General features: G+C 36.2%; 1 protein-coding gene and 1 long non-coding RNA gene across 2 annotated transcripts; both read right to left on the reverse strand.

The window, feature by feature from the left end:
- Positions 1-10,364: 10,364 nt before the first annotated feature.
- On the reverse strand, positions 10,365-11,642 carry LOC124460945. Its single transcript, XR_006954866.1, has 2 exons — positions 11,378-11,642; positions 10,365-11,312 (listed from the first exon to the last, which is right to left on the reverse strand). It is a non-coding gene; the product is annotated as an uncharacterized LOC124460945 (long non-coding RNA).
- A 3,505-nt stretch (positions 11,643-15,147) lies between these two features.
- Positions 15,148-47,396, reverse strand: LOC26528995 (unextended protein). Its single transcript, XM_023181272.2, has 8 exons — positions 46,902-47,396; positions 36,070-36,391; positions 35,823-36,008; positions 35,553-35,768; positions 17,203-17,376; positions 16,480-17,125; positions 16,161-16,427; positions 15,148-16,095 (listed from the first exon to the last, which is right to left on the reverse strand). The coding sequence occupies exons 1-8, from the start codon at positions 47,285-47,287 to the stop codon at positions 15,551-15,553; spliced, it is 2,742 nt and encodes a 913-aa protein (XP_023037040.1). The 5' UTR covers positions 47,288-47,396; the 3' UTR covers positions 15,148-15,550.
- Between the last annotated feature and the right edge of the window lie 24,693 nt (positions 47,397-72,089).

Consider the following 72,089-nt stretch of genomic DNA (forward strand, 5'->3'; position numbering starts at 1 on the left):
TATAATTTATAAATATGGACGGATCTATAAATATGGGCCCGATAGTGCTGGAAAAAATATATATATGTAATTATTTATAAATATGGGCGCATATATATATGAGCGCAAAAGGCTGGCCGGAAGAAGTATATTTATAATTTTTGAATATGAATGGATATATAAATATGGGCCCGATAGTGCTGGAAAAAATATATATATGTATTTATTTATAAATATGGGCGGATATATATATGAGCGCAAAAGGCTGGCCGGAAAAATATATTTATAATTTTTGAATATGAATGGATATATAAATATGGGCCCGATAGTGCTGGAAAAAATATATATGCATTTATTTATAAATATGGGCGGATATATATATGAGCGCAAAAGGCTGGCCGGAAAAAATATATTTATAATTTTTGAATATGAATGGATATATAAATATGGGCCCGATAGTGCTGGAAAAAAATATATATGTATTTATTTATAAATATGGGCGGATATATATATGAGCGCAAAAGGCTGTCCGGAAAAAATATATTTATAATTTTTGAATATGAATGGATATATAAATATGGGCCCGATAGTGCTGGAAAAAATATATATGTATTTATTTATAAATATGGGCGGATATATATATGTGCGCAAAATACTGGCCGGAAAAAATATATTTATAATTTTTGAATATGAATGGATATATAAATATGGGCCCGATAGTGCTGGAAAAAATATATATGTATTTATTTATAAATATGGGCGGATATATATATGTGCGCAAAATACTGGCCGGAAAAAATTATATATATATAATTTATGAATATGGACGGATATATAAATGTGGGCACGATAGTGCTGGAAAAATATATATGTATTTAGTTATAAATATGGGCGGATATATAATTAGGCGAAAAAAAGGGAATCGGAAATAATGTGATTTGAACTTGGCGCGCTTGAGCCGCCTATCGATATCACGACTCGACTCACGTGTCACCACTACTCCGAAAACAGCTGTCGGCCGTTGTTTATATTTTGATGTTGTTGTTTAATTATGTTAATAATTTTTTTTTGTGGTTGTGCAAAAAAGGAGAAAACCAATAACAAAAGAACGCTTTTACACGCCGCGAGTGTTGTGCGCGAAGGCAAACAAAACAAACGATCAATGCATGTGGACAAATGCTTGATCTATGTATGTACGTACATGCATAAGTACACAGGTGAGTATATAGATATATGTGCACACGCGTTGTTCACAACAAAAATAACGTAAGTAATTGTCATTTAATTGGAGGTGGGGTGGTGTTAAATCAATGCGCGACACCGAAATGGATTATGTGTTGTGGATATGTACATACATATGTGCAATGTATGACTATGTAAGTATGTATGTACATATGTAAGCAAGTGCACCGGTTTCCAAAGACGCGCGTGGGGAATTAATTTCGCACCTAATTCGAACGCGCAAGAAATCGCGGTGCATACGTTAAGTGCTATTAAAAAAAACAATACTTTTTGGCCTTTTGTGTTGTGGTAAATGTGTGAAGGGATTATACATATGTACATGGATATGTACATATGCGCGTACATCAACAGATGACGATGTGTGTATGTACGTAGATACGCGCGTGCGGAAATTAGTTTGGCATTAAAAATAATTATTTCAACACATAAGAAAACGCGGTGAACACTTGGATTATTATTTTTTTTCAATTTTTTATAACACTTTAATATTTTTTTTTGTTTTTTAACCCTTTACGCGGACTTGGCAAACAGCTGTGGAAATTACATGTACATGTGAATGCATATGTAAAAGAGGTGGATTTGGACAAGTGCGGGGAAAAATATAAATAAAGAAATGGAAATGTAATGGAAAACGAGAACGTTGGACAAACACGCTAAGGATTAGGAACTACCATGGACCCTTGGAACAGGTCAGGTATGTACATACAATATGTAAAAGTGTGTAGGTCGCTATGGAGAAGCGGGAAAACCTCACACTTTTATTAGTATGTAGGGGCAAATTAAACGAATAATGAAATTTTGTACTTATCAGGAATTCCGCCGATGCAAGCTGGAGGAGCGGAAGGATATCCGGCTCGAAGGACCAATGTTTGTGGTGGGGCGGAAGGACCCGATATAGTATCCAGTGGTTGGCGGGTGCCAATATCTTCAGGGTCTCGTACGTGAGTAGAGTGATTAAAACGCGCGAAAACTTCGTTTTAATTCTATGTTTGCTTTATTTAGTTCACAAGATATACCGGCACACACACGAAATGGTTCGGTTGGAGAAAGTGACAAATCGCAAAATTAAAGCTAAAGGAAATGAACGGGTGTTCGGGTGAAAATCTCGATTCGGAATAATGGCGATGCCCATTGGAAAAAACCCAGTCACCCCTCCTGGTGTGACCGTAGATGCCGAGGATCAAAAAACCCTCCTCACTCTTCACTGCTCTTCGCCGCTCACTGCTGTTCACCCGGTGGCGTGAACACATGGTGACAATGAGTTTTGAGCCAGAGCGATAAAGGCCTTCAAGCTCGAGTTTTTATACAATTTTATACAATTATTCTAAGATATTTTATGTATTCATTATTTTTATAAAGTGTTTTATATTAGAGAGGTTAACCTCTGAGATGAGAATGTCAGGGGATGGAGAATTTAGGGATTTGCTAATTTTGATAATACGTTGGCATTGGTAGGTAGTGTTGGATTGTGAGGTTATTTCTATTGCAGTACGGGCAGATGGGTGGAGGTGTTTTGTTTAGTATGTGTTCGTGAGTAAGTTTTGTGTGACCAAGTCGGAATCGTGTATATATTACTGCGTGTTTCCTTTCAATTTTTATTGGCAGGTTAGTTGGTTGCATTTCTGGATTAATAGTTTTGTAGAAATGTGTGTAGTGATTGCTAACGGCCAAGAGTGTGTAGAGAGAGTCAGTGCAAATCACAAACTTTGTTCTCCTTACGTTAACTGCAAACTCTACAGCGCTGAGGATGGCTTCTGCTTCTGCTGTGAATATTGACGTGTATTGTGGGGTTACTGCCACTTTTATAATTCTGTTGTCCTCAGTGACTACACTAAAGGCTGTTGTGTTATTTGATTTGGATGCGTCAGTGAAGAGAAAAGTCCATAGGTTGTGTTCGTCTCTGATTTTGTTGTATCTTTTTTTGTAGACTTCGTTTGGTGTTGTGTCTTTTTTGTGTTGCGCAAGGTCGAACAGAATGGAGCTGTTTGCTATTGTCCATGGTGGGAGACTTTCCCTGTATTTTCTTTCCTTTGGACATATTATATTAAGATCTGCAGCTTTGTTGCTTATAATTTCCAGACTGGATGGTTTTTTCATGCGTCTCTTACGTCTCAGTAGTTTAGTGAGTCTCTCAGCGAAGATCCCTTAGCATTTATAATGTTTTTAATGTGTCTGCTGAAGCTCCATTGCAGCCTACTGTTTAGGTCAGGGAGTCCACTTTCTGCGATCATGTTTTTGATGGGAGTAGTGCGGAAGGCGCCGAGAGAGAGTGATTTTTCGGCAGACAACTTTGTGCCACTAATGTCACACTAATTGTGGATTTTGGCAAAGAGATTGTTTTTTTGGAGTGTTGTAGCCGCGTACATGGTGTGAGAGAAAAACTTGTTTTCATTGATCAGTTGGTTTAATTTATTGAAAGCGACAAGAAAAAGGGTAACAGACAGCGGGGAACCTTGAGGGATTCCATTTTTTAAATCAGAGAGAGTATTGTTAATTTTGACTCTGATTCTTCGATTATTTAGATAGTTGGATACAAAGTTTATTATTTTTGGGCCGAGCTTCCATTCAAGTAGTTATTGTAAGATGCAGATACCGATATATGATTTCTGGTAGACAAATTGTTGCAGATGTAATTGTCCATTATTAGTAGAGGATCAATGGAGGAACGGTTTTGTTTGTATGCATATTGGTTAGTAGAGAGAAGGTTTTCTTGGTTAAGCATCCACATAGTCCGCTTCGATATTATTTTTTCTAGGATCTTGGATAGACATTGAAGCAAGGATATAGGGCGATAACTGTTTAGTAGATGTTTTGGTTTGTTGGGTTTGTTAATTGGTATTATTGTTGCAATTTTCCATTGCTGGGGGATTATGCTGGTATCTAGTATTCTGTTGTAGAGGTCTAGAAGCTTGTTGTATGCTGATGGAGTAAATTTTTTTATCATCTCATAGTTAATATAGTCGTGTCCTGAAGTAGATCCTTTTAGAGAATCATGTGTATTTTAATATATTTAAACTTGGCGTTCGCTTTTTTGTAATTTAACATATTTTCGGTGTTTAAGTGTTTTCTAAACTTGTTAAGGCACCTAGTCTTTTCATTTTTTAGTTCGTTTAGCTCTGTGGTCCACCAGTAAATGCTGTGTTTCTTAATTTTATTGGGGTTGGGGTTGACTTGTTAGCAGATGTTTTGACTATTTTTAGCAGTCTGGCTGCTGACTGATTTGTATTATTTGTTATAGTTAGTTCTTGTGCATTTTTATTAAAGTTTTCCTGAAATAATTTCCAGTTTGCTAAATGAAGTTTATATCTGTGTGTTTTGTGTATTGTGTGAGTGTGGGCTGACGGAAATAGTTGAATTCGTATGGGGTAGTGGTCGCTTCCATAAAGATCTCCGTCTGTAAACCGGGACGCGTTGAGATTAAGGAATGGAGAGCAGAATGTTAAGTCTACATGGGTGAAGGCGTTATGTGTAGAGTAGTGAGTGGGGTCTCCATTTTTTAAAGGAATGAGGTTTTGTTTGAATAAAGCGAGCTATAACATTTCCTCTTTGATTGTTTGAGGGTGATCCCCAGGTTGAATGCCAGGCATTAAAATCTCCTAATAACATCACTGGTTTATTGAAGTTAGTTATGAAAATCTTGCTCAATAAATTTGTCTGTAGGTGAAAGATATATATTAATAATTATAAACAGGATTTTTGCTTGTATTTCTGCGGCAAAGGCTAAAATATTTCACTGGTAATTAATGATTTTGTGTTCAATGTTTTTAGATATTAGAAGAACAAACTACTAGTCGTTTGTAACGTGGTTGAGGTAGGGGGCATATGTATATAGTTCCTTGCAGTGATTGAGGTTTGCATGGTATTGGGTTTTAATTTTGCAAACACCGTGGAGCACTTTGGCAGCAATAAATTTCTCTGCGATTGTTGCGTTTTCGACAAAGATTAAAAGATTACCATCTCTCATTTGGTTAATTTTAAGTATCTTTGAGCTGATGATGGCTCCATCTACTGCAAAGCACAAATATAATAAAATAATAATACGCGACGCAATGTAGAGTATTCTACATATAAAAGCGTTATATGCTCAACACATGATAGTGTATACTACACGTTCACATAGTGACACTTTGTCGCTATGCATAAACAAGGCGAGCGCATAATATATATAAATGTAATGCGACCCCACTTATGTGTGGCTGACCACCAGCGTGGGATCTGCCCTGTCAGCATATTCTCTAAGCCTTATGCGCCTGCCAAATATAAATGCCATATAAATGCTAAGCACAAGAACATTTTTTAAATAACATTCATTCGGTTTTTACCGTCAAGAATAAACGCAACGATTATTTAATTGTCTTATTTCTACATGACAACCGTGACAAGACGTCACGAATGTGCGCAGTTCGTTTTTAATTAAAGAATAAAAAATAAAAAAAAACAACGTGGATAATGGAATTGCAAATGGAATATGTATATTTAATTATTAAATGTATAATTTTAAACACCAATATCAATAAACAATTGCCACAGCAGAAAAACAAAAAATTTGGTGACTCATTTGTTTTTGTATGGAGTTAAAAGCATATTTCTTAATGACGATGGCCAACACGGAGCAACAACACTCACAGCAAAACACAAATATGGATAAGTGGGAAAAAGAAGATCATTTGTTGGTTTCTACTACTAAACCACACACCGTTTTAAACCAACAATCTTATAAAAACAAAGAATTATATTGAACGATTTAAGCAAGGAAAACAACAAAAAACACACACATAAAAACAAAAACAACATGAACAAGCATAACGATAAATCAAATGCCACCGCCATTGCTAGAGAAGAGCACAAATCAGGATTAATAGACACAGAGACACAGAAACAGGAAAGAAGACCCGAAACGCAAAAAAAAAAAAGAAGAAAACAGGGAAGAATGCAATGCAAACGACGTGAACATTATGACAACAAACCGCCCGCACCGGTACCCCAACACAGAAGCCTGTGAAGTCAACGCTGGCAGCGTCTGGACCGATATCGCTACAAAGAGCGCCCACCATAATAATTATTTAAACGACTATGCGCTGCGCCGCACATTCTTTTTAATGCACTGCGATGCATATTTGTTTTCATAATTATAACAATTTATGTACAATTGTGCGGCATTAAAATCTGTCCAATTAGAGTGTTATTTTTTATTTTTACGCAAAAAAAAATAATAAAATAAATATATAAAATAAAATAAATTTTGCAAAGTGATCATATTTTATAAAGGTTTTACAAAATTTTTGTGAACAAATAAATTGTAAAAATGGGTTGGTTCGGTAGCGACGATACCCAAGCAAAAGATAATACGGCCAATGTGGTCAATAATGTCAAAATTATTGATCACACTGACGATATCAATGCTTTATGGCTGCTACTGCTTATACTAACTATAGTGTCAGTACGTCAATTTCTATTGACCCTTTACGTCAAACATAACAAACTAATAAAGAAAAGATATATGAGCAGAGCCAATAATCTAGACAGGATTTAAAAACAATTAAAACACTATATGACAAAACACTATATGACAGAAATTATTGAAAACATTTATAGTAAGCACCCAGATTTCAGGTTAAACTCATTGATAATATTGCAAAAGCATAGAGAATTTATTACAATATATTATTTCGAAAACGAATACATTGACACATTCCAGAGTTTTGTGTTTTATTCGGTTGTACAAAAATCGAGAAGGGCATCGTGTTAAGCACATTACCCTATGTGGTAATAAAGAGTATCAGCGAAACACACCCAATACTGGGAACAACAGACATATTGATGCTGCGCATGCACCGCTAGAAGCTCAATTGTTTCATTGAACAATGGAATGGAGTACACTAGCAAAAAAAATAAATTCTTATAAAGATGATGAACAATAAACCACTGTGTTTAATATCTCATAAGAACTTAACTTTATATTTACTTCAATGTTACTGAACTGTGTCTGCCACTGCCAGAACACGTCTTGATCGTTCGTTTGCTTGCTTATTACTAAATTTTCAATTCTTACGCAACCACGCAGGTCATATAGGTTTATAAAGAGTGACAGAGACAGAGCATACCAGACTGGCGCCAGTATATTCTAGAAAACTTAAGAAAAAATACAAAAACAAAAGCAGTGTGAGATGTGCAGGATCATTCATGAGTCTTTGCCTTGCTGCTTATAGCAATGTAAGTTAAATGACAATTGGTTCCTCAAGAAAAGATAAATTTGAAAAATAGTACAAATGTGTTAATTCCAACAAAACAATATGGAATAATACATTAGTATACCATGCGACAATAATCACAGCACAATATAACAATATTGTAATTGAAATAACTATTGTTTAAGAATAAACATCGGGTTCATCTGAAGCGGCTTCACCAAATCAGATGCACTAAAGAAAATATAATACAACTGTACTTTGTCACAAAACAACTAACCTAGCATATGACTAGAATTACTATCAGCCACACGCGTTGTGGGAAAAACACTTGTAATTGTAAACTAACCCAAACGATCACGACGGCAGGATGTCAAGTGGCCGACGCCGTGCCCAAAATAATAATAATTTTTCAACCCCCGAATGCGTGGGTGTGAGTCGTACTAGAATAAGATCTCCTTAAGAACAATTGTTACCTACTAGAGCCTAAGATTTCCTATATAAACTCCGTACTTTAGTAAATAAAATCAGTTCATATTTTGAATTCAACGAATGAAGATTGGGTTATTTTCCTTCTCCCGGAATCCCTATTCAACTATGTTAATGAGAAATTAACTCAAGAACTTAGGAATCAATGTAACAAAATAAAAGAAACATTGAAGACAAGATTAAACAATATCGCAATAAGACGAAATATTGTTATAACAATAAGAGAAGACCTAAATCAGAAGACCTATAGCAGAATTCGATTAGGACCAGCTAGAAGGTTTAGACGAGTCTAAGAAAATGATAGACATTGATACAGAAATTGATAGCGAAATCGAGACATTACAGGAAAATACAATGCCTGACCAGGTTACCCTAGATAGGGAATATGTGAAGCAGGTTTCCTCATCCATCCCTGAATTTGATGGCAACAAGTTGTCATTAACTAGGTTCTTGACAGCATTAAGAATTGTCGAACGAACGAACCAAAGGTAACCAGGAAGATTTGGCAGTTGAAGTAATCAAATCGAAAATAGTAGGAACAATCGATTACAGGAAACAAAATGAAAACACAATTATAGGCATAATAAATAAACTAAAGGGAAACGTCAAAGGTAAATCAACCGACGTATTAAAAGCCAAACTGTTAAACATATAACAGAAAGGCAAAACGGCATCGCAATATGCAACCGATATAGACAGCTTGCGAAAACAACATGAGGCTGCCTATATTGACGATGGCCTAGACCCTGATAATGCCGAAAAATTCTCAACAAAAGAGTCCATAGCTACCGTTGTTAAGAACTGTGAGCATGAAAAGCTAAAAATCGTGCTAGAAGCTGGTAACTTCGTCACTTTTAATGATGCAATGGGTAAATACATATATCCATTGCAGCACACTTTATTCAATATTCAGGTAGCCCGACACACACGAAATGTTTCGGGTTCTATTAACCTAAGTCTTAATAATTTCGTATCATTTAAGAATGTTAAAACAAGTAAGAAAATAACATTCTTAATTGATACCGGTGCAGACATTTCAATAATAAAAGAAAATTCTGAAGTATTTCACGACATCCAAGTAAACAAAACTATAGACATTCGAGGCATAGGGGAAGGAGTAATAAACTCCAAAGGCCTAGTCTCAATAGAATTGCAGACAGATAAATATATTATTCCATACGAATTTCATCTGCATCCCATGCGATGGAATAATATGATTAGATTTCATAAAAACTTTTAATTGTAAATTAGATTACAGCAATTCAGAAGATTGGTTTATACTTAGACCACGAAAATTAACGTACCCAATTTATGTTCCAATAACATTCAATTCTGGTAATAACTCAACACTTCTACCAGCAAGATGCCAAGTGGTACGCAAAATAGAGCTATCTTCAGCAGAAGATACCATTTTAATTCCCAATCAGGAAATTAAACCGGGTGTTTATGTTGCAAACACTATTGCAACAGCCCAAAGTAAGTACTTTAGTCCGGTTCTTAAATACCACAGATAAATGCCAAATAATAGGCTTTAACAATATAAAATTTGAATCACTTGCGAACTACGATATAGATCAAAATAACAAAGATATAAGAAAAGAATCTGTAATTCATAAATTGAGGAAAAATTTCCCAATATTATTTAAAGACAAACTCGAAAAGGTATGCACCGTGTATAGTGATGTGTTCGGACTTGACACCGAACCAATCACAACAAATAATTTTTACAAACAAAAATGAAGACTTAAGGATGATGAACCTGTATATGTGAAAAATTACCGGAGTCCGCCAAGCCAAATAGAAGAAATCCAGCGACAAGTTGGAAAGTTTATTGAACAGGGTATTGTTGAACCGTCTGTTTCGCCTTATAATAGCCCACTCTTACTAGTCCCAAAGAAAACACTATCTAAAGAAAAAATTAAGTAAGTAAGTCGTTTCGCCGACTTGGGTATGGTAATACACCAGGTGAAACAAATATTTAAAATTTCGAAAACCAAACGTATAACTATTAAATTGTTTTAACATGCTCATACCATATGCTATCTCGCTCACTCTACAAACACACGAGCACTCTAGCGCCGACACTAGCCAACGGCCATTTCTCCCCTTATGGATCGCGTAGCAAAATACGTTTATACGTATATTTTGCATGGTTCTAGTCCGATTTCAATCAAAATCTTTACGATCGGACCACTGTATCATATAGCTCTAGAAGAAACATTTTTGCAAAAATTGAAGTATCCCCATGAAACTTACCAATACGATAGTATTGGACATAAAATCTCAGATCCCCAAATTTGAATCTGATCGGATATAGAACACAAGTTACAGTCGATATAAATCGGTTCAAGCGCTGCCGGCAGCGCTGCTTGCTGCCTACTACGTCATCATCAAATCAACAGAGCACATGCATACCAAAGTTAGCTTCTATGATATTTTTAAATAAAATTTTACTCGTAAGACTGATTTAGTGTGGTAGAGAAATATATTTAAAGGCGCTGCTACATTTTCGTCTTAAGTACGTATTTCATGAGGTAATGTATTTATAATGTAAGCATGTAAGTATATAATTTCATAACACAATGAACAACAAAATCTACACTTTTGGATATCTAGGAATAACGTTAATTGGTTCAAAACTCTAGTTCAATGATTTCTTTCTCATTGCAATCTTAGTAACAAACAGATTCAACCTCAAGAAACAATAAATTATACTCTTAAAAATGCGTATAACACAAATCAAACGAATAGTATTTAAATAACAAGAAAATAAGCTGGTTTAAACATGGCAATACAGTGATGCAATAGAAACGAAGAATTTAAGTTTCTGCAAGAATTTCTTAACATTAGTACGGTATCGTTATTGATGCTAATTTTGCCGGGTCTCTATTTTATGATTTGGTTGCGATAGAAGCGGCACAGATGCTGGGTTGTTCTTGTCATCGTGCTCTTCACTTTGAAAATCACCTCCAACTTCAGAAGTTAACAAACTACTTATAGAGGCATTTTCTGTGTGCTCTGCATTAACAATTCTCTGTTCGCCATGAATTTGACTGCCAGTGCTTTTTTCTTTAAACGATATGTCATTGTTAGTCGGCGACGATGTTATACTTCGATTCGGCTTAGAAAGGCGTCTTGCACTTTGACTGGCTGTTAGGAATCGTGGTTTTTCATCTTCAGTTATTAAATGGAGTAAACGTTCCACTTCATCGTCAAATGTCTCATTTGAGAATGTCCCCGAGTTACGGCTCTTTTCCAACAATGTAGCTTTCTTAGCAGTCAGGTACAAACTACGTTTAATTGCTATATAAATAACATCAGATGTAGCACGTACAGAGTAATCAGGCACAAAAGTTTGTCGAATTTTTGAATCCATGTTTAAGGACTGCAGTGACCCCATTTGTGTAGGTGAATCTGAAATTCAAAATTTTTATCAAATTATTTTTCTAAATTTTACTACTTTATATATTTGTTATTACCTATGACTACATTTTGAACCAATGCTTGAGTTCCAAAATCCACTTTCAAACAAGAGACCTTCCTTTCTAATTGTTACTTTTACTCGGCCTTCTAAAATAAGTGCAAAAAAGTCCACAGCTTTTCCTCGGATGAATATAAACAAATTCGGGTCATCCCTATTTTTCCCCTTTGCTTTGATGTTGTGAAAAACATCTTGAAAGTAAGCATTGTTGTCAAATAAATAATATGCAGTTATTATACCGACTGTATAATCATTTTTCAAAAACTAAACAAATACAGATAGTTTAATTTTGTTAACATATCTAAAAAAAAATTCAAGTTGATTAAATGGTTATATTATAATCGTAAATTATGATCCAGACTCGAATGGAAAATTTTCAATATTAGCAAAATGCGAGAAAGAAAACGTAAAAAAAATTGGGTCAAGATTCGATTTTTTTTACATTTTGTTCCAAAGCTTGGGAACGGACGAACATTTGCAGCCCTTTCAATTCTAAGAAATTTTGCTAAAGAAAGTTTGTAAAAAAATGAATATTTTAAAAGTTAGAAGCAAGACCCTTTTCGAAAAATTGGCAACTTTGATGAAAAACTTCTGCGAAAAATTTTGTATGAAACCATCTTGATAACTTAATAGCGGACGTTGACGATACTATGCGCAGTACGTTCAAGTGGCCCCTACGACACCAGGACAAAGCCTGTTACGCGCGAGCCCAAGCAGATAACTGCCCACCTCCCACCCGACCGACCGAGGGGTGCAGCAGTATAACGCACGGCACGAATCGCGTGGACAAATACACAATAGAAAAAACAGACAAACAAATAATACTATAGCTATCTATTAACTAAATGGGATAGGATAGATGTTTTAAGCATATTAATAGAAAACTCTGAGCACAGGGAATAGAAGGTTGTAATCAGAGCAGAGGACCCTAAAAGGTTCATGCATAGCATGGTTAGAAGAACAACGACTAAGGGATAAAGGTATCAAAGGATGTCTACTCCGTCTAGATGGTACCGACAGATTCACCTGAGCTAATAACTCAGGCGAGTCGATATCACCAATTAGGAGCTTGTGCATAAAAATGACACCAAGCATAATTCTACGGTTAGTTAGGGACGGAAGGTTAATCAAGAGAAGTCTACTAGAATACGAAGGCAAATTGACATTGCGATCCCAGCTTAAGCCACGAAGAGGAAATAGCAAGAACTGCTTTTGAACGGATTCAAGTCAAATCTGGTGCGACTCATATTGAGGTGACCAAATACAAGGTCCATACTCTAAAATAGGACGGAGAAGCGAAGTAAAAAGAACTTTAGTTGTATAGGGGTCATCAAATTTTTTTGGCCATATTTTAATGAAACCCAGGACACGGCCTTTGCGACCGTGGTGGAAATATGGGTGTTAAAATTTAACTTATGGTCCATAAGTACGCCCAAATCATTCATATTATTTAGACGCTCTAAAGGGCTATTGTTTAGAAAATAAGTGACCAGTTGAGGAGAGTTACGAAAAAAAGTCATTACCTTACATTTGGTAGTGTTAAGATTTAGTAGATGAAACTGGCACCAGGATTGAAAATTTTTAAGATGTGCTTGTAGCCGATTAAATGAATCTGTATCTTTATAAGTAAGACAAAGCTTGACATCGTCAGCATACATAAGCACACGCGAATGAACAATGACTGATGGAAGATCGTTAATAAATAGTGTAAAGAGCAGAGGGCCAAGATGACTACCTTGAGGTACACCAGAAGTCACAGGAATGGAAACGGAAAAAGAAGACTTAAAAAGTACCTTCTGTTTTCTATTTGTTAAATATTCTCGAACCCAAGAAAGGAAAAGGGGTGGAAACCCAATGTCGCTCAGCTTAGAAAGTAATAGGGTATGATTAACGGAATCAAAGGCTTTGCTGAAGTCAGTGTATATGACATCAGTTTGTTTACCATTTTTGAACCCCTTGATAATTATTGATGTAAATTCTAAAAGGTAAGTGGTTGTAGATCTACGTTTCACAAACCCATGTTGGGATGGCGAAATAATAGAGCTGCAAAAATGTTGCAATTCAGAAGTTATAATTTCTCAAAAGCTTTCGGAATAGCGGACAATTTTGAGATACCCCTATAGTTAGAGGCTTTGGACTTTTGCCATTTTTATGCAGAGGAATGATATACGACTCCTTCCAAATAGATGGAAAAGAGGAATATTCGACAGACAATAGAAACAATTTTAAAATGGGTTTACATAATGCGTTTGCACAGAACCTGAGTACACATCCAGGAAGACCATCTGGCCGCGGAGAATAAACAGGTTTAACTAATTTAAGTTCGCTAAGAATAGAACATTCATCAATCACTGGATTGAAAATGCAATTAGCCTTTTTTAAATGATAAGGATACGGACTTGCTCGATATTCCGTTGAGGAATATGTTGTTTTGAAAAAACTCGCAAGCATATCGGCAATTGCCTGATCAGTGCTCGCTTCTTTATTTTGAAAAGACAAAAAAAGATGGGTGCACAGAGGTCTTACGTTTAGAATTAACAAAATTATAAAATTGTTTAGAGTCAGAAGAAAACTGAAGGTTACACCGCTGAAGATAATTCTTATAGCATTGTGTGTTAAGCATCATGAATTTTGAACGAGCGACTGTATACAGAGCATAATCTGATGAACGACGTGTTTTTTGAAACTTCTTATAATATCGTGTCTTCACATTTTTCAAATTGGATAGCTCACGAGAGAACCACGGAGGTTAGTTAAGCCGCTCCAGCCTAAGAAGAGGCACACAAATATCAAAGAGTGAATTCAGAGTATCATAGAAAAAACGTACAGCAGAGTTCATATCGCTACAATTGTACAGATAAGACCAATCGGTAGTAGCAATGTTTTCATTAAGGCTGGCAAAGTCAGTCTTACGAAAGCACCTAGTTAGGGGTAACTCATTTGAACTTAGTAATGGTGAAAGCAAGGGCAAATAAATTTTTAAATTTAATGAAGGATGAAATTAGTCTTCTGGAAGAACAAATGGTTCGATCCTAGAAACCTCACAATAAGAAGAATCCAATACAAAAATAAGATCTAACGATTTTCCATTAGAATTTAAGACAGGATTGACTTGGGATAAAGATAAGCCTAGAAGGCCATCAATAAAGTCATGTGACAAAGAGGGCAACAAAAAACTAATGATGCAGTTCGATTCGCAGGACCCGAAATAGGGTGAAAACAACCAACCAATTTTGCCATGTCTTTTTTTTATACCCTTGCAGAGGGTATTATAAAATTGGTCAGATGTTTGTAACGCACAGAAGGAGAAGTTTCCGACCCAATAAAGTGTATATATTTTTGATCAGCATGAGAAGCTGAGTCGATATAGCCATGTCCGTCTGTGCAAATCAACTTCACGCCGCCATCTCAAGAGCTGTCGGGATGAGACTTGATATTTGAGCTTCTTATAGACAGGAGCAGATAAAGTATGAAAATTGTCAGGATCGGACCACTATATCATATAGCTCTAGCAGAAACATTTTTGCAGAAATTGGAGTATCCATATGAAATTTACTAATATGATAGTTTTGGATATAAAACATCCGATCCCACAATTTGAATCTGATCGGATAAATAGAACACAAGTTACAGTCGATATAAATCGGTTCAAGCGCTGCCGGCAGCGCTGCTTGCTGCCTACTACGTCATCATCAAATCAACAGAGCACATGCATACCAAAGTTAGCTTCTATGATATTTTTAAATAAAATTTTACTCGTAAAACTGATTTAGTGTGGTAGAGAAATATATTTAAAGGCGCTGCTACATTTTCGTCTTAAGTACGTATTTCATGAGGTAATGTATTTATAATGTAAGCATGTAAGTATATAATTTCATAACACAATGAACAACAAAATCCACACTTTTGGATATCTAGGAATAACGTTAATTGGTTCAAAACTCTAGTTCAATGATTTCTTTCTCATTGCAATCTTAGTAACAAACTGATATAACCTCAAGAAACAACAAATTATACTCTTAAAAATGCGTATAACACAAATCAAACGAATAGTATTTAAATAACAAGAAAATAAGCTGGTTTAAACATGGCAATACAGTGATGCAATAGAAACGAAGAATTTAAGTTTCTGCAAGAATTTCTTAACATTAGTACGGTATCGTTATTGCTGCTAATTTTGCCGGGTCTCTATTTTATGATTTGGTTGCGATAGAAGCGGCACAGATGCTGGGTTGTTCTTGTCATCGTGCTCTTCACTTTGAAAATCACCTCCAACTTCAGAAGTAAACAAACTACTTATAGAGGCATTTTCTGTGTGCTCTGCATTAACATTTCTCTGTTCGCCATGAATTTGACTGCCAGTGCTTTTTTCTTCAAACGATATGTCATTGTTAGTCGGCGACGATGTTATACTTCGATTCGGCTTAGAAAGGCGTCTTGCACTTTGACTGGCTGTTAGGAATCGTGGTTTTTCATCTTCAGTTATTGAATGGAGTAAACGTTCCACTTCATCGTCAAATGTCTCATTTGAGAATGTCCCCGATTTACGGCTCTTTTCCAACAATGTAGCTTTCTTAGCAGTCAGGTACAAACTACGTTTAATTGCTATATAAATAACATCAGATGTAGCACGTACAGAGTAATCAGGCACAAAAGTTTGTCGAATTTTTGAATCCATGTTTAAGGACTGCAGTGACCCCATTTGTGTAGGTGAATCTGAAATTCAAAATTTTTATCAAATTGTTTTTCTAAATTTTACTACTTTATATATTTGTTATTACCTATGACTACATTTTGAACCAATGCTTGAGTTCCAAAATAAGTAAACGGACCACTTTCAAACAAGAGACCTTCTTTTCCAATTGTTACTTCTACTCGGCCTTCCAAAATAAGTACAAAAAAGTCCACAGCTTTTCCTTGGATGAATATAAATAGATTCGGGTCATCCTTATTTTTCCCCTTTGCTTTGATATTGTGAAAAACATCTTGATTAAGTAAGCGCCGTAATATGGGTTCCGAAACGACATCTTTTTTAAACGCATCAACAGCTAAAGCAAAGGTTATGAATGATAATTTTGAAATCGGCAAAGTTGTATTTACCTGTGCTTAAGTACTGAAACGTGGCCAATGTTAACTGAGGAGAAATCCGGACAGCTTGAGTTTCCCGACGTTCAGCAAATGCAGAAAAGTCTGCCTTTTTGTATCTACTTCTGCGAATTTTTGTACGGTTATCGACGAAAACGTCGGTTTCATCAACAATTTCTGCTTGAATAAGTTCTTCAATAACATCTTCCAAAGTAACAAGACCAACAGTTTCGTAGAATGGATCACCATCGCCTTCATTATTAACGCGATGCACAAATGCTATATGACCGATCGTCCCTTCCTTAAATTGATTGAACATAATATCCAAAGTATAGTCTTCAAAAACAAAATGGACTGGGTTTTGATAAAATTCGCACAAAGTTTTTAGCGGTGTGTTGTCATCGGTGTCAACAAAAGCTAAGTCCTTTATGTAAAGTAATGTGACAATGTTTTTTCTGTCGCCATCATAAACAGGAATTCGAGAATATCCCGAATTCATTATTTGAGAAACGGTTTCAAAATCAAGCACAGCGTCTAAGGAAAGCATAAATGCATCGTTTATATGTGTCATTACATCTGCAACTGTTTTTTTACGTAACTCCAACGCGCCCGATATAATATTGACTTCATTTTTATCCAAATCATTTATATCGTTAGTTACCTAATGTGGGAGAGATAATATTAGTTGCACAAATGGTCATAGCCTTTATAAAAAAAATCCATAACTTAAATACTTACGCGAACAAGTTCCTTTAGCCTTTCACGATTGTAGACATTACCAATTTCTTCACCCAAAAGTTTGTCAAGTAAACGGGAGACTGGATATGAAAGTGGAGCTGTTATGGCCATTACAGTTTTTGTTATCAAAATTGTTTTTGCTCCGATTGCCAAGCCATGTCTTGAACAAACAGCCTGTAAAAACACATCGAATGTCAAGAAACATTGTAGAGCTGTACTTCAATAACAAATTATACACAAAGTGGTGGGCAAGTTTGTAGGATATACAGTTTTTCGTGTCTTAATTTTCGTTTTATTCGATTTTTAAATAATGTTAGTGAACAAATTGCACTTGCCTAATAATACCATTGAGTTGGTCATTGTGTTAAGATAATGTACCGTAAGTTGCGAACATAACGCAAAGCACCTAATTTGAGCCCGTTAATTCATACTGGACACAACTTCAAAAATTTATAATAAGGACAATACACCTTTGAACCCTTGACAAAGTTGTGTGCCTAGTCAAACTAAGAAAAACTGTATACAAATTTTGAAATTATCCCTGGAATCCAATATGGCGTATTCTTCTGTAAAACAACCCAACTATTTCCCTCTCTTTTAAGGGAATGCTGTTTATTTAAGATAGGACGATGATGATGGGAAAACCCACAGATGATTGGTAGCAAGTAACATCTTCTTGCAACGCAAAAAATTCTACAATCTTCTGTGATGAAATTTGATATTATAGCTTTTTATATCCTTGCAAAAAGGGTATATTCATTTTGGTCAGAAGATTGCAACGCATAGAAGGAAGCATCTCTGACCATATAAAGTATATATATTCTTGATCAGCACGACGAGACAAGTTCAAATAGCCATGTTCGTCTGTCTGGATCAACGCAAACTCCTCCTAGATCGTAAGAGGTAAAGAGCTAAAATTTTGAACGTTGACTTGTAGGTTGTATATCTCGGATTCGGACGGATCGGACTACTATATCATATAGTTTCCATACAAACGGCAAAGTCACGAACAGTTACTTTTTTTTCTGAGCTATTGTAGTAAAATTTAATTCTGGTGAGCTTGTTACACCTATAAACGACTGTGCCAAAGTTGATCAAGATCGGGTGACTATATCATATACATAGCTCCCATAGGATCAATCGGTCGAAAACAGTGACTTTCTTCAATAACTTCGTTACTTTTAACGCGATTGCTTTCAAATTAAACATTTGTTAGTTTAATATATCTGTAAATGACTGTGCCGAATTTGATAAAGATCGGGTGACTATATCATATAGCTCCCATAGGAACGATCGGTGGAAAACAGTGACTTTGATTAATATCTTCGTTATTTCCCATGCTAAGATAAAACGTTTTTCCACTTCGATGGCTATAGGTAAGGAAAAGATAACCAAAAAAGTTGCAAGGGTATACAAACTTTGACACGATCGAAGTTAGCCAGTTAGAAATTAAAGTAAATCTATATATATAAAAATGAAACCCGTTTTCCTTGGTCATGGCTTTTTTGTTGTATTTGTTATTATTAGGAGAAGGTTCTTACGGAAAAAAATATTAAGAAAATCTTCGCGAGGGCAAATAAAATGGGCTTTTATAACGGCTTTCCGTGTATCGACCGCAGTAGGTGGGGGCAGTTTCATGCCAACCACGTTGTAGGAAATTTATTCATTCCTGTTTTAGTTACAAACGAAAAGTTACTAACGAAATAACGCCTCCCAAAAAAGCGAATTTGGGTCGTCGTTCTCACAACGCAGAAAGAATCAGAAGCAATGTTTCCAATAGGACTGAAGAAGAGCGAGAATTGGTACTAAAAGTGAAGCGTCTAAGGCAAAGCAGAGGATTCATATTGGAACCAACCGAGAGGGGTGCAGTCAGGCTTGAGCATGAGCGTTTGCGAGCCCGAGAGTCGCGGTCTGCACCAATTCAATTGCTTCGCTTGCAAAGAAGTAAACTGCATAGGGGAAGGGTAGGTGAATCCCGCGCACAGATAAGAATAGATCGACTTGAGCAATACCATCGTATTGCATTTCGATATGACTCCAGCCGCTATGTTGTCAATGGGCCAGAATAGTCATGTCTGTATTTACTGTCAGGCTCTGAAGTTTAATAATGAAACGAAAGGAATGTGTTCTGCTGGCGGCAAAATCAAATTACCTTAACTTGAAGCACCACCAGAGCCACTGTGAACTCTACTTTCCGGATCCACTACTGAATCGAATCATTTCCTATCAAACATTAGGAAATATAATTCCTGCTTCCAAATGATGTCATTTGGTGCGGAAATTGTGGCTCCCCAATTCATGCCAACTTTAAAAGCCAAAGGGCAAATCTATCACAAAGCTGGCGCCCTGCTCCTCTTCCCAGATAGTGAACATAAGTCAATGCACGATCTAGAACATTTACCTCCGTAAGCAGGTCCATCATTTCGCAGCTACAGGAGCTTCTCCACAATCGAAACAATTAAATGCGTTTGGTTAAAATAGTGGAGGTGGGGGCAAACTGGGAAAAGATTCCTAATCAGGCGGGGGCACAGCGAAGCGTGGCATAGTTTCTAACATATGTACATATGTACATACTTACAATTAGTAAGCTATTTTTGGTCTACTCTAGAAATTACTAGAAATATATCGAAGAAACTAACATCGGCTATGCCGAAGTTTATATACCCTTGCAGTCCTTGGTAATAATAACTTTACATGTTTGTTTTCTGCAACTCAATTCATCAATATACAAACAAAACAATTTTACTCTCTATTTTACAATTTGTTCTTCCCTCATTCCCAAAGCAAAGCAACGCACGCATACACATACAGTTTATGTAGCGATGCGTCTGTGTGTGTATGCATGTACTCTGTTGATGACGAAAGACGTAGTAGACAGCAAGCAGCGCTGCCGGCAGAGCCGATTATTATATTGACTGTAACTTGTGTTATATTTATCCGATCACATTCAAATTTTGGGATCTGGGGTTTTATATCCAATATTATCACATATGTAAATTTCATAGCATACTCCAATTTTTATGAAAATGTTTCTTCTAGTTCTTCTAGAGCTATATGATATAGTGGTCCGATCCTGACAATTTTCATACTTTATTTTTCCCGGGTAATAAAAAACCCCGAAAAAAAATTTCAGCCCGATAGCTCTTAAGACGGCTGAGTAAAACGCAAACGTACAGACGGACGGACAGACGGACACGGCTATATCGACTCAGCTTCTCATGCTGATCAAGAACATATATACTTTATGCGGAAACTTCTCCTTCTGTGCGTTACAAACATCTGATCAATTTTATAATACCCTCTGCAAGGGTATAATTACAGTGAAACCTCGATATAACGAACTTCGTTATAACGAAAAACCCAATATAACGAATTTTTTGTTAAGTCCCTTGAAAGGACTAAGGTTTTACATTTCAGTACCTATAGCGAATCAATAGATATAACGAATAATTTTGCGATCCCCCTCAGATTCGTTATATCGAGGTTTCACTGTATTTATATGGCAAAACAGGTTTTCTAGGTTAATATAAAAACGAAAGCTTTTTTTTTCGCTTGGAAGGTAAAAAAGAAGAAATAAAGTAAAAAATATGAAGTTGTTGTTCAATGCACATAGCAAACATTTGAATTTATATGTAGTCGTCTTATTTTTCAAGACTTCACGACAACGACATCCCATGGAATCAAATAACTTGGCCAAATCGCTGGTTTTATAGAAAACCATTTAACCTAGATCTTTTCCCTATATTCTTGCTTATTTTTTGTTTATATCCAGCAGTTCTCTTCTTTAATACTGGTTATTGATGCATTTAACTTAGTTTTGAGCTTTTCCGATGAAAGGGGTTTTTATTCGCTTCTGTTCGAAGTTCGACGTTGTGACGCGTTTCCGACCTTAATTTTTATACCATACACCCATAGGGTAAAATAGTATATTAAAGTTGCGCACAATTTGTAGGTGTAAAGACTTTGCCACGCCCCTTTTCGCCCCTGTAATATGAAAAGACTCGATTATCTCCCTTAATTTTTTACCTTGTGCAATCAAATTTGGCACTCTTAAATTTTATGTTAATATCTAGCAAAATCGGATTAAAAATAGCCAAGTTATGCATATAAACGTTTTTTCATAAGGCCGGAGTTGGCCGTTGCCGGGTGCTTGTATGCCTGAGTGAGCGAGATACTAAGATATAAAGGTAAAAAGAATGTGAAAATGCATTTGTTTAATAAATTTAAAATATATGCTTTACTTCATTTTGCTTGTATTCACAATGAATCTCTGAGGAGTGCGTGCCACGACCCATACTGCATAATATTATTAAATTTAATGGACTTTAAAAACCATTTATGTAGAATATTATACTAAAACCAAAAATTGACATCCATGAGACTTAAATTTTTTTTGACTGAAAATATACCAAGCGTTTCTATTTTTTTCCCAACCGAAAAACGGGTTTGTTTTACTATCAAGCATGAAGAAAAAAAGTTTCGCGAAAATAGGCGTCGAAATGAATTAAAATAATAGAACTACTATCCCACATTGTTAAACATCAATTTTCTGGTCGAATAATTTGTCCAACGTTAAAAAAAAATATTTCAAAATCAAAAAAGGTTGTCGTTTCTATTATTTCTTCCAACACTGTACAAGCCTACATGTAGCTCTGTAGCTCTTACGGTCTAGGAGTTTGCGCTGATCCAGAACTCGTCACGTCATGCTGATCAAGGATACATACATATATAGACTTAATATGGTCGGAGACGTTTCCTTCTATGCGTTGCACACTTCTAAACAAAATTAATATACCCTTTTTACAAGGGTATAAAAATCAAAAGAATAACAGCGGAAACTGAGAACTACATTACCAATAAAAAGATTCCTACGTTTACAATTTAAAACCTTTTTTATATGGTAGAATATATCGTTTATAAAGTAATAAGTCATGAACTTAAGTTGTTAAGGGCAATGCTGTTATTAGCGACCAACGGTATGCACAAAAAGGTGTACTTTGGTATTGTAGGCTTCACCTTAATTGCAATTCCCAACTAGTTTCAGCGTTAAAGATATGGTATGGTTTTTTAGTCTGCTGATGATAAAACTTGGTGGTTCTTAAAATAGCTATATAGACAACTTGCTCACCTTTTTTCAATGCCTTTGAATTCTTTTTGAACATTGACAAACCAGTTGGAGAAGAAAGCTAGAGTAAACATATTTAGTCAGTAGACTGACTCATAGTATGTACGGAAGCTAAGTTTATTTCATATTTTTGCCACTGATCTGTATAATGGCATTTATCCAAAATTATTTTAAGCTAGCATCACTGTGTCCGTTGTGGCATATTGTCGGTGCACGCATAAAATATAAGGAACACAACAAAGCATAACTTATAAATACGTTTAATTCTTTAATACTTGTGGGTATACAATATTTATCTGGTTTACCGACACGGGAACATGCACCATACAATTGTACAATTGTATGAAAAGCAATCCGCATGTAAGTCTAAACCACATAATTGCTTGGGACTTATTAATTGTCATGGCGAATGCCAATCGAATGGGAAACTGCATTATTCTGAATTGAAACGGTGTATCAGTCGCGATCATGGGAATCCTGGGAATGAGGACATCTTCACCTTTTAATGGTCCTGTTAAGATCGTTGCTTCCACAATTCGCGATTCGCGTGCCCTTGCAGAGTTTTGCCTGATTAATATTCCGGAGCATGATTATTGGCACACCTACTTTTAATTTCATTACGTGTGGTGACATTCCAGCAGCGTGACCGAATATGGTATTTTAAATATTTTTTGGTATTTAATCAGCTCTGATTTTTCTCAAAAGTATTTTAATAGTATATAGGTATTTAGTAGCATTTTTCTTAGATTTTATGGTATTTTCGGTTTGGTCACACTTTAACAAATCGAATCAAGGTCTTAATTTTGTGATAATCTATTAAAACAAAAAAATATAAAACATGAGTAATAAGCAAAAATATAGAGCTGAGAGGGAGACTATCCCGATAGCGACAGAGCAAAAAAAATCTTGTACACCATTGACTTAGAGGGTGAAAAAGCAGTCGACCTTTTGGCAGCACTCAGCGATGGAATCAAACTTAATGGCCTTGACATCCATAATATAATTGGATTTGCTGCATACACAACTAATGTGATGTATGGTGAGCGCAATAGCGATGACGAAGATACGAGACGTCAACAAATCATGTTTTTTTGTAAAATGTGTTTGACATTCGTCTGCTCTTGCTTCAAGCTATGCTTGCAAGCAACTGCCTCGAAACTTAGAGCAAATCATTAATGAGCTATATACCTACTTGCCAAAAAGTTCCAAGCGTCGACTAAAATTTAAAGAACTTTCAAACTTTCTTAGATTCACCTGTACACAATACACTAAGGGCAACGGAACGAAGTGTTGAGTTTTTAATTTAATTATATTTTTAATAGCTAATCATAAAATATTAATGAATGTTTTATTCTTTTTTTTCATTTTAACTAAATATTTAAAAAGTGGTGCTATTTTTAGTTTCGGGTATTTTTTGAGTATTTGAAGAAAAACCTTGAAAAACTTTAAATACGTTGGATATTATTAAAATTTTTTTTTTGCTTCTATTAGTAGTAAATATTGAAACATTCAAAAACGTATTCACATGTTCCTTGAGCCTTAAATTGAAGCCAAGAATCCTTTGAACACATAACCTCAGCAAGTGGTGCTATTTTTAAGTTCGCAACTGTATACTAAACCACTACGAGATATGTTGGCTATCGTTTCATTCTAATTTATTCCAGTCTAGTCGATCTGTTGTACACTATTTCAATAAAACTATGTCCGAATTTTACAACAAAGAACATAAATTGGCTTTTTTGAAACGTAGACAGTTATTTTTAATCGAGTTATGCGTACAACTAAAAAAAAGATTGCCGTTACAAGATAACTGTCTGAAAATGTTAAGTTTTTTGGATCCAAATGATTTTAATAATCAAAATTGTCAATCGTTGTTCAAGCTGTATGAACGCTTTCCCGATTTTGTCAATAATCCACAAATAATTGACAATGAGTATCGTACAATGAAAACTGACGACTTGGTTAAAATGCTTTTGACTAAAAATGTCAATTGCGATACATTCCTGTACGAATGGAGTCAGTTAAAAGATATAAATAATTGCTATAAATATTCGAATATTTCGAAATTTGCTCAATCTACACTCAGCGAAATTCAATTAAAGGCAACCACATTTTTGTACTTACAACTGCCAAAAAAATAAGAAACATCAAGTTTTTTTTTCCTTTTTTTTTTTTTTGTCTAGATTTCGACCTTATTGAAGTTAATCAAAAATTTGTTTGAGCGGGGCTTCAGGTCAATCTTACTGATTTATTTGTAAGACTTTAAATCATAGGCAGCACAAAAGGTGAGCAGGTTGTCTGTATAGCTATTTCAAGAACCACCAAGTTCTATCATCAGCAGACTTCGCTAAAGAATCCACAATTGTAATGGCCATACCATATCTTCAACACTAAAACTAGTTGGGAATTACATTGCCAACTAAATGAAGCGAAAAAAGAACGGCAAAGCTTGCAACTGCAGATTCCACCTTTTTTGTGTGCATACCCATGGGCGCCAGCTGAATTAGTGTAAAGGGCTTCGCCTTAACCAACTAATCGTCGCGCCCAAATATTTTGTAATAGTATATTGTACTATATGCAAAAAAGAGGGTTTTTTACAGCAAGTGTAAAACGGCGGGCCTTCCGTTTTTGGTATTTGTCTAGATTTCGACCTTATTGAAGTTAATCAAAAATTTGTTTGAGCGGGGCTTCAGGTCAATCTTACTGATTTATTTGTAAGACTTTAAATCATAGGCAGCACAAAAGGTGAGCAGGTTGTCTGTATAGCTATTTCAAGAACCACCAAGTTCTATCATCAGCAGACTTCGCTAAAGAATCCACAATTGTAATGGCCATACCATATCTTCAACACTAAAACTAGTTGGGAATTACATTGCCAACTAAATGAAGCGAAAAAAGAACGGCAAAGCTTGCAACTGCAGATTCCACCTTTTTTGTGTGCATACCCATGGGCGCCAGCTGAATTAGTGTAAAGGGCTTCGCCTTAACCAACTAATCGTCGCGCCCAAATATTTTGTAATAGTATATTGTACTATATGCAAAAAAGAGGGTTTTTTACAGCAAGTGTAAAACGGCGGGCCTTCCGTTTTTGGTATTTGTCTAGATTTCGACCTTATTGAAGTTAATCAAAAATTTGTTTGAGCGGGGCTTCAGGTCAATCTTACTGATTTATTTGTAAGACTTTAAATCATAGGCAGCACAAAAGGTGAGCAGGTTGTCTGTATAGCTATTTCAAGAACCACCAAGTTCTATCATCAGCAGACTTCGCTAAAGAATCCACAATTGTAATGGCCATACCATATCTTCAACACTAAAACTAGTTGGGAATTACATTGCCAACTAAATGAAGCGAAAAAAGAACGGCAAAGCTTGCAACTGCAGATTCCACCTTTTTTGTGTGCATACCCATGGGCGCCAGCTGAATTAGTGTAAAGGGCTTCGCCTTAACCAACTAATCGTCGCGCCCAAATATTTTGTAATAGTATATTGTACTATATGCAAAAAAGAGGGTTTTTTACAGCAAGTGTAAAACGGCGGGCCTTCCGTTTTTGGTATTTGTCTAGATTTCGACCTTATTGAAGTTAATCAAAAATTTGTTTGAGCGGGGCTTCAGGTCAATCTTACTGATTTATTTGTAAGACTTTAAATCATAGGCAGCACAAAAGGTGAGCAGGTTGTCTGTATAGCTATTTCAAGAACCACCAAGTTCTATCATCAGCAGACTTCGCTAAAGAATCCACAATTGTAATGGCCATACCATATCTTCAACACTAAAACTAGTTGGGAATTACATTGCCAACTAAATGAAGCGAAAAAAGAACGGCAAAGCTTGCAACTGCAGATTCCACCTTTTTTGTGTGCATACCCATGGGCGCCAGCTGAATTAGTGTAAGGGGCTTCGCCTTAACCAACTAATCGTCGCGCCCAAATATTTTGTAATAGTATCTTGAAATAGCTATACAGACAACCTGCTCACCTTTTGTGCTGCCTATGATTTAAAGTCTTACAAATAAATCAGTAAGATTGACCTGAAGCCCCGCTCAAACAAATTTTTGTTTTTTTTTCCTATTTCCCTTTGTCTTGATTTTCGTTTTATATTTTTACCATACACAAAAATTTACAGTTAGTTTTGTCGTTAGAATAAGTAATTTTCGTGCACATTCATGATTTTTGGTGCAATTTGATGCGAAATTCAATTAAAGTCATTTTGTCTTTAGTCGTGGTAAGACGTCCGAGAAGGATTTGATGTCCGATTTTTGGTATAAAATTTATTTAACATAATCCTTTTTACCGTTTAGTTCAGTTTAAGCCGGTGTTTTGAATCCATAATTAAATGGGAAGAGGAGAGGCGCTAACAAGCGAAGAAATCGCTAAAGTCCTTGCATTCAAGGATGTGGGTTGGTCTAACCGAAAAATTGCACACGAGTTAAAACGCTCTCCTACTGCAATTAAAAAAGGACCAACTGTAATACTGAGAAGGTCTCAGCACGAGGAAAAGCTGCAATTATACGCGCAGGACTTCAAAAAAAATGCCACTGCCTCTAAGATTGTGAAAGAATTAGACCTTCCAATCACAAAAAGACGTGTGCAGCAAATTTTGGCATCTAGTAACCGACTAAAATGGAAAAAAATTAAGTCTAAGCCGGCTCTAACGAACGGTCACAAAGTGGCTCGGTTAAATTTCGCTAAAGAACACATGTCCTGGTCAGAAAATTGTAAGAAGGTGGTTTTCTCAGATGAAAAAAAGTTCAATTTAGATGGCCCTGATGGATGCAATTACTACTGGCATGACATTCGGCAGGCTGAACATTATTCCACAAAGCGAAACTTTGGAGGAGGGTCGTTAATGGTGTGGGCTGCCTTTAGCTACCACCAGTGTTTAAATTGCTGTAGTCGAATTAGCAAAAGTCATAAATTTTGTGCTACTCATTGCTGTGACTGTTTAGCAAATATGAAAACAAATACTTTGTGTTGCTTTTGCTTCCGAAAAAAACCGGATTCAGAAAATCTGACAGCAAAAGCAGCAGCCAATAACCGAAATAGAAAATTTTGACAGCAGCAGCAAACAGCAAAAATCCGAAAGCAACAAACCCGACAGCAGCCGCAATATCAAAAACCCGAAACAGATTGCTTTGATAGCAACAGCCAAGTTATACATTTTAATACTAGGAACTGTTCCGACTGTTGCTATTGGCCAAATTCGGAAGTCGACGAAAGCAGCAGTCGGAAAAATAGTCTCAGCAGACTACTTGATTCTTGATTTTTGGCCTACTTTGATTTTACCTATACTTACAATTTACATGTATTGAAAAAGTATTGAGTATGTGTATAGGTAAAATCAAAGTAGGCCAAAAATCAAGAATCAAGTAGTCTGCTGAGACTATTTTTCCGACTGCTGCTTTCGTCGACTTCCGAATTTGGCCAATAGCAACAGTCGGAACAGTTCCTAGTATTAAAATGTATAACTTGGCTGTTGCTATCAAAGCAATCTGTTTCGGGTTTTTGATATTGCGGCTGCTGTCGGGTTTGTTGCTTTCGGATTTTTGCTGTTTGCTGCTGCTGTCAAAATTTTCTATTTCGGTTATTGGCTGCTGCTTTTGCTGTTAGATTTTCTGAATTCGGTTTTTTGCTGTTGCTTTTGCTTCGACTGTTCACAGTTTCCGAAGCAGAAGCAACAGCACACAGCAAAACTGTTGAAAGTTTTCGCAGTTTTCAAACCGTGGCTACCACAATCGAACTCCAATTTGCAAAGTTTCCGGGCGCTTGAACTCCCAAAGCTACATAAATTTGTTGGAGAATGTTCTTTTAGATTTTTTGGAGGAAGAACCGTTTTCTGACTCAATTTTTCAACAGGATAATGCGGCCATACATGTTTCACGGGCTAGTCGAGCGTGGTTTCAGGAGAAACTAATCACCACTATGTTATGGCCTGCTCGATCTCCGGATTTAAATCCTATCGAGAACACGTGGGGGAACCTTTCCAGGCGTGTTTATGCTGGCGGACGAAAATTTCAATCGGTGGAAGAGCTTAGAGTAACGGTTTCACAAGAATGGGCTCAAATCCCACAAGCCGACTTTCAAAAATGATTGATTCGATGTCAAACAGGATTTTCGAAGTAATTCAAAAATCTGGGGGATCGACTCATTATTAATGGAAATTTTTGAGATGTTATTTGTTTTTTTTTTTCATATTTTGTAAGGCTAGAACATTGTGCCTTTAATTGAATTTCGCGTTAAATTTTTTTTGTTTTTCTTACATTATAAGTTTGTTTTTTGAAAAAAATTTAAAAAAAATGTTTAACATACAACAAATAGATATATGTGATTTAATATAAAAAACTACATCAAAATGCATAAGATTCGAAATAAGCTGAAAAAATGGTGTGCCTTTAATTGAATTTCGCTGAGTGTATGTTAATTTTGCCCGTTTCTAATGCGTCGAGTGAACGCATATTCTCTCAAATTAATTTAATCAAAACGAAAAATCGAAACTGCTTTAAAAATATAAATGTATCACATATATTACATGTAAAACAATCATTGCGCGAAAATGGGTGCAATAATTTTAAGCCCAATGAACAAATGTTAAGTAAAGATCTCAACAAATTTAATTTAAGCTGCTCTGACGAAGAAGTTACTAGCCTTCTTATATAAATTAAATGTAATATTGTGATCTCAAGAAACACTTACAAGACTGGACAAAGAAGTTCCTCTATTATTTTATTTTAAGAAAATGTTACAAAATGAATTTTAAGCATTTAATCAATTTTAAGCCTTTAAATATTTATTGGAATATGGAATTGAATACGACTGCATATTGTTTTAGGTTTATGTTGGACTGAAATATTATTAATTTTGTAAAATAAAATAAAAACCAAACATTTTTTGCAATGGGAAAAACCTTTTTTTTTCCAAATACAATATGTCACTTATTATTTTTACATATTACATACATATTATAATTTCAATTTCCAGGCGATTTATTTGTTACGGTATTTAAAGTGGTATTTCGTAAAATATAAATTAGTATTTTATAGTATATTTTTAAGACCAAATTGGTATTTCTCGTTTGGTCCGGCGCGGACACGCTGCATTCCAGGCAGATCAAGTGAGTTCAAAAATTCCATTGGATAATTAACCGCTTAATCTGCCTCGACAACTGTGTCTATCGACTTATATGTAACTTCCTCCGTTTCTATCGTGATTCCTATAATTCATTTGAATATCAGGGAATATTTTTTCGATCAGTTCTTCCTTTGATGCAGCTAAATTACAAAAATTTTCGGGCAATGACATTTTTTGAACTTCAAAAAGGCCCTTTTTCCTTATGAGTGCGGTGTATTTCTTGCTGCTTTCCTCAACTGGAACGTGAAAGAATCCATTTTCAAGGGGCATGATGGTGAAAACTTTTACATTGCCCAATTTTTCCAAAACATCTTCGACGATAGGCACAGGAAAACAATCCTTTAATACCATCATGTTTAACTGCCGGTAGTCAATACACACTCGATTATTGTCATCCTACAGAGTAGGAAGTTGGACAATTTTTAGACATGTGCCCAGTTTGGTTGCATCGGAAACACTTGACTTCTTCCTTACAGTCCTTGCGCAGATGCGACATTTTTGTAAATGTCATATTTGTCTTTCAGCTCCTTCAGTGATTTGTAGCCGTGCAACGTCTATTTTTCGTCACTCTTCAGGTTCAATCCATTAACGATGTGCTTGATAATTGACTCCATATCAATAATCCCACGGGCAGCGATACGTTTCATTTGCAAAATGTACTCATGAAAACTTTCACCATCTTCGTACTTCGTACGTTGAGATAATTGGTTGTGAATTTCGGCATTGCATGGCTGATCCTCCAGGACTTGCAGGCGAAGTTGTTCATATTCGTAGACAGCCGTAGACTCGAGAAATAGAGCGACGGTACCAGTCATTTTCGCTCGGGCTTTAACGTATTTCTGTTTATTGTTCAATCCATATGCATCGGCTTTAAGTTCAAAGTTTTGAAACCACTGTTGTACAGACATTCCTTCTCCGCAGAATTCTAGGATGATTTTGGCAAAGTTCTTCACCACCAACTTGCTGTGGTTTGTTTTGTCTATTTCGTCGGCATGCACTTTCAGAAAAAATGGACCAGCTGTGGAAGAGTCGCGGTGTTCTCAATGCTAGATGCTGAGTTAATTTCGGCCTGATTTCCATCATGTGCTCAATTGCCTCTAATTCATTTACCACATCGCCTGGGTGCGACATCGCGGCTAATTGGTCATCTTGGTCCGACATAATGATGCGATTTCGTAACACTCTTATTGGAAGCTTGCTCGCGATTTTTCCTTTTCGTTTCTCGCTTGCTCTTTTCGTTTTTTTTATTTCGTTTGCTGCCTTCGTCTCTTTTTTCGTTTCTTTTGGCGCCAGAATTTCGCGTCTTCTTGCTGTCTCTTTTCCATTTTCGGCTTGTTTATTTCGTTTGGCGCCAGAGCATCGCGTCTTCTTGCGAAATTGGAATTCGTTTTATCGTCTGAATGCATTCGATTTCTCGTTCTTTCTGCTGTCGAAAGCTGTCTCACTCTTTCTACTGGCAGCTTTCCAATCATGTATTTCCAAAGTCCGCGATCGATTGAGCCCCCAAATGGAGTCCTCAAATGAGTCCCCAAATGCAGTGTTTGCATTTGCTGCTACATAGCAGCAATTTCAATAAAAATATTGCTCTGCTCCTGCTACTGCTCTGATTTCGAAGGGCTACGTAGCATAGCAGAGAGCACAAACGGAAAACGATTGCTCTTCTGCTCTGCTCCGTAGCATACATCGTCGAAGCACAGAGCAATAGCAAGAGCTACGTAGCCCTTCGAAATTAGAGCAGTAGCGGGAGCAAAAAAAAAACTCCGACGTAGCATAGCATTTTCAATCCCTGCCCAAATGTATTATATTATATTATATTATAGTTTATTAATAGTATTATAAATCGTGGACGGGCGAATAATGATACAATATGCAACTTAAATCTTGGGTTCTGTGTTCTGCTAATTTATCGTCTTCTGCTGCTTACGACTGCTGACTGCTGAACACCGACTGCTGACTGCTGAACATCGACTGCTGACTTCACACGGTACCTCACGACTCTTGTTGCGTTGCCAATCTGCATAAGGGAGTTGTCACCAGGCTGCAACTACCTTATCCCATCTCACATATATAAATACAGCGCTTCACGTTCTTAACACTATAAAAGAAACACACGAAACCATAGTCATCGAAATAATAAAATCTAAGCTAAAAGATCAAGCAGGAAAAACCCTAAACTCGGAATCGACGATTGATAAAGTAATCCAAAAACTGTCAATAACGTTTAAGGGTGACTCAGTAGATCTTTTAACAGCAAAAATTAAAAACTTACAAATAAATCCCAACAACTGTGTGTCATACACAAAGCAGATTACTTAACTGACCGACTCTCTTAAAGGCGCATAAACTCGGATGGTCTTCCAAACGACCAAGCCATAAAATACTCAACCAAAGTTCAATGCTATGACAAGTCATACTAAGATTCAAAGAGTCCAGATATTAATGGAATCAGGAAACTTTGATTCAGCTAATGAAGCCATCGATTCACCACACTTTTGGTAGAATCAGGCTCCACAGACATTTTCAAAATAATAACATTTTTTATGCACATATGTAGACGCCGCTATAGCAACAATGGTTACTAACGAAACAATTCAAACTGGAACAACAACAATACTCACAGGCCCAACGAAGCACGCCACAAAGAGGCGGCCGTGGAGGTGGATATCACAACAACAGACAGAACGCAGATAATCAAAATACCAATACCAGAGGCGTTCGAGCAATAACAGTGGTGGAAAACCCCAATACCCCTCAGAATTCTTAAAAAACCAGAAACACACCTTTGAAGTCAAAATATTCACAATAAATATAAATCTTAGCTGATTTATATCATGTAAAATCGGTTGTAGCCACCTCACAAGTACACTACTCGTAGACACAGGTGCAAACATATCTATTCTTAACAGGTTCTTAACACGCTCATCGACACTACAAATAAAATAAAAATGAATGCAATAGGACACGGGTTTACAGACACTCTAGGACACGTTGATGTAGAATTACACTTAAATCAAGTTCTCGTAAGGCATCAATTCTATATAGTCGACGATAACTTTCCAATACCCAAGGATACCATGGTATTGATTTTATTAAAAAATACCACTGTATTCTTGAATAACAAACTGTTGCATATTGGTTAATATTGAGACCAGACGACTGGCACGAACAAACAATTGGGCCTATGCGAAATGTTGTGAGCAAGAACATGGTTTCAATGCCGGCAAGATCGGAAGTAATTCGACTTATCCAAATAGAAAACAATGCATCAAAAATATGTATACCAACTCAAGGGCTAGAAACAGGTGTGTTCATTGCCAATACTGCAGCAAATAGTGAAAAAACTTATGTAAGATTCATTAATACAAACGATAATGACGTTACCCTTTTAAATCCGAAAATCTAAGACTGTTGTTGAAATATCCGTTTATGTTCCATTACAGAATTGTAAGGGTTATTATTTGGAAGGCGTAAAGTGGATATGCAGTGAAAAAGTTTATTTCTAATTACACATCATAGTCATCTATAGACTCATCTGATATGCTGTTATATTCTTTTTAAGTTAAATGTTTAGAGGTAGATAGATAGGTAGAGGTTAAGAGTTTCATGCATTTTGCATGTGATGTCGCAAATGCCCGGTAAAGGAGGTGAGTTGATGAATTTTTCAGCCTTGCTTTGATCTTTAACCAGCATCAGCAGGCGTGATGTAGATTACAATGTGCACGTAACAGAGCTCAAATATTAGTAGAAAAACATAAGGTAGATAATCAATATATGTATCTACAATAAGATAAATACAGTAGAATTATCGATAAGAGATCTAGTAATTGTAAGGAATGAATATAGATAGTTAGTATAGATAGAAAAAATAATAACTGCGAAATAGATAAAAATTATAACAACAAAAATAAAATAAACAGAGTAAAAGTTCATTTAAATAGAGTAATAAAATACAATTCCGCATAAAACGAAAAAAAAAAATTTTAATATGTAGGGGAGAGTGGGGCTAATCGGCGCATGGGGCAATCCGGCGCAGTCAAATTATCTTGAAATATAATAGCACGATCCAAAAAGTGATAAGTGTCCCTAAGATCGCATTTTGGTAGGCTATATTTGGATCATAAACTTAGACGTATCCAATTCGTAGTATCCGAAATTTTTGGGATTATGTTTTTTAATTCACACGTTTTTAAAATATTAAGTTTAAAATGCTAAAACTAAGGGTGGGGCAAAGTGGCGCACTAGTAGAAATTTAAAAATGGCGTTTTAAAATCATAGCTATATTTGAATAAAAGTCCGATATATAAACTAATTATTGATAAAAACAGTACATTTGCCAGAATCAGACGGATCAGAATACTATGTCATATAGCTAATGGTAGCTAATGGACAAACGACGATGAAATGAACAATTATAATTGAAAGTCTTAACCAATCAACATTTTTGGTGAAAAAAAAGTTTTTTTATAAAACAAGTTTTTTAATATTAAGCTATATTTAGTTTTTTTTTTTTTTTAAATCGGTTTTTTTATATAAAAAACTTGTAAAACAACGATGCGCCACATTGCCCCGCTATTTTTGACAACGCCAATTTGGGGTATGTACGAAAAAATCGCTATAGCTTTGTAACGGTAAATTATATCAAATCGTATCTTTGAACAATAGTTCGACAATGAATTAACCTTTCATTTGAGTGCTCATATGAGAGGATACGAGCATCCGATCAGGATATATGAAGGGTTAAAAAAAAATGCGTCGATTAGCCCCACTCTCCCCTATATTAAATTCATGTGAAACATAAAATAATTACACTTATACGTATACCGTTAGAAAAAATTTTGAATAAATTCATTTTATCCATAAATTTATTCCAAAAAAAGGAAGACATTGAGCAGACACTTTGTAAACTATTAATAATCATTATTAGAGAATCAAACTACAGTGCTTATCATATTTATAACAGACCCAGCAGCTTAAACTTTGAACAAATTTTAACAACATTTTAAAGGTCTTTCAAATATAAATATTACTGTACTTTGTTGTCAGAAGCATGTTCAGTAGAATTTACCGCAATTTGTGTTCTACATATTTATGGAAAACTAAGAAAGTACCGTTAACTTTTGCTGTTCTCGTATTATTGCTTGCATTTTTGTGTATCATAATTATAGCCCACGGTAACAAATTTGACTTTATTAAGTCCGGAGCAGACTTTTGCATTTACAGTCATTGTAATTAAGTGAATTTAGATCATTTTCAAGAAATGCCACGTGGAATACAATTATCGGATTATGAAAAGGCCCGTATTTTCTCACTTTTCGAGTCAGGAGAGTCTATTTCGAGTATTTCACGAAATTTGAAAATAAGTCGACGGTCACGGTTGGACAATCCCGAAGAATATGGATCAAGAAAACGAGCTGAGCGAAACCCGTTGCCAAGTGCGCGCGATAAACGCAAAATTATTAACAAAGCCAGCAACAGCTCAACCTATTGCACAGCTTTGGCCTCACATGTTGGCGGATCTGTGTCAGGGATGACTGTTTGGCGAGTACTTAAGAACTCAGAAACCATAAAGATGTCTAAACTGACCAAAGCACCCATGTTGCTAGGTCGCCACAAGGCTGCTCGACTCGACTTTGCTGAAAGTCATACTGCAAATGATTGGAAATACGTGCGTTTGAATCATCCTTTTTTATAAATATTTACCCTAACAGGCCATATTTTCTGATGAGTAGAAATTTAACATGGATGGTCCTGATGAATTTAATTTCAGAATTTTTGAGTTAACTAAGGCAAATGGAGACCGCACTAAATATTAATATTGGTTTTTTTATCATTCCGCAACGGATTCGGATTTTTTTGACCCAAGTGCTTATTTTTCTTTGTATCTACTTCTTTTTAAAAAACCGTTATTAAATCGTCAATTTTAAGTGAAAAAGTTATTTTTCTCTTTCTCTCTCTTTTTTGGGTCTCTATAACATCTATGAGGGGTCAAGTTTAACTATGGAGCTCAGTTCGTTACTTCCTAGCTGGACTTGACAATACCCATGTTAATGAATCGTAGACTTAATTTTTATGTTTATTTGAGAGCTAGCTCGATACCTACCTGCGGCGTGATTTCACCAAACAACACGATAGCCAATGTAGAGAAAACAACAGCAAACAGTCCAGAAGTTAAACCATCCAGGAGAATGGTAAAGGTGGAATTAACCAACACATTACCCAACAGAATACTGCACAACAGATAATTACCTTGATCCCGGACGGGTGCAATTTTTGAAGCATACTTTTTTTCTTTTTCCGTGCCAGTGTTTCGTAAAATCTAGTAAAAAAAAATGTGAGTTGAAAATATTTTTAGGTACACATCTTGTTATACTTTTAATTCAGTTCGGTCCATCGCCATTAGTCCTAAGTTGAGACCTGAGAACAACGCCGAGAAACAAAGACATGTTACAATAATTAAAATTGCCACCCACACAGGCAATAAAGGTTCCCGTGCTTCTATTTTTAACCATTGGTTTTTTCCTTGATGCTCAAGGGGTTTAGTGCTTAATGCGCTGTTCTGTAAAAAAAATAAGTGCTTAATAATAGATAAATAACAGACTTTTAACTAATTTAATTACCCCTTTTGCCTCGTCGGCACTTTTAGCACATATGTAGTAAACATTACTAGACGGGGGAAACTTAACAACGTACGTCGCTGAAGACCCATCACTGGAGACATCTCGTGGTTTCATGAGGTCTGTAGCTGGCTTAAGACAGGGCCCCTGATAATCATTTTCCTCATTAGTAAAAGTTATTAGCGTATTTTTAAGAATTCCCCTTCCGAAAATTCGAAGTGTTTGCTCTTGATTACTTAACACAGTGGGTATACCGTTATTAGATTCAGAGCTTTCATCCTCTAAACGAAAACCAATTATTCGCAGACTGCTTTCCGTTTCAGATCTAAATATTAAGGGCAAAATATATAAGGGTTTACTGTTTTTTTTTTTCTTATTTGCATAAGATAGACTTAAAACTAATGGGAATAAACTTTTGAATCTTTTTATTACCAACAAACACATAAAACATTACGAAAATATAAACTATAAAATATACGAACTAAACTGGTTAACATTGAAAAACTTTTTGGATTGACTTAAAGTATAATAAACAGAATGTTTTTGATATATGGAAAATTGGTGGAAATTGTTAACGATGCAAAATTATAAAAAAGACTCAGACAGAAACTGTTTTTCTCGCGACTGACTTAGCTCGCTCGCGCTCTGATCGAGACGTTATACCTGTTTTCGTTTCGCTCAAGTCAAATACTGATCGATTGCTTGAGTTAAATGTGCTTGTGAAGTCAGTGTGTGCGGAGCATTATGTTTTTTGCAAAATGGGAGCATTTTCAGTCCTCACTTTAAGTGAAAGACAAAGCTCTATATCTGCAGAAAATCTTAACGCGTTATTAGTTGTTAAGCTAAACTCCATTTAAAAAAAATTAATATTATAAAAAACAAAATAAAAATATTGTTCCTTAAAAAACAAAACAAAACAAAACATTGCATTGTTTTTTTATACCCTTGCAGAGGGTATTAATATTATGAAAAACAAAATAAAAATATTGTTCCTTAAAAAACAAAACAAAACAAAACATTGCATTGTTTTTTTTATACCCTTGCAGAGGGTATTATAAAATTGGTCGGATGTTTGTAACGCAGAGAAGGAAACGTTTCCGACCCCATAAAGTATACATATTCTTGATCAGCATGAGAAGCTGAGTCGATATAACCATGTCCGTCTGTCCGTCCGTCCGTCTGTGCAAATCAACTTCACGCCGCCATCTTAAGAGCTATCGGGATACAATTTTATATGTGAGCAAGTGGCTATAAGTATAGCCCGGAGCAGATAAAGTATGAAAATTGCCAGGATCGGACCACTATATCATATAGTTCTAGCAGAAACATTTTTACAGAAATTGGAGTATCCATATGAAATTTACTAATATGATAGTTTTGGATATAAAACATCGGATCCCGAAATTTCAATCCGATCTGATAAATAGAACACAAGTTACAGTCAATATAAATCGGTTCAAACGCTGCCGGCAGCGCTGCTTGCTGTCTATTACGTCATCATCAAATCCACAGAGCACATGCATACAAACACAGACGCAACGCTAAATGAACTGTATGTGTATACGTGCCGTGCTTTGCTTAGAAAATGATGGAAGAAGAACAAATTGTAGTAAAAAGCGAAATAATATTTTGTTTGTGTATTGATGAATTGAGTTGCAGGGAAAGAAATTTAAAAATGTAAAGATATTATTGCCAAGGACTGCAAGGGTATATAAACTTCGGCATAGCCGAAGTTAGCTTCTTGGATTGGACCGTCTGGGACGGTCACTTAGTCGCATCATGCTCAACAGCAGAGGCCCTAATCAGAGACGGCGCCTGTTACTCATGAACGTCTTGAAGTCCACTATTCTCTATGGGGCACCAGCCTGGGCTAAAGCTTTGACGGTCAAAAGACGCATAGAGAGCACATATCGTCTTGCTGCGTTGAGGGTGTGTTGCGGCTTTCGCACAATATTAGACGATGCCGCTCTTGTTGTAGCAGGTATGACGCCCATCGACCTGCTAGCAAATAAAGCACAACGCATCTTTGACACATTAGGCTCATTCCCGACCTGAAAATGTGATTGCAGCGGAAGCACGGCGAGGTAATATTTGAGCTGACATAGATACTCAGTGGCCAAGGATGCTTCGGGGAATATCTTAGCAGGTTTGGTCACTAGGCAAGGACATGTAGAGTTTGACGCAGAAAGGCAGACGGCCGAAATACTCTGTGGTGAGCCGCTATCATTACGGAATCTGGTGGCACTGATGACATTGTACCAGCGAAATATTTTTTCACTCAGTGCAAACTGAGAGTACAACCTTTTTATTTGTTGGCAAACTGTTTTTTTCAATAAAAAGCATTATATGATTACTGCAGGATTTATGCACACGTCCCGTGGATATCGATAGAAAAAAATTACTCCCTATTTGAGATGCGCTAAGATGTTTTTTGTTCGCTAGATTACATATTCGGTTGTCAATCAATGTTGGGCTATCAGAAAGAGGGTTTTAGTTTCCCGGTCTTTTAGTCACAGTGTTTTTTTTCGCAACCATGTTCTGCAATTTTGCTAATTGAGATCCCCACATCACGCAGTGCCACAATTCTTCCACGCTCTTGACCGGATAAGAGTGAGTAACTTGGCTCTTTTATTAACAACAAAATAAATTATTTACCAATGGCAACTAATCGGATAATACCTGAAGTCACCTTTTTAGGTCAAATGTTTGAAACGCACAGAAGTAGACGTTTCTGACTGCATAAAGTATATATATTCTTGATCAGCATGAGAAGCTGACTCGATATAACCATGTCCGCCTGTCCGTCAGCCATCTTAAGAGCTATCGGGATGAAATTTTTTTTTTGTGGGTCTTTTTATTACCCGGGTAAGATAAAGTATGAAAATCATCAGGATCGGACTACTATATCATATAGTTCTAGAAGAAACATTTTTGCGGAAATTGGAGTATCCCAATGAAATTTGGCAATATGATAGTATTGGACATAAAACCTCAGACCCCTCAGACCTCAAACCTTAAATCTGATCGGATAAATAGAACACAAGTTACAGTCAATATAAATCAAGCGGCTCAAGCGCTGCCTACTACGTCATCATCAAATCCACAGAGCACATCATACACACACAGACACAACCCTACATGAACTGTACGTGTATGCGTGCCGTGCTTTGCTAAGGGAATGATTGAAGAAAAAATTTTAGTAAAAAAAGAGTAATAATGTTTATTTGTGTATTTATGAATTAAGTTGTCGGAAATTTAAAAATGTAAAAATATTATTTCCAAGGACTGCAAGGGTATAAAAATTAAGTAGAAGTTAGCTTCTTTGATATTTTTTTCTTAATTTTAAAATATTTAACAAAATGTATTATTAAAAGTATTAATTTCATATGCTTATCTACGCACATATGAAAACGAAGCAATTTGCCACATTTACTTACAGAAGTCAATGCTAGCTTCTAGAAAATAAAGTAACTAGAAAACCCTGTGATACTTTTTCAAAATTCTTTGGTCATTGCTGAAGCACATCAAAACGAAAATATAGGAGGAAAAGAGAAAACGATAAACTGAATTTTTGGACAAAATAATAATAAGTCTTCGTCCTACTTATTTATTGTCCGCACCTTACTTCAGTCTTAATATAGCTGATACACTGATACAACCACCACCTGAACAGAATACCGACTATAATGTAATTAAAAAACTTTGAATAGAATTAACTAATAAAGTTCCAAAGACCAAATTTTAGTACGCCCGGTCACTAAAAAGTATCTTTTTAGTGCAACTAAAATGGTTTAAAAACTGGTTAGAATCAATATCGAAAAATTCAATTTGATTGATACAAGTGGTGCTATTTATATTTATATAAAATATACAATCAACATATGAATGGTTGAAAAAAATATCGTGAAAGCTAACATAGGCTATATTGAAGTGTATTCTTGCTGTTTTTGGCAATAATGTTTTTAAATGTTTGCTGTGCTTGAAGGCATTTAAGCTCCCATTCTATCTCTTTCAATTTCAGTATACTCGCTCTTTCAATTCTCCTTTACAAGCAGATTGTATGTGTACATACACTTATCAGGGATCACGTATGCACATGCAGTTTATGTAGCGTTGCTTCTGAGGTGATGTATAATAACTTGTGAATGGGGATTCCAGTTCTAGGGAGAACAATAATAACCCATCTTCATTTTTTGAGTTCAAAATATGTACTAATTTTATTCACTCAACACTTTGAGTATATGTATCAATTCTTAGAATTTATGAGACAATTTTTTTAAAGAAATACTTTACTTTAATTATATTTACCGTATATTACATATACCGTTCCTATATTCTCAAATGTTTACCACAGCGTGTGGACGCGTTTTGCTTTGGTTTTAAGCAAACTTGTCATATTTTTCTTCATGACCCAATTTTGTTTTCAAATTTCATCCCAAGAGCTTTCCCATTGGCGGAGTACAATGGAAAAGTACCGACAAACGGACTGACGGACATGACTATATCAACTAGTATATATATATACTTTATGGTTTTTTGCTCGCACTTTCATGTATTTTGCTATAATGAGAGGTTTGTTTATATTCTTATTATTTTAACTGTGTTATTTCTATGTATGTATATATGTACATATGTACATACATATGTCCACAAAAAGTTATTTAAAAACCACAAAAAACAAGAACAAGACTACAGTACATTTTTATCGATGTGGCGCTGTTTGATCCGAACAAAACTGGATTTCGTCGGAAAACGCTAGTATTTTCTTATTTTTTTACTTTAGATTTAAGCATACGTAAACATACATGTTTACGTATTCGTTGGCGATATCACAGTTGTACACATCTAATGTGAATAAGAAAACCATGCGCACACGTATGCTTGCATGAATACATACTTATAGATGTACATTTATTGATTTTTCTTTGCCGTCTTGGATTTCGCTCGTCTATTTAGTGAGTCAGCATTATATAATTGTATTTTGTTGATATTGCATGATTTTAATTTTTGTGATAGACTTACTTTTATACATATGTATGTATATATGTATGTATGTATAAAGTTGATGAAAAATACGCAAATATGCATTCATCGAGTTTTTGGGTTCTCATCTTTATAGTAGGTATAGAAAGGCATTAAAAAAGCCTTTTAGCAAGAAGATTTTAAATACTCGTTGGTATAATTAAGAGATAAATATTCAATAAACTGTTAATTACTATTGTTAATACTCTAAATTAGAGTTTTCGGTAAATAAATTTAGCAAATACATATGTAGGTCAAATACAGCAGGATGACAACATACTATAGAACTGCAATTTGAGCAGGATCAATCAAACCTCAAAAACTCTGATCATTCCGCTCAACAGCTTTGTTACAACATGTTTACTCCACTGTCCCACTTAAAACGAAAAAATCATACAGGGCAGTCGAAGAGTAAGATCGTGAACAAATACATATACGATTAGTCATTCGGACCAAAAGCAAAAGGTTCGATCCGGTAAATCAAGGAAATTTTAGAAAGCATTTAATATAAAATTGGTTAAACTTTAAAAAAAATCAACGACCCTAAATTACCCTATAAATGAAATAACAAAAATAATACAAAAATTTTCAATTTGTGGCCGAGGAAATGCCCATCTTCAGAATAATTCACATGTATTTTGTTTCCCAAATTATTATAACCTAAGGGGGCCTTCAGAAAATCGTTTTTTTTTTTGGCACGGTACGATTATTGTGGCACGATAATTTTACACACTACTTTAGTAAACATTCCAAATTTGGTGGCTGTACCTTTGTAGTCTCCAAGATCTAGGTGTTGATACAGACGGACGGACATGTCTAGATCAACTCAGCTGTTGATGCTGATCAAGAAAACTTTATGGGGTCGGAAAAGCTTCCTGCCTGTTACATAATTTTTGGCGACCTTAATATACCATTACACCTATAGGTGCATGATATAAAATTCAAAAGTCTTTCATTTGGTACAGCAATTAAGGGTTATTCTATGGTATTGACAATTGAGACACATTTGGTCTCGACGATTAGCAAAAGAATACAAAATCCTCTAGTTAAAACGGCAGATAGTTTTCATACCCCAAAATTTTGATAAGATCGGATAAATAAAACACCAGTCAATATACATCGTCTTTGTTTGAACGCTGTCGAGAATGCTGTCGAGAACGCTTACAGTATTCTTTTGAGCCATTGGTCGGAATCAACAGAAATGACACATACAGACGCCACCCTACATAAACTGCATGTACATGCGTGTTCCCCGATAACACATACATGCTTGCAAAGGAGATAGTAAGAAAGGGGTACAGCGAAATTGAAAGCGATAGACTGAGAAACACAAAAAGAGTTTAAAACATTTAATATTTAAAACCTTACCTGCTCCGTAAGTGTATTTTAAAATTTTTTCTTTTCTTATTAGTTAAACTAACTGCACAAAAAAACAAACTGTAAATAGTTCAATGTAGGCCAAAACAAATGCGAAAGGCAAGGAATTTAAAATATACAACTGTGCTACTTTAAAATGAAGGAGAAGTTGCAATATATGCCCATACAAACGTCTGATCAGACCAGGAGTGAAAAGGAAGGTGTAAAATTTGAAATCTTTTTTTTTTTAAAGTGGATAGAGAACTAAATATTATATAGCTACCTGAACGAACAAGTCGCTGGTTATCCTAGAAGGATAAAATCGCGTCCAAAGTCGGATAAGGTTGGCTAGACTCATGTATGCAACGAAGGATTAAAGATTTCAGATTTCTAACAGCCCCATAGCATTTAGTACATAAATAACAAAATTTACTGGCACTGGTATATGAGCAGGGTATAGATAAGTTACTCGCTAATTTAGTGGACAAAATATGTTTTGCCATGTACACTAAAGAGCTGCATGAATGGTAAACCAGAGGGCCGGGGCTAACTTCGACCTCGTCAAAATTTGTATACCCTTGCAACGTTTTTGGTAACTTTTTTCTTACCCTTAGCCATCAAAGTAGAAAAACGTTTTGTCAAAAAAGGCTAATGTTTGCGAAAGAACGGCCTACAATCTTAGCATAGGAAATAACGAAAATATTGATCTAAGTCACTGTTTTCCACCGATCGTTCCTATGGAAGCTATTCGATATAGTTACCCGATCTTGATCAAATTTGGTGCAGTCATTAATAGTCTAAACTGAGAAATATAAATTTTTATGGCAATTGCTTCAAAAGTAACGATGTTATTGACCAAAGTCACGGTTTTCGACCGATCGATCTTATGCGAGCTATATGATATAGTCACCCGATCTTGATCAAAATTGGTACAGTCGTTTATATGTGTAATTAACTCACCAATATTAAATTTCATGACAATAGCTCAGAAAATAACGAAGTTATTAAGAAAAGTCACTGTTCGTGACTTGGCCGTTTGTATGGGAGCTATATGATATAGTGATCCGATCCGGCTGAATCCGAGATATACAACGCCTGCAGTATATACAAGCCTACATGCAAAATTTCAGCTCTGTAGCTCCAACGGTCTAGGAGAAGTTTGCATTGATCCAGACGGACGGACGGACGGACATGGCTATTTGAACTCGTCGCTTCGCGCTGATCAAGAATATCTATACTTTATATGGGCTTCCTTCTATGCATTGCACACTTATGACCAAAATTAATATACCCTGCTTGTAAGGGTATTAAAAGGCACACTCGAATTAACAACGCTGAAAATGAGTTGATTTGAATTGAATGCCAAACGGCATGGATTTGAGTGAATGAATACGCTCGTGAAATACTCGGTCGCACAACATTTAAGTTAAAAATGACGAATTGCATGAGAGAGAATGCCGAAGAATTATTGAATGCCGATTCAATTCATTCGAACGCCAAACATACATACAAACAAATATGTAACAATCAAAGAAAAACAAAAACTTTGAAATAAGCTTCCACATAAATATGTGCATACAATTACGCTTATCACAATCGTCTCTTTCTTTTTCTCTGTCGTTGTGCGATGTTCAAAATGTGTATAAATAGAATAATTCGAGTGTCTTCGGCAGTTCTAAATTTTTCATTCGGCTTTACGCCTCATTCATTCCAATTCACTCCACTGTGTGACATTGGTTATGACTCACAGCACAGAACAACATTCATAAACATTCAATTCATTGTGTGCGTCTCACTCACTTCATTCAATTCTATTCGAATGCATTGATTTAAACGTATGTACGTTCTGAGTAAAGTCATGCAGCTCTCTAATGTATACCTGAAACAATATAACCTCACAACTATTTTTTGTCATTTACATACACACATGGGCAGATAAATAGGTGTCAGTCTGAGGATTTGAAAATTGATGTGACAAGTTCTACAATCAGAAAATTCTCAAAGATTCGTAATACAAATTCGAGAGACAAATTTACAAAATATTGCTTGAAGTACTTACATTCGGCTGAATTAGTTTGGTACTGATGCTGTGTAGAATTCTGGATGTAAAAAATGCCGTTTATGTTCAGAAAAAAGAAACAAATTATCGCGAAGACATGTGAATATTCACGATATTAAATATATTCAGCAAATCTTAATACAATATTCGACCAGTGTTGCCATATTGGCTTATTTTAAGCTAGATTTAGCTTATTTTAAAATCAAATAGCTTGGAAAACAATTAGAATGCTTACAGCTTGATATATAGCTTATTTTAAATTTCGTTTAGCTTATTTTGGCTTAAAAAAATTTAGAACAAAACAAGTTTTGTTTTTTGATTGTATTGTAAGTTTTGGTGATTTTTATCGATAAATCGGACAAAAATAAATATTGTCAAAACTAATTTGCGCATCAAAATGTGGTTTGTTTTTGAAATGTTAAATTATATAATATATACTAAGTACTGCGACGTCTGACAAAAAAGTACGTGGAAGAAATTAAATCATCCGCCAAATATGAGGAATCAGTAAATGAAGTTGATGAAATTAGTTCCTTACTTTTATAAAATTAAAAGATCATTTATTTTGGTTTTTTTATGGGTAGCTTAATTTTGAGCTTTTTTTTATACCCTTGCAAGAGGATATTATAAAATTGGTCAGATGTTTGTAACGCACAGAAGGAGACGCTTCCGACCCCATAAAGTATATATATTCGTGATCAGCATGAGAAGCTGAGTCGATATAGCCATGTCCGTCCGTCCGTCTGTGCAAATCAACTTCACGCCGCCATCTTAAGAGCTATCGGGATGAAACTTGATATTTATGCTACTTATAGACCGCAGCAGATAAAGTATGAAAATTGTCAGGATTGGACCACTATATCATATAGCTCTGGCAGAAACATTTTCGTAAAAATTGGAGTATCCCCATGAAATTTACTAATATGATAGTTTTGGATATATATATAGTTTGGATATATTTGAATATATATGTTTTATTTAACATCAGATCACGAAATTTCAATCAGATCGGATAAATATAACACAAGTTACAGTCAATATAAATCGGCTCTACTACGTCATTGAATGAAACCCACAGAGCAGCTGAGCACACGCATACACACACAGTCGCAAACCCTATTCTCGCAGCGGCAATTCTAGCTTTTTTGGGAAAATGTAGAAGACACTATAAAGTTATGGAACGAAGTAGTAAAATACTGGGATTCTGGGGAATGAATTGGTTTAATGAATTGCCTTCAGTTGCTCTGCAAATACTGCCACTTCCTTGGTCAAATGCCGAAGCTGAGAGGATTTTTAGCCAGGGAAATTTTGTTAAGCCCAAAAGCTAAAATTTACTATAATATTGAATTTGGTAAATATTAGATAGATTTGGTATCAAACGAAAGAGTAAAATTCCACGAACACGACCTCAGGTGCGCTTTGGCGATTTATTATGTAGTTTTTGTGCAATCAACAAAAGAAAAATCATGTTTTTAGCGGGTTTATAGCTAAAAGTAGCTTTTTCCGGCTAAACGAAGCTGTCAAATTTTGAGATAGCGTTGCCAGATGCCAAATGTCGGATACTTGAATACGCGCGCTGTTTGAAACTTTTGTTCGCACTATTCTCAACAATCGAAAATACTGTTGAGTTTACATTATTTCTTGATTTTAGAGAACAAATATAGTTCAGAATACAATATTCGGCTGCCAGAGCAGCAGAATATTCCTTAATTTTATAATTTAGAGTAAAATATTTAGCTGCCAGGGCGGTCAAACAACGCTCCAAATAAAAAATAGCATTTGCCAACACTGAAATCTAGCTTCAACCGATTTTTTCACTTCTCAACACTGAAATCTCGACTAGCTTAAGTAAATATTTACCGTTATTTTTTATATAGCGCGTTGTTTAACCGCCCTGGCAGCCAAATATTTTACTCTGAATTGTTGAATTAGGGAATTGCTCTGGCAGCCGAATATTGAATTCTGAACTATATTTGTTCTCTAAAATCAAGAAAAAATGTAAACTCAACAATATTTTCGTTTGTTGAGAATAGTGCGAGCAAAAGTTTCAAAAGCCCGAGTATTCGAGTATCCGAATGAAAAAACAATACATATATAAAAATCAGTTTGTTTTTCACTTTTTCAGTTTTTTAGCTTGGGTCGACATACAACTTGTAATCTCATACATATGTACATACAGACATACATATGTATGTATGTATTCTAATCAACAAGTGACTCCAGTAGTAATCATACTGTAATATTCATACATAGATAAACACACGTACATATGTAAATTGCATAGCATTACATATTTTCATTATGGCACAAATTAATAAATATGTATATAAAATATTCATACTACATACAAATATGAACATATGCATATGTACATTTAGTACGTTGAGTCGAAACTTGCCTTGTTTGGATTTGTGATGACGACACAGATGGAGGAGAAGATAATCGCAGATCTACTTCTTTCACCGTTAACGTACCCGGCACAACAATGGCCTTAGAGTTCGATTCAGTACAAAATGCAAAATTCACATAATTAGTGAAAAATATAATTAACATAATAAATACAAAGCAATTGGTTGAACGATTATCAGAAAAACGTCGCAAAGTAGATTTTTCTATATTCACATAATGATTCGGTATCCACGCTTTAAACAATTTCGTTCGAAAAGCGAAATCAAGAACACTTAAAAACTTTTGTGGCAAAGTGACATGGTTATTGTCGAAATCGATATTAAACCCTGTAGGCCGCGTCTGAATTTTGTTTACGCACTGTTCACTATTTTCCATAATATAAGCTCCGCAATATTTATTTTTATATTCCGTTTTGTTGGCACTTTAGGAAGCCCGAAAGAAATTGTGCTAGCGCACAGATAGTTCTAGCTTCTCAAGGATATAGTTGTAATATATACTAAGTGTAATCGATAGTAACCGATATACTGATGCTTCTTATTTACATATCTGCAAAAGTTTACATACTATTTCCATGCAACGAACTTACGGGGAACAGTTGCAAACAAATGAATTCCAAAGAATTTTTAAGACATACATGATTTTGGCCCGATTCCCAATCGATCCATATCCGGGGAATGGTTGGCATTAACGATTGATGAGAAATAGTGACTCCCACTAAATTTTAATTTCTGCAACTATTGTAACATACAAAAGATCAGTACTTATTCATACATATAGTTAGCAATTCATATTATTTAGCATATTTTAGACTTTAAATAGTCATAATACATTTATCTGTAGGCATGTGCCCATGTATATTCATACATAAATATCCATCGGCAGTATTGTCTATAATAAAGAATTAGTAGAATTAAATATGTAAACAATTGAGAAAAATTTCTGCATTCGTAGTTTTCATTCAATTAGTTTTATGTTATCATCAGAGTTCGATGATATGGAAAATGTCATACAAAATCGATTTTAGACAAATAAAACAATGGGCCTGATTGGACCTAAATTTTTAGCCCTTTGCAAAATTTATTTAAATGATAATGATACGATGAAAGGGCGGAATCTACAGCAATAAGAACTCCACCACCCCTACGATCAGTACGATCACGTCTAAAAATATTGAAATTAGAGGGTAAAACTGTGGCGTCAGACTACAGACATTTTAGTTTAGTATTAAGGCCTCTGACATTCTGATAGCCGACAGAGAAGAAAGTTGTTAGTTTTTTGATAGAGTAGAATAAGGAATAGATAAGGAAGGTGTGGGAATAGATGAGGAAGAAAGAGGAATAGATGGCGAAGGAATACTTGTTTTGAAATTTGAACTTTTCTATTGATTTATTGGAGACATTCAGTTTAGCCCGAATGTGGGCCATGACATCATCCGATGTAGCATCAGGGAGGAGTCTCGAAACAAAAATGTGTTTAAGTGGCACTCCCACCAATGGTTTCGGCATTGCAGGTATTGCATCAGCTACCGCATTAATTGTAGCATCAGTTGCAACAAGTGGCACTCCGACTACTATCGCTAGAATCCCTATCGGCAAAATCCATGGGTGAAAAGTTCCATTTCATCTTCCACGATCCGGCATGACTCACATCCCCATTTGAGACCCTTTTTTTGATCTAAAAGATCCTTTACCCTGCATGTAAAGCCGGCGCACTTAACATGTACTGTAGTTTTACACAACCAATAGTAAATAAAACTATTCAGGGGTGGGGCGGGCTGCAAACAATTTTTAGCCGAACAGACAGGCATTATGAGTTAATAAGATGAATTAGTAATTAAACAAATAAAAATGGGAAATGTTTTGGCATTAAAATATATAACTCATTCTGAGGTCCAGAAATAATAAGAAAGCGAGATATTGAGGCTGCACAAGGGTTAAAAAAAAAGAAAGCACTGACTAAGTGATATTGAGTCTAAATTACAGACACACAACAGACTGCAGTATGAGCGTAAATAACGGCGACGAGTGAAACGAAAACGAGAGAAAAAAAGTTAAAGAGCGCGAGCGCGGGAGCTAGAAATCACAATAACAAAAACACTGCAACAAGAACTCACAGAAATTGCAAGACAACAACAAATGAGCGTTGCTTGTGATTTGCAAGAAAGAAAAAAAAAAAAGATAAAGGTGGGATAGAGAGAAAAAAAGAAAAAAAAAACCAGCAAAGGTTATAAACAGAATTAAAGTTGTTAAAAATTATTAACACAAACACACAAAAACGCAAACGAGTGATATGGTGCAAGTTAGATTTAATAATATAATATAATTTTCGATCGCGATGCCGATAAAACAAAATAAACCAGAGGGTCGGGGCTAACTTTGACCGCGTCAAAAATTGTATACCCTTGCAAGTTTTATGTGTAAAAGGTCTAATGTTTGCGAAAAAGCGGCTTAGGAAATAACGAAGTTATTGATCAAAGTCACTGTTCACCACCGATTGTTCCTATGGGAGCTATTCGATATAGTTACCCGATCTTGATCAAATTTGGTGCAGTCATTAATAGTCTAAACTGAGAAATATAAATTTTTATGGCAATTGCTTCAAAAGTAACGATGTTATTGACCAAAGTCACGGTTTTCGACCGATCGATCCTATGCGAGCTATATGATATAGTCACCCGATCTTGATCAAAATTGGAACAGTCGTTTGTTAGTGTAATAAATTCATAAATATTTAATTTGACGACAATAGCTCAGAAAATAACGAAGTTATTGAGAAAAGTCACTGTTCGTGACTTTGACGTTTGTATGGGAGTTATATGATATAGTGATCCGATCCGGCTGAATCCGAGATATACAAGCCTACATGCAAAATTTCAGCTCTTTAGCTCTTACGGTCTAGGAGGAGATCGCGTCGATCCAGACGGACGGAAGGACATAACTATTTGAACTCGTCTCGTTGTGCTGATTAAGAATGTATATACTTTATATGTTTGGAGATGCTTCCTTCTATGCATTGCACACTTCTGACCAAAATTAATATACCCTTTTTGCAAGGGTATAAAAATTATAAAATCAGTTAAAAACGCGGGAGCTTAAAAAAAACACGTCCGACTTCCTCGAGAGCGTTGATGTATATGTATTATTTTGCATTTATTGTTTACATTTTCTTACTGAATGTCAGTGAGAATATTACAAATTTTCAGTGTTGCTTTCGGACTATATCGATAAAAAAGTCAATCGAACTGTCTGAGTTAGTAATTGGCGTTGTCGGGCTAAGGAAAGCGGAGATTTCAGGGCAAAATATTTAAGAACCATTTGGTCAACTCAAAATCTGACTTAAGCAATGCTGTTAAAAGGACCTCAACGCAACCAGCACCAATCAACATTTCATTGACTCATAAGACGAATCAATCATCTTACCCAGTTTTGTTAAACACGATTGAAAAATCATAAGAGATTTTATGATTAATTATTTTCTTTTATAAATATATGTGTACCGTTGACTGACATGATTTCGAAAGAGAAATAATGCGCTCCCTTGTAATGGCAATTTTCGACTATACATTTATTTTTCTTTGTTTCACTAAAGAGGCGGAGCGGGCGAATGCGCTCCATGCAACTTACACGCTCTCGTCTCGCACCCAACTTCAACATCAAGCGACGACACAAGCAATACACATAAAGCCTTAAAAAAACGACAAGGATGCAACTTGTGAATCGCTTAACTTTAGGTTGACGTTGACGACCCTGATTACGCCGTCCAGCGCGACGCTTGTGGCCACCACTCATCCAGCGGTGGATTGTCCTCTGCGACGATGCTGAGGTCTCCCACGGCGCGATTGGGTCTCCGATCATTTGGAGCCCTTGCATCGCTGCCAGAACGCATGCTTGAGCGACGAGACAACCCGCCAACTATCGGCGGTCCTCCGACCAACAGGTGCCCCTTTGTTATGGTCTCGCTGTCGTTCGGGTCCTGGCCTCGACTCCCTATAGACTTTCGAAGTACGTCGCTCTTGGCGGTATGAACGCGAATTCTCATTTCGTCGCGTTGTCGCAGTTGACCGCTCGGAGTAATTCTCTCCGGCCGTTGAACCTTTGGAAAGCCATAAGAAATGTGTTAGTAAAGTTAAATCAGACACTAATTCTAAATGAACCGCTTTAGAAGAAAAGCAAACAAAAAGTGCAATAAAATCTTCTCCTCGCCTTCCTCGAATTTTTAATGTTATTTGTACTAGACCACAAAAATCTACGCTGCAAATGCTGAATGGGCTTTTTAACTCTGTCTGCTAGCAAATTTCCCATTATTTGCGTCACAAGACGTGGCTTGTATTTCAAACATAATACACAAGACCTCACTGCAGTTTTTTTAAGCGTTAACAACCATCAGCTGTTCACCTAGGGTGCTCACTAAAGCTTTTGGGCCAACGTGACAATTCGATAAATGGAGATGACGGACTTAGCTTCGAACAAATTGCGAGCGTGTTGATAAAATGAGCGGAAATATCGCATCATATGCAATAGGAGCGTTTACAAGTCGCCCCCCAACTCTCAACAACACTTTGGCGCTCTTACGAACCCTTTCAATATCTTCTCGAAATTCTTTAATTTGCAATATTTCAATAATTTTATGAAATGACTCTTTTCGCTCTGATGGTGATGGAATCACATTATATAACGCGGTCGATTTGTTTTTACATCTAGTTGTACATGCTGGTTGGTAGGCCACTCACGTTGAGATTTACTAAGAAACTCAGGATCTTTTAACCAAATCAATTAATTCATCAATATCACAACCTTGTGATACTACGTCAGCTGGGTTTTGTTTTGTTGGCACATGACGCCAAACTACGTTCTCTGACCATTCTTGAATTTCAGCCACCCTGTTCGAAACGAACGTAGCCAGTGTCGATGGGTGTGACTGTATCCAATGTAGAGTTATTTCCGAATCCGACCAAAGGAATGCACGCTTAATTGGTATCTTTATGATATTACTGATTCGGTGATAGAGATCTGCGAAAAGGTGAGCGGCACACGGCTCAAGCCTAGGTAATATTTTCCATTCCGCAGTTTTGACCCGAACGTAGATACAACAGCCATATGCTCTCATTGAGGCATCAGCAAATCCATGAATCTCTATCGGTGCATGAGGAATCGTGAAAATTTTATTTTCTTTAGATTTACTTTAGATGCTTTTAATTCGTTCCATGCTGTCTCTAAATTCATTGAAATTGATTCTTCTCATTCAAGTCCCTTGAGCCACAGCTCCTGCATTAAGATTTTTCCTCTAATAATTAGGGGACACACAAAACCTAACGGATCAAATAAACGAGATGTCATAGAGAGAATGTTCCGTTTTTTCACTCGGAGGCTCATGAGTCATCGGACTGGAATTGGAATACGTCTTCCTCAGGTAACCAAACAACACCAAGTGCCTTGGTGTAATCTGATTCTGAAATTGTTATCGGCGTTGCTGTGCAGAGACTTTAGAACAGTTTGAGAACCATTTGGTCAACTTAAAACCTGTTTTAAACAATCACTGTGATACTTAATTGTTAGAAGGTCCTCAACGCAACCAGCACCAGTTAACAAGTCATCAACATAAAAATCGTGCCTGTTAACTTCAGCAGCTTTTGGATGTGATCATCTCACCAAGCTTTGACAAGCTGAGCTGGCGTCTCACAGTTGCAAAGAACAATTTCTTCATGATCGCTGTTGGCAAAAATGTGGTAGTTTTTGCGACCTTTGTGTTGTTATCTTAAAATGCTATCAGGTTTCAGGTCATTTGTTCCAAATAAAAATATAACGTAGTTGAATAGGGATTCCGGGCGAAGGAAAATAACCCAATCTTCATTCGTTGAATTCAAATTATGAACTGATTTTATTTACAAAAGTACGGTGTTTATATAGGAAATCTTAGGCTCTAGGAGGTAACAATTGTTCTTAAGGAGATCTTATTCTAGTACGACTCACACCCACGTGTTCGGGGGTTGAACAATTATTATTATTTTAGGCACGGCGTCGGCCACTTTACATCCTGCCGTTGTGATCCTTTGGGTTAGTTTACAATTACAAGTGTTTTTCCCACAACGCGTGTGCCAAAGTACAGTTGTATTATATTTTCTTTAGTGCATCTGATCTGGTGAAGACGCTCCAGATGAACACGATGTATATTCTTAAACAGTAGTTTTTAAATTTATTTCTTTTCCGATATATTTCGGTTGCGCAGCGGCAACCGTCTTCAGGGCATCTACAATAAAATACAAGAACATTTAACAAATATGTGACACTTAACAAAAATTTTTGTAACATACATTATTTAACACGTTTACATTGTTTAACACGGCACCGTTTGACGTGGAGTTAAGAACTAATTCTTTTCAAGTAAAGTGTGCTGTTTTTGGTGTGTCTAAGTAATGTCTCATTTAATAGCCAGATTTGGGAAATCCTAGTTTTTAATTTCGATTTGATCGTCCCTATGTTATCTTATTGCACGGTATGTTTCCTTGTCCATTGCATGGAATTTTGTATATTACATTGGTTCTATTTGTCATCTCTATCTTGGATTTTGTTTTTTTGAATATATGTTTGAGGGTATTGTCAGGTTTATGTGCTATTTTTATTCCATCTTTGTCAGAACAATCCGAATGTGATAGTCTCTCTGATAATTTGGGTACATAAGTGACCGATATGTAGGTTTTTTTTTAAAAGCTGTGGCTTCTTAGTTTTGTCAAGGGGGGATTTATGTTTTTTGAATAATGTCCTGATTACGTTATCCGGAAAATCGTTGTCCTTTAATATATTTATTATTTCCTTCTTCTTTTCTTCATGGTATATTTTATCCGAAATGTTCAGCATCCGTTGGATACAGCTCCTTGCTGTATTTATTATCATCGTTTTAAGGTGTTTTGAGTTGAAATTGATGATTCGTCCTGTTGAAAATGATATATGTATGCAATCTGTTGTGGAATTGGTCGTGGTTGTATTATTTATTTTGTATTGTAGAGCTTTGTTATTTTAGGCACGTTTTTTTTCGCCATCGTTTTTTATAAGAGTGAGACCATCTCTTTCTTTGAACAAAAAGATAAATTGACTTATATGCTAGATTCAAGAACAGAAATGGTATTTTTCGGTAACTAGCTTCAATACAAAAAAATTTATATTTTCTGCGACATAATTCCGCTCCCTAGTGTTGAACCAAGTCTTCAGCACGATCCGTTATGTCGCGGGATTCCAGTCCTCATCTGCATAGGTTTCTCACTGGCCGACGATAAGTGTATTTTGTTGTTTTTATGTCTGCTACTCTCACTATTCCATCTTCTCCTGGGGGTGTTTTGAGTACTATTCCAATTGGCCATTCACCTTTTACTACGACGAGTTCCTTCTTATGTCGTTTTGCTTTTAAGTTTTCTATAAATCTTACCAGTGCTCTTACCAGTTTTGTGAACTTCAAAATTCTATTTTCAAGTATTTTAAATGGACGCTCGAATTGGCGAACCAGCATCATAAGCCCAGTTTCAATTGGTGCCTTTAATTTTGGCTGTGGCCACATCTTTTTATCCAATCCAAGAAAGGCTGGACCTTGTTGCCATCTGTCTGTGGCAATTTTATGGGAAAATCTCTTGTTATGATATCAGCAATGTTTTCCATGGTTGGAACCCAATTCTATTCTGCCCTCTTGGACTTTTCACATATTTCGCTTATTCTGTTGGCTACGAAAACTTGCAGCCTTTCGTTACTGTTTATCCCGTTTGGGAGTGTACAGAACAATCTTTCATCAATTTTTAGATGTACTTCGTTTTCAATAGTTTCCGACAGTTCCTTCTGGTATGCTTTCTTTCTAAACATTTTAGTCTTTGTTCTGCCATTTGGCGACTATCGGGAAGTTTCACCATGTTCCTTATCCAGGGTAAGTTTACCTGATATTGTCCATTTACTCTTATAATAGATGAGGATACCTTGGTAATAGCCAATTTTTCTTCTGTCGATTTAGTTTTGTCCGTTGCTGGTTTACAGACACCAAATCCTTCTATGCTAAATTGGTTTTAAAGCATATCGCCAAGATGTTCTTCATCGATCTGGCAGCAAATGAAATCTGCTTCTCTTACTTTTGCTTATATCGGACCGTGTATGACCCATCCGAGTTTGGTTTTTGCCATAATCGGACCATTTGGATCTACATTTAGTATGGTTTGAGTTGTAAGGAGTGTTGAATGTCGCTGTCCAATGAGGAGATGAGGCTGAACATTCCGAATCGAGTTCAATTTTGCCATTTTTGTATATGGAAATTCTTTCTGTATAGCTTCGTAATCGATTCGTTGAGTTGGTAAATTCAAATCCTTGATAAGACGTACATTTTGAAGCTTCTAAATTTTGCTATCGCCAGTAATAGCAATATCTGCGATTTCTGACGTTTCATAATATCTAGAGGTTCTTTCAGTCCATCCAATACGGTTTAGGTTTCCCAATTATACCGACCTCACGTGCTACATTCATATCCAACATTGTGGTTGTGCTCCCATCACCGAGAAAAGCAAAAATTTCTTTTTCACCAGTTGGACCACGTAATAGCTCTGGTAACATTTTAAGAATTGCTGCTTCTTGGAGGCTTCCGCTAATAGCTTCCGGCAAGGATTGTAGATGAGACGGTTTTGCCTTATGTAGTAAGCCATGGTGATATCGTTCACAGTTTTCGATCTTGCATTGCTCACGATTATTGCATTATCCCTTATGAAACTTTAGACATGTGAAGCAGGCGTTACTTGTGCTTGGGTAATCCCATGGTTTTTTCACTCCGGGGACTCGGCCTTTCTAAATTTACTAAATTTATCTAGGGAATGCTTGTCTTCATCACAAATAAAACCCTTGCTGGTTGAGCGAGTTTGTGTAACCTTTTGTGATTGAATTTGTGATCCGAATTCCTTTTGTGCTTCATTATCTACGTTATCCATTGAGAAAATATTTTAAAATTACATTCTGCAGCTCTTAATTTTTGAGCGGTTAAAAATGATCCCCATTCTCGGATAAGACTTTCATCTAGCCACTCAATTAGGGTTGCAACCAACTTGCATTGGATGAACTTGCATTGGACAAACTCCAGCGCTGAATTGATATTTTGAACAGAGCAGTTGAACTAATGAAAGTCTTTAATTTCATATTTACATATTTTATTTCCTGTGCCATCAGTTCGAACGCCACATTTTCTGGAGCTTCGTATATGTTGTGACGAATCACAATACTCATTAGGCTAAACTACGCCCATGTAGGGCCCCTTGGTTATTCTTTTTTTATTAGCTACGCCCATGGAGGGCACATTAAAATATTCTAATATTTAAATTAACTGTAGTTCTTTTTCTTTTTGACAATCCATGCTCACAATCAACGTCTCTCTCTTTCTGGCTACCGTCTTGGCGTGGCGGCAGCGTCGACGCGTCGCGGTGAGGGCAACCTGTCAGCAGCAGACGTTGCGCTGCATGCCGACCCCAAAGAAATAGTAAAGAAATTGAAAGCGAAAGAGAGGGATGGAGATCGTGACGCGTGCCAATGCGCAAGACGCATCATATGTTTTTACCGTTAGGATATAAGTAGGCAGAGCAGGGGTGGGTTTGAACAGACACATTGCATTACGGAAAATCACTTAGGAAGTGACCATCCTAGTGCGAACATCAAGTGATAAAACAAGTAGCAGCAAAAGTACAAGGATATTTTCTAAGCAAGGATTCAATCAGGTGAGCTCATTACCCAGGTTTCCTTTTTTAGCTTCGAGTGCGGTAGGTGCCCCTTTTGCCCCATGAACAATGCTTGTTTCGAAATTAATTAACTACAAATAAAATCTGATATGTTACTATTAATTAACACGATTTGAATTATTTTAAAACTACGTCTACCCTATCCCTTCTCCTTGACCTTTGTCCCGTAATATTCTAGAGTGGAGCCGAAGGATCAGTGGGTTTCAAGCGGGCTTCGCTTGGCAGACAAGATTAGTCGTTGCACTTCCCCTTGGATTCTCCTTATACCCTTTCCTTTCGCCTTTTCCGTCCCTTTAGGTGGCCACCGCTTCATTCGTTATACTCTCAAGGTCTTCAGATCAAATAAATTTTCTGTAGACGGAACTCTGGGGACTAAGAGTTATAGCCCAGCCAGAGGTTCCTTACAGATGGCCCCCGAGCAGGGAATTTGATGAATATTATGAGGGAAAAGTTTAAATATATTTTTATATATTTATTTATTTATTTATTTATTCACAAATCAACTCTCATTGAGACCAAACGTGCCTAACAATTAACTCGCGAATAACTCCACATCAAAAAAAAAACACTAGAAACGGTAATCGTTTCTCTGCTTTCTTTTCGCCCTAAAATACTCCAACAACAATCTCCAAAACAAAAAAAAAAAACACAACTAACGGCGCTTGTCTGGCGACACTCGCCAATAATTACCACTAAGATGACCAAACCCCCGGATTTACTGCAATTTACAACAGACAAAAACAAACATTTAACGCACCCTTCTGCTGGACCAAAATTTTTGATAATTACAAGAATTGAAAGCAACGATGGCCTCGCCCACGTCTCTCCTTTTCTTGTCCAAAAAGTCATAGATAACATTTGCTCAGGAAAAGTCATTAAAGTCTCAACTAACTTCAAAAGTGGAACATTGGAAGTCGAAACTGCCAACCTTTATCAAGCCACTAAATTAATTACGTTGACATCTTTCTCCAACAATATTAAAGTCGAAGTCAGTGAACACAAAACAAGAAACTTTTCTAAAGGTGTCATCTATTGCAACAGCCTTCGTGATATTACTGAAGACGACATTACCAGAGAACTATCTTTCCAAAATGTCATCGAAACAAAAAAAATAGTAAAAAAAGACAGAGACACAAACTTTCTAAAAGAAACAGGACTCATTATCCTAACGTTCGCTTCTCCACAATTACCAGAAGATCTCTCAATTGGTTACCTCAAAGTCAAAGTGCGCCCTTTCATATTACAACCTATGATGTGCAGAGATTGCGGAAGACTGGGTCACTCCACAAAGCGATGCCGAGGAAACAAACTATGCCTTCACTGCAGCAACCAAGTCCATTTTAAGACCGACGACTCTAACGACAAATGCCATAACCTGATCTGCTGCATTAACTGCAAGGAAGGCGGCTTCAACAACTACCATCACAACTGTACATATCTTAAGTGCCAATCATACATCAAGAACAAAGACATCATAACCATCAAAACACTGGAAAAAACAACATTCAAAGATGCCATCAAAATTTACAACGAGAGACACCTAAACACATCCTACGCCTCTGTGACGCGAGACTCCAATACTCATCAGGTAAAACCCAGTAATGCCCAACTTACCGAACAAACAAACACAACACGCAATGCAACTGTCGACTACTCCGATATCTGCCCTACTACTTCGAGTACCCCCCAACCAAAAAATACAAATACCCAACATCTTACCTAAACCCAACCTTCAAACGACAATATTAAGCGATACTAAAATTAAGATATATCCAAAATCAGAGAACAATCTTAAAACATCATTAAAAGCCAAACACACAGTCAAACCTAAACCAAATACTACAACATAAAATCTTTCCCTTTCGCACCACATATTATAATTAATAAGTAATTGCTTTCTATCCCTAAAATCTCCTCTTATACTGAATCATGTACTTAAAAATTATTCAATGGAATTGTAATGGATACGTAAACAACTACGATCAATTACAAATTCTAATAAAAAAATACTCTCCAAAAATATTATCCCTACAAGAAACCCATCTCAAACCCCAAACTAACATTCCAACACCTATTAACTACAAAATGTGCATACTAAACTCCTCCCAAGGATCCTCCGGTGGCGTAGCCATTCTAATTCACGATTCAATCGAACATACGATTCTATCTCCAATCCAAGCCTTCGACACTGTAGGCGTAAAAATTAAATCCAAAATAACTTTCGATATATTCAGCTCATACATCGCTTCCCACAAAAATTTCTCTATCCGCAATCTCAGAGATACATTCGACTCTCTTAATACCCCCACTATTATCACTGGCGACTTTAATAGTTGGCATGCCCTTTGGGGCTCCCCAGTTAACAATCGTCGAGGCAATACTATTTGTAAATTCATTTACCAATCACCCCTAATTCTCCTCAACGATGGTTCCCCAACGCATTATTCCACCCACCACATATTCACCCACATTGATCTCACCCTCTCTACCCCTTCTATTGCCATGGAATCCTTTTGGAAAGTTGAATCCGACACCTACGGTAGTGACCACTTTCCTATTTTAACATATCTCTTCGAGCCAACCCCTCCTCCAAAACTTCCACCAAAATTCATTGATTCCGCAGATTGGCTCAAATACATGGCCCTAAGTCTTTCTAACCATTCCCTTCGGCCCCCCAGCCAAAAAAAAACAAAGAGGCCGCTAACCTTATCAAAATCGTACGCGAAAGCGCCAGTCTTAGTATCCCCCAAACCAACCCTTCTCGTCAAAATAATCGCAATGTTCCTTGGTGGAACTCCAAGCTATCCGCCATTAAAAAAGATAAAAAAATTCTTTGGTCACGTCTTAAAAATAATATATGCTTCGACAACATCGTCAACTACAAAAAAACGAACGCCCTCTTTAAACGAGAACTGAAACAATGTAAGAGAAAATCTATTGAATCATTTACCGCTGAGATATGTCCTAACACACTTTCATCAAAAATTTGGTCCTCGATGCGTAAGTTCTGTGACCTCAAACAACGTCTCCCAATCCACTGTATCCAAAAATTCGCCTCTCCTACCACTACAATCACAAATAGCCAATTAATATCAGAAGAGTTTTGTTCTTTCTGGTCTTCGGAATCTAAAAATTCTAACTTCTCTAGCACCTTTTAGAACAACAAAGAATTTACATCTGTATCGACTCATTTGTATTCACCCTCTTCCACCGCTCTCCAAATTGAATTGCCCATCTCATCTATCGAACTCTCCATGGCCTTATCCAAACTTTCTGGCAAAACCCCCGGCCAAGATAGAATATCATACCCTATGCTGAAAAACTTACACCCTACAGTCAAAGACCGAGTAACACAACATTTCAACAATATCTTTAATAACCACATTCCTCAAAATTACAAACTAAGTAAAGTTATCCCTATTCACAAACCCAATACTAATAAAACTAAACTAAACTCCTACAGACCAATCTCTCTTAACTCCTGCTTTGCCAAAACCCTCGATAAGATTATTGCCAATCGACTATGGTGGTTTGTCTCAGTAAACAAATCTATCAATAGCCGACAGAGCGGTTTTAGGAAAGAAAAATCAATATCAGACTCTCTACTATCGATAGACTATCTGATATCTTCCGGCCTTTCCACCAAAAACCATTTATCAATAGTCTCACTCGATTTTGCAAAAGCTTTTGATAACGTATTCGCGGTTAGGGTATTTAAAGATCGCATATTCGTCATCATTGTGCCATGTGTTTTTAGTTATTACTTTTTCAAACGACAGTTATATGCGTGAAAGGGACAGAGATATACGAAGCAGCCAGTAAGACTGAGAGTAGACAATTTACCGGTTGATTCGCGGCGTGTGTGTGTGAGCTATGAGCATTCTCTTGCCGTCTCCCGCTCACTCTTAGTAAGCTTACAGGCTTATTCAACAATTTTTTTGTCCTTCCCTCTTTCACACCAACTTGCAAGTACAGTCGCGCATTCGTTTTCTTGTTGTTATATTTTTTTATTGTACCTTAAAAGAAAAACAAGTTTGTGTGTATTGGCCCACACATGTGTGATGCCGATTCGGATTGTGTTCATGTGTATGAGTGACGCTGATTTCGTGTATGTGTGTCCTCACGATACGAATTGTAGAGGTTCGCCGGAAAATATGTGTATGTGACGCTTACGTCACACATTCCCTCCAAGGCAGCAAATTTCGAATTCGTTTGTGACGTACATATGTACATATGTGTGAAGAAGCCACTCATATATATGTATAAATTGGACACATTCGTATGGATATACGTACGTACATACATATGTGGGGCTATGCATAGGGATATCGCCTAGATTAAACACACGCATGTGAAAAAAAATCTTTTTTTTTTTTTTGTCAGACTCGTACGATTTTTTTTAGTGATGGGTACAGTGAAACGAGAATAACGAATTGAAAAAAAAACAAATAATAAATAAAAAATAATTGTCAGCTACTGAGTTATCGACAGAAGTAACAACAGGGTCATTAACGGAGCCGCCGACAGAGTTACACGAGGAAATTAGGTTTTTTTTTTTACAAAAAAAGAGAGAGAGAGAACACTACAAGAGAAAAGAAAAAGAGCAAAGTTACTAGCAGTGGATGGAGCGATTCAAGGTGCCTCTCTCAGGGAGTCAATAGTAGGGATTCTCCTGTACCGCACTTCGAGTTGAACGGAACCCGTGTATGGGTGACCTAGGAATCGACCGCTCTCACAAAAATCTGTGTGAGAGAGAGAAGTGTAAAACACGAGAAAAGTGTAAAACACGAGAGGCAATTTAAGCCAAAGCTTATGAGCTGAATGAGTCAGTCGGTGCTTGGAACTCATCAAGGCAAAGTCAAAGAAAAAGAAAAAGAAAAGTGCTTAAATTTGGAAGGATAATAACATAACGAAGATCACCAATCAGGACTACACACCATACGAGGATATTTACAACGGAAGGATCAACAAGGACCTAGAATAAGTACATTCTCCGCCAAGGACCCAGTGCCACTAAACTTCAAGAACATCTCAGCACCCAAGGACCTAGTACAAGGACATTCACCCCCAAGGATCCAGTGCGAAGGACATTTGGAAATTCTGCGGCAAGGATAATTATTTTCCCAAGGATATTCAAAGCGAGTAAAATTTTGTATTTTCTCGAGGGACATCGAAGGATATTTAACAGCTTCTCTAGCAACCATATCACACGTTCCCGAAAAATCCCAATTCAAGTCAACAAACTGGATCTAATTTCATCACAAGGCAAGATCATTTCAATATATTCGAACCATCGCAAATATATTACAAAATACTAAACGCGTTTACGCATGGTTTTATATTTCTTTGAACAAACAAATATATCCATATTTTCTGAGGGGTCAGAATTTATTAAAAATCAAAAAATAATAATAAAATATATATAACAATAAAGGCCAGGAGCATTTGCTCAAAATCTGGCGGTGGGCAATAGCCCGACGACAACAACTACAACAATGACTTTAGCAATGAATAGTCTTCTGAAAACAAATAACAGTGAAGCAAAATATATCAACATAAATAGAACAGACAATAATACTTTTGAAAATGTGTCTCCAGGAGCTCTACTTATAAAAACGAAAAATAAACTGCAAATTACTTAAAATGACCGCATTTAGTGATTTTCCCATATCAGTTTCTGAACATAAAACTCTTAATTTCTCCAAGGGAGTTACTCCGAAATATTGATGAAGACACCATATTCAATGAACTAAAATCTCAAAATGTTACCGAAATACGGAAAATTTTGAAGACTGAAAACAACACAACTAAAGAAACTGGGCTCATTATCATAATCTTCGCTTCACTCACACTCCCAGAGACTATCATGATCGGCTACGAACGGGTAAACATACGTCCATATATTCCACTCCCTTTGAGATGTCGCAAATGTCTAAGACTAGGACACACAACATTCAAGTGCAATTCTTTGACCAAATCGTGCTCTAATTGCTCTGCTAAACAACACACTCTGGAAAATGAAACTTTCGACAAACCATAATTTTGTATTAACTGCAAATACGACAGTCAAAACAATCATTGTCCATTTGACAAATCATGCCCAGCCTTTCTCGAACAAAAAGAATTAACTGCAATCAAAACTCTGGAAAAGGTTGACCACAAAACTGCAACACAAATATACCATTCTCGTCATTTGGAACAATCGCTATACTCTAGAACGGCTAGGCAACAAACAGAACAATACATCACTCAACAATCATCAAGAACAAATTCAACTAATCAAACCCATAGCCCAAAGACCGAACCTAATCCCATCAAGCACCAGCATCAAACAAGATCGACCACATCATACAGAGACATCGAATCATTCACACCCCATCCACTTCAAACACTCTAACTGAAGATCTAAAACTAAGAATATATGCAAGTAAATAAAACAACCTAACCAAAACTCTTAACTCAAAAGAACACATTGAATCAAAAACTAAAAAATTCAAGACTGCTTCCCTGCACAACGTCAGTGATGGTGTCTAACCACTACTAATAACTGAACTTTCTACAACTAAACACTAACACTACTACTTTAGAGTAAGAAACCAATAAACAACTAATATACATATGTTAAAAATAATCCAATGGAATTTAAACGGATATATTAATAACTATAACCAGTTGCAGATTCTTATAAAAAACCATAATCCAAAAATCATATCCCTACAAGAAACCCAAAATTCACTCTACCCTTAACATTCCCATCCCCATCAACTACATATACCCTTTATCACAGAAACACTGCTATAAACGGACATGGAGGCGTAGCTCTCCTGGTTCATAACTCCATAAACAACATAACGCAAACCTTAAGACATCCGGGTTTGACTCCATCGCAGTAACAATCCATTCCAAAAAAAAAAAAAATAGGTACCTCCCATTAAAACATTCAAAATTCAAAATCTGAGAGACCTGTGCACTACACAAACACCCATATTAATAACTGGTGACTTTAATAGCTCGCATAGAAGCTGGGGATCCCGAACCAACAATAGTAGAGGCAATATTATTTTCAAATTTATAAATCAAACCTCACTAATCACATTAAATAACGGCTCACCAACCCATTTTACTACTCACCACACATTGACACACATAGACCTCTCTATCGCTTGTAACATGTAACCAATCTATCCCTCAATCGCATCGAAACCATAGAAAAAAAATTACCTTGGTGGGACACAAAACTGCAGCAATTAAAAGACCAAAAACTCACAGAATACCTTAAAAAAAACATTAATACGACAAACATTCTTATCTACAAGAAAGCTAATGCCCTACTTAAACGCGAAATAAAGATCGCAAAGCGAGTATCAGTATCAAACTTTACATCCGAAATAAATCCAAACTCTTTCACCTCCAAAATATGGTCAAATACAAACCGATTCTGTGGTTTAAAAATCAGAAATGACAGTTACTGTCTCACCAACCATAGCGACTCCACTCAAAACATAACCGCGAAATTTCCAATACATTATGTTCCGTTTGGTCAAATTCAGCCCGTAATTCCAATTTCACACAACTTTTAATTAACACAAGGCAAACGTTAACACTAATGTGATTCACATGGCATCTCCCATAGCCCAAAGCGTAAAAACACACATCACCATAATTGAACGGCTAGGGGCCCTCAATCAGTTGAAAGGAAAAACTCCAGGAAGAGATCGAATAAGTTACCAAATGCTTAAGAACCTACCCCCGATGTTCATACCGCCCCATCTCACTCAATCCATGCTTATCTAAACTATTCGATAAGACTGTGTCGAAATGACTGTGGTGGCTAGCGACCAACTGCAAGCTACTAGACAGTCGTCAAATGGGTTTTAGAAAGGGGAAATCAGTGTCTGATGCCCTAGCTCTGCTAGATTACCAGATCACTTCCTCTTTATCAAACTGTAACCACATCTCGATCATCTCATTAGACTTCACTAAAGCCTTCGACAGAGTCAGTATCCACTCCATTTTAGAATGGAAAACCGATCCCAAAATCACTAAGTACATTTGCAATTTCTTATGCAACAGAAAAAAAAACTGTCCTCAATAACAAAACGTACTCCAATACACTTCCTTTGGCTCGCCTTTGTCAGTCATTCTCTTCGCTATAGCCTTCAATAAGCTAAACAAAATAATTGCCCAACATAAGAAACTTAGCTTTAACGCTACGCTGATGACTATACAATTGTTTCTAAAAATTAAAAAAGAATCAGTCTCTGTAGAATATCGACTCACTCTTTGTAAATATTAAGGATTGGTGCAATTACTCCGGTGCTTCTCCCTCAGTGGAAACATGCAAACACCTACACATTTGCTGGAAAAAGAACTGTAACTTCGTACTGCAATCTACTAGCTTCCACTTACAAAATGTATCCGCCCTCAAAATACTAGATATTACCATAGCAAAAAACTACAAATGGAACATTCACATAGACAATTTATCTGTTCAACTTGTGTAACGGCCAAATGTAATTAAATGCCTATCTAACAACAAATTCAGCTGCAATGTAAACACTGTTATATATGTCATTAAATGCGTAATAATGTCAAAGATTCATTTTAGCATACACTTGTATGGATATGCACCAAAAACAGTATTAAGCAAACTCAAAACAATTTATCATTCAGCCATTAGACTTGCCTTCAATGCATTCCGCACTACTCCAACAAACCCACCTGGCTATACAATTACAGAAACATAATAAACACCGAACTGGACTTAAATCAGACACACCAGCCTTAATATACCAACAAAAATTTAGAGAAATAAATTCTACATCGAACAGGAAACTGCTGTACACTGACGGTTCCAGAACCACAGACGGAGTAACATACGCTGTAGCAATGGAAAACTTCGTAATCACGCAAGAAATGCTACCCGACTTTACCTCTATCTTCACATCCGAAATCGCGGCCATTCTTGCAGCCTGCATATATGCTAGCAATCAAAGAGTTAAATTCAACATTTGTTCAGACTCCCTTTCCGCATTATAAGCAATAAACAACTCCAATAAACAGACCTACTATATCACATGCACTAGGAACATTTTAAACAAACTTGAAAATAACAAAATATCACTGCTTTGGGTCCCCGGTCACTGTGGGAACGAGACAGCTGACGAAGCAGCCAAAAACGCTCAAATGTTCCCTCTCATTACGGAAAATACTCATAACCCCACGGATATCCTAAACATCCTGAAACAAAACACAAAGACATACAAGGAACTAATAATCACCAATATATCTCAACATTACAAGAACGTTTCCCAAGACAAAACAACAACTAACACCTCTCGAACTGATATATTGAAATTTACCAGAATCAGACTGGGACACACAAATATAACCCACAGCTATATCCTATACGAATCCGCTTCTCCAATATGTACACAGTGCAACGCACCAATCAACATTTCCCATATACTTATTGATTGCCCGTTATTCCAACAGGAGAGATCAAAATTTCTTAAATCAACAACAAAAGAAATACAAAAATTTAGAAGAAACTATTGACTTCTTAAAAGCTACCAATCTCTACCATCTAATTTAGCCATAAAGTCAATACAAATAATATTAATATTAATATAAAATGTAAATGTAAATAATAATATTAATAATAAGTTAATTTAGTTTAATTTAATGTTAAACATACACGTAAGCTCATTACGGCCTTAGTTGCTATAGCTTAATTTCTCAAGTTACGTGAAATTTACAATTTCGCGCTAATTTCTTAATAATAATAATAATAACATGTTTCGTAGTAATAAAAATATAGCCCAGCCGGAAATAGAATATCCATTTTGCGGTATATGTAATAAAGCAATGAACGCGATGGAGCAAACGCTCCATGTAGACACAGATTTCACAAGGAATGTCTTCTGAAGCATCTGAAAGCAACTGCAGCCTGTCCGACCTGTTGTATTCCCGTACAGCTAACATTTTCCAACAACACATTAGCAGCAGAATTACATTCACTACCGATAGGATCAGCAAGTGTTAATACTTTTAATACGAATATGTCAAAAATCAGCTACAAAACACTACAGAGGAGCATAGTAAAGCACGGCAGCAAACCCGGATATAATACTAGATCACAACAAAAGCAATTAGAGAGTAGACTTGATGCTTTTAATGCAAATTCGCAGGTCAAAATAACGAATTATATCAATTCGGCTAATGACAGTCAGCAAGTAAGGATAGTGCAAGATTCGACCAATATATTAAGTCAGAATATTGAGTCTTCCATACAAAAGCATCTAGCTTCACTTCAACTTAGCCAACAACAAGCAATCAGACAAAGCCCCAATAGAGAAGAATCAGAAACCTTCCAAAGATCAAGAGTAGACCTAGACAATGCAGGAACGAGCAGAGGTCAACTTACATCACTTAGTTGCATTTCCCCTGGAAAAGCGTCTAGCATTATCCAGACGGTACAAAGCAGCGTATGAGAATGGAAGATTTCATCTTTAGAGTACGATCAGTGACACGACAAAATTTAAATAACCACTATCAACTGTTATGTGACCATTTATATTTATTATTTGCGGGTGAAGCAAGCGTTTGGTACTGGAAATTTCGTAGTAACCATAGCAACCTTACCTAGGAAATATTTTGTGTCGAATTTCGTAAAAGATTTGAAGATGTAGAGACAGACTTAGATATTTGGGAAATGATTAGGAAACGACGTCAAGGGGAAACCGAAGTTTTTGACGAAACTATCGTTTCAACCATCTTTACTCAGTTTGACGATCGATTATATACGGAAATCACGATAGAAAACAGAAAATACAAAGCTTTGCTAGACTCAGGAGCAAACACTAGCTGTGTAGGCGGAATGGCTGCTAAAGAATTGTTAGAAACCGGTAATTGTAAAAAGTACTCAGATAGAATCCATTCGGCGAATGGAACACCAAGTAGAGTAGTAGGTAGACTTGAAACCAAAATTAAGTACAGACAAATCATTAAGAAGAGTTATTCATTATTCCCCAACTTAAGCAAGACGTTTACCTGGGAATTGATTTTTTTAGGAAGTTTGGTCTACTAGACCTTATTGCTTCACCTCTAAAAGTTACAAAATTGGATGTAGGATCAGATTACTCAGAAGAACTACCGAAGTATTATAATTTATCACCAGAGCAACAGAATCGACTTAATGTAATAATAGAAAACTATCCATCATTTGAATTAGAAGGACTTGGCCGCACTAAGCTAATAGAGCATACAATCGATGTCGGTTCAGCAGTCCCCATAAAACGACAAACTTGGCCCATATCACCCGCTAAAGAAAACCTTATGTTTCCTGAAGTAGATATGATGTTAGCCCTAGATGTTATTGAAGAACTGTGTCCTAGTTCAGAAAGGTTCTGGTTTAGATATTAAACATGCGTACTGGCGAATTCCTCTTGATGAGAAATCACGTCAATATACAGCATATTCTAAATCGACCGTTGTACCAATATAAGATGATGCCTTTTGGTCTTTGTAATGCCTCTCAAACTCTTTGTCGTTTAATGGACAAAGTAATACCACCTCAGTTGCGTAACCAAGTTTTTGTATACCTTGACGATCTTTTGATAATGTCTGATACTTTCGATTCACACTTACTTTTACTTCAAGAAATAGCAATATGTTTGCGTAAAGCTAAACTTACTAAACTATCAACATAAGCAAATCTAAATTTTGTATGCGTGAGATAAAATATCTTGGTTTTATTATCCGTGAAGGTCAATTAATGAGAGACACGGACAAGATAAAAGCCATTAAAGAATTTCTAACTTCGATTACAGTAAAAAAGTTCAGAAGATTTTTAGGATTATCCGGCTGGTACCGTCGAAAATTACGCCACCGTTTCCTTCCCTCTTACGGAATTATTGAAATCCAGGGGTCCCTTAAAGTGAAACGATTCCGCTTTCTTAGTTTTCGAAGACTTGAAAACGCGTTTAACCTCTGCACCAATACTAATCACTCCAGACTTTTCAAAACAATTTATTTTACTATGTGACGCAAGCCCTGTTGGCATCGGGTGCGTTTTAGCCCGGGAACGAGATGGAGTCGATTTACCAATTTCTTACATGTCCAAAAAATTATCAATTTATTAAGTAACTGAACTAGAATGTTTAGCGGTAATCAAGGGTACTAAAAAAAATCGACCATATATCAAAGGACAAGATTTTGTAGTTATCACAGATCACGCTTCACTCCAGTGCTTAATGCGCCAGAAAGACCCATCAGGTAGACTCACAAAATGGTCAATGAAGTTGCAATCCTTTTCTTTCAAAATAATACACAGGTGAGGTTCGGAAAACGTAGTCGCTGACGCGCTATCCAGACAAAACGAGCTAGAGGTATCTGAACTTGAAATGAGTACTTCTATTATAGAAATACAATCGATACAATTCAAATCAGTGGAATAGAACTAGAACTGATAGAACATATTCAAAGTAACCAATCTAAATTCCCTGATTTAAAGGTTATAGAAGGATTCGTTTGTAAGAGAACCGTTTTTAACAATGTCGTAAAGTCTCGAGAAGATACATCATGGAAATTGTGGATTCCATCTGCCCTAGTACCAGAAGTCTTGCAACAGGCCCATGATTTACCAAGCTCAGCTCATTGTGGAATGGCGAAAATGGTACAAAAATAAAACGATATTTGTTTTGGCCACATATGGTGAGCCAAATAAGAGCTTACGTTTCTAATTGTGATATTTGTCAATCAACGAATAGTCCAAATATTGTGTTAAAACTTCCTATGGGAAAGCCTTTAGTTTCCGAACGTCCATTTCAGAAACTTTATTTAGATCTCCTTGGCCCATATCCTAGAACCAAGAATGGAAACATCGGACTCATCGTAATCGTCGACCATAACACGAAGTTTCATTTTTTAAATCCCATAAAGAAATTTACTGCGCCAAGGATTTGTGAATTTTTGGAAAGAACCATATTTTACACTTTTGGTGTGCCCGAAGTCATTCTTACCGACAACGGATCCCAATTTAAATCAAGTTATTTCGAAGCCTTCTTAAGTAGTTTTGGTGTGTTTCATCGGTTTACGGCTATATACATTATACTCGGTTTTTCACCATTTTTTCTTACATTCGGTCAGAATATGATCCTTAACGGCAACTACTAACCCCTGTTAAAAAAGTTATATTTGTTAAAGGACGACATCTTGTTAAATCACCCTGATTATCTACAACTAGCCAGACAAAAAGCACAAGAAAATATCGATCACACACACGAAAAAAACGCACAAAGATATAATTTACGTAGTAGAAATATACAACTCAATGTTGGTGATCAAGTTTATGCCAGGAATTTCACCCAAAGCAATACCGATAAAAAGTTTTCTGCGAAATTAGCATCTGTTTTTGTGCCGGCAATGGTAAAGAAGAAACGTTGTCCGTTTTATTACGAGTTTGTAGACAACCACGGTGTTGAGATTTATTCAACTTCATGGGTTTACAGAGTTATTGATGGATATATGTATATTAGTAGTGAATAGATTGTTTGTGGTAGAACTAAGAGAAGAACGACCGGAACAGACGGTGACATATACGAGAGTGCGTATAGGGTTGCCAGATGGGCGGGTGACAAAGTAGGCTGCCAGATGTATTCGTAATACACGGTAAAATCCTAGGAGTTTTTCACTTAAAGGACATTCTAGTGAAGAAAAAGCGATAGAATCCTGTCTTTTTCAGATCATGCTGCTGTGATAGAAATCTCGCTTCATTATCTGTGGTGTAGTGACCGGATTTTTACTCTAAAATATTTAACCTTCAAACGAAGAGTTTTTTTTTTTTAACCGCGTTTATATAAAGATAAAATCAGAGAACGGTCACTCTGATAAGATCATGGTCAACTTAATGGCAGGGTTGAGTTTTAGCTTTGAGTAGAGTTAACTGATGCATTCGAATCGTCCAATGAAAAGACGCCACGTCGCAACATTTGGGAGAAGAACCGTTGGAAAGCGCGTGTTTAAGTTCCGATTTCATTCTAATCGGGTCTGTCAAAGCGATAAGTTACACAATATTGTTGTTCTTATTAAGAAATTTCAAATCGTAATAATATAATAACGTGTTTAAAAATAAAATCTTTCCCAGGCTATCTAGCCAATACTGGTAAAAGTTCAAGAAATAGTGGTATAGTGCCCACTACAGCCTATAAAATCGTCGATTCAAAGCGAGAGTTAAAAGGTGATATTATATATTTAAGTGAGGTTATAATTCTCAGACCCGGTAAACTAAAACTCTATTTTCATAGTGCCAGGCGGAACGAGAAATCGAATATCCTTTACTAGCGCTGCGAGAGCCTAGGCCTCGAAATTTTGTGGCTGGAGTTGCATCATGTAAGGGTGACTTAAGGCGCTGAAGGAGAAACAGAGAAAATAAAAATACCCCTATAAGCTACACACAGCGTCTTGAGAGGGAGCTTCCTACACTGCTGAAAATTAGTCGTTGTCATATGGTTACGTAAATACACTACCTTGCACATGTCGCTCATAGACCACACAAAAAAATTTAAAAACCGTCTGAATAGTAATCCAATGTGTTTAAAGACAAGGTTAAATTGAGTCAGCCTTTCTTAAAATCGATACAATTTGCACATATGTCATTTTATTGAAATCAATCATTACCCACCGTTCGTTAAGCAACGGACCTGTATAGTAAAATATAAATTTAATTCATTTTCTCTCATTATGAGCCTTTAAACCTTTTTATAGTATTTAAGTAATCTCTAGTTAAGAATCCCACTTTAATTGTTTGTTCTAATGGAACGATATGCGTAAGGTAACCTATGGAGTATATTTCATTGTCATTTATATAATTAATCTAAAACCTCTTTAAAAACCACACCACAGCAAATTCAACGTCATCTTAAGCCCAACGATTATAACGATTATAACGTATACCAAAGTCGTGAGTAATGAGTTAATCCTTTAACAATATAATTATATAAAAACAAAAAAAAACCAGAGGGCCGGGGCTAACTTTGACCGCCTCAAAGTTTGTATACCCTGGCAACTTTTTTGGTAACTCTTTTCTTAACTATAGCCATCAAAATGGAAAAACGTTTTTCCTAAAAAGGCTAAAGTTTGCGAAAGAACAGCCTACAATCTTAGCGTAGGAAAGATATTGATCAAAGTCACTGTTTTCCACCGATCGTTCCTATGGGAGCTATATGATATAGTCACCCGATCTTTATCAAATTCGGCACAGTCAAAAGTCACTGTTTTCGAAAGATCGTTCCTATGGGAGCTATATGATATAGTCACCCGATCTTGATCAAATGTGGCATAGTCGTTTATATGTGTAATTAACTCACCAATATTAAATTTGATGACAATAGCTCAGAAAATAATGAAGTTATTGAGAAAAGTCACTGTTCG

This window comes from Drosophila willistoni, unplaced genomic scaffold, assembly GCF_018902025.1.
Source record: "Drosophila willistoni isolate 14030-0811.24 unplaced genomic scaffold, UCI_dwil_1.1 Seg169, whole genome shotgun sequence".
Taxonomy (NCBI): Eukaryota; Metazoa; Arthropoda; class Insecta; order Diptera; family Drosophilidae; genus Drosophila; species Drosophila willistoni.

Excerpts from the sequence above, each read along its gene's own strand:
- LOC26528995 (XM_023181272.2), bottom strand. The coding sequence starts at position 47,287 with ATGGAAAATAGTGAACAGTGCGTAAACAAAATTCAGACGCGGCCTACA. Across the intron at positions 36,392-46,901 it reads TCATCACAAATCCAAACAAG|ATCTGAAACGGAAAGCAGTC; the intron begins GCAAGTTTCGAC and ends CTTAATATTTAG. Across the intron at positions 17,377-35,552 it reads TTGGTGAAATCACGCCGCAG|GCTGTTTGTTCAAGACATGG; the intron begins GTAGGTATCGAG and ends GTGTTTTTACAG.